This window comes from Leptodactylus fuscus, chromosome 6 (genome assembly GCF_031893055.1).
Source record: "Leptodactylus fuscus isolate aLepFus1 chromosome 6, aLepFus1.hap2, whole genome shotgun sequence".
NCBI lineage: Eukaryota > Metazoa > Chordata > Amphibia > Anura > Leptodactylidae > Leptodactylus > Leptodactylus fuscus.
This window is the reverse complement of record NC_134270.1, coordinates 164,906,572-164,978,660: the sequence shown is the minus strand read 5'-3', so window position 1 is coordinate 164,978,660 and position 72,089 is coordinate 164,906,572. Positions and strand designations below refer to the sequence as shown.

The following is a 72,089-nucleotide window of genomic DNA, read 5'->3' as shown; positions in this document are numbered from 1 at the left end:
TTTCTCAAAAACTTTTCACCAATGGTGTTTTTGTGCTAGGGTTGAGCGATCGAGAAAGATTGGATCCCGATCGGCGATTGAGCAAATTTCACAATCGGGATCGGCTAGAAAATGATCGAAAATCGGATTTTGAAATTTCAAGATCGGCTCAACTCTACTGTATATATAATATACAATTAGGGCTGAGCGATCAGGATTGGGAAAGATCGGATCCCGATCGGCGATCGAGCAAATTTCACGATTGGGATTGGGATCGACTGGAAAATGATGTCCACTTGCTCCATGCTCAGTTATGTGATCCCAGAGCCATATGATTGTGCAGGATAGGATAGGACACGGGCAGGGGTGAACCTACCTTTTTTGCCACCCGAGGCGGATGACAGAAAGCCGCCCCCCCAGGGGGTGGGGTGGAGGGTGCAGAGCGGAGCGAGGCGGGGCGGAGCAAAGGGGGCGTGGCGGAGCGGAGTTAGCAGGCAGAGAGCAGGCAGGGAGAGGACCTTCTCTCTGCCTGAGGGGAGGCCGTTGGAGCATCGCTGTGTCCAGAGGGCCTCCCCAATCCACCGCTCGCTTCCCGTGCCGGGCTGCCGAGACGGTGACAGCTTGTCCTGCACTGGCTTAGGTAAGCAAAAATGCCCCCCCCCCCCCCCCCCCCCGGGGCTCTGGCATAGTGCCGCCTGAAGCAGTCGCTTCAGGTTGCCTCATGGGAGGTGCGGCGCTGGACACGGGACATCCCACCTCCTATACGTAGACCACCGATTGGCCTCAGCAGTCACTTGCTATGAGGATTTCTGGCAAAACAAGACCCAGAAGCAGCAGGACCAGACAAAATTGGGAACCCCCGGACCACTGGGGACAGGTGAGTATGTTCTTTATTTCATTACTGTATAAAAATACATGAAAATGAGATTTTTAGTTAACATTTTATTAAACCTGTATGAGCCCATCTGCCAGCGACAAGACACCTCTTTAAATGTCACCTCAACTTTTTCCGGACCTTGGCCTCCAAAGAATTCAGGGCAAGTGTATTTCAACAATTTTGTGCTTCACTTAAACCCCAAATAGTTTCCTATCTGGATTTAACCAGATGGGCTTATACAGTTTTATGAACATTTTAGCTAAGAACCTCATTTTCATGAATTTTTTACATAATAGGTAAAATATTAGCACCAATGCTCTTTTATGTCATCGCTCTTCAGAAAAGATTTGAAATACCGTATTCGAAATGCTTTCATGTTTTATTTGCATGCCTAGTCTTATACGTCCATGTACCAGAATCTCCCTCATGAGAGACATTACCCTTCTGACCTGTCATTTTAATGGAAATTCATTCATTTCTTACCAAAACATAATGTACCCAATATGCAAAACTGTATAATCCAGAGAAACCCCATGTCTGAAATTAGATAGAAAAAAATGAACAATATTACACTTTGTAGCATAAAACATACTATCATTTCATGACCTGTCCTGTCCCAAGTACCAGCCTGGACCCCTAATGCCAGTGTGTAATAATAACACCCCAAGTGCCTGCAATTTCATGAATATCATGTAAAAAAATAAATTAAATAAATCACCATTTCACAACAGTGTGTGGCGGTAACGTAATAGTCTTATTACAAGATTCACTATTGTGAAAGTTTAACTAATCAGTAGAAAGCAGTAATAGCTATAGAGGTCACTTATAGCAGAAATAAAAGAAAAAAACTAAGATAAAAATCTATGGTAATTATATTTTTTACATGGTGGCTACAGAGGTGTACATGATACTGTATTAGTTATATTCAAGTGCAGTACATAAGAGCAGGGGTATAGTTATATTCTTATTATAGTATTATAGTAGTTATATTCTTGTACATAGAAGTAGTATTATAGTAGTTATATTCTTGTACATAGGAGCAGTATTATAGTAGTTATATTCTTGTACATAGGAGCAGTATTATAGTAGTTATATTCTTGTACATAGGAGTAGTATTATAGTAGTTATATTCTTGTACATAAGAGGTAGTATTATAGTAGTTATATTCTTGTACATAGGAGCAGTATTATAGTAGTTATATTCTTGTACATAGGAGTAGTATTATAGTAGTTATATTCTTGTACATAGGGGCAGTATTATAGTAGTTATATTCTTGTACATAGGAGCAGTATTATAGTAGTTATATTCTTGTACATAGAAGTAGTATTATAGTAGTTATATTCTTGTACATAGGAGCAGTATTATAGTAGTTATATTCTTGTACATAGAAGTAGTATTATAGTAGTTCTATTCTTGTACATAGTAGTATTATAGTAGTTCTATTCTTGTATATAGGGGCAGTATTATAGTAGTTATATTCTTGTACATAGGAGCAGTATTATAGTAGTTATATTCTTGTACATAGAAGTAGTATTATAGTAGTTATATTCTTGTACATAGGAGTAGTATTATAGTAGTTATATTCTTGTACATAGGGGCAGTATTATAGTAGTTATATTCTTGTACATAGGGGCAGTATTATAGTAGTTATATTCTTGTATATAGAAGTAGTATTATAGTAGTTATATTCTTGTACATAGGAGCAGTATTATAGTAGTTATATTCTTGTACATAGAAGTAGTATTATAGTAGTTCTATTCTTGTACATAGTAGTATTATAGTAGTTCTATTCTTGTATATAGGGGCAGTATTATAGTAGTTATATTCTTGTACATAGGAGCAGTATTATAGTAGTTATATTCTTGTACATAGAAGTAGTATTATAGTAGTTATATTCTTGTACATAGGGGCAGTATTATAGTAGTTATATTCTTGTACATAGGAGCAGTATTATAGTAGTTATATTCTTGTACATAGGAGCAGTATTATAGTAGTTATATTCTTGTACATAGGAGCAGTATTATAGTAGTTATATTCTTGTACATAGAAGTAGTATTATAGTAGTTATATTCTTGTACATAGGAGCAGTATTATAGTAGTTATATTCTTGTACATAGGAGGTAGTATTATAGTAGTTATATTCTTGTACATAGGAGGTAGTAGTATTATATATATATATATATATATATATATATATATATATATACTATAATGCTACCGCTTATGTACAACTTATTATGTATAACTACTATAATACTACTCCTATGTACAAGAATATTACTACTATAATACTACTCCTATGCACAAGAATATAACTACTATAATACTAATCCAATGTACAAGAATATAACTACTATAATACTGCCTCCTATGTACAAGAATATAACTACTATAATACTACCTCCTATGTACAAGAATATAACTACTATAATACTGCTCCTATGTACAAGAATATAACTACTATAATACTACTCCTATGTACAAGAATATAACTACTATAATACTACTCCTATGTACAAGAATATAACTACTATAATACTACTCCTATGTACAAGAATATTACTACTATAAGGGTGCATTCACACTGAGTAAACGCTAGCTTATTCTGAACGTAAAACACGTTCAGAATAAGCGGCGTCTAAAGCAGCTCCATTCATTTCTATGGGAGCGGGGATACGAGCGCTCCCCATAGAAATGAATGGGCTGCTTCTTTCACTCCGTGCAGTCCCATTGAAGTGAATGGGGAGTGCCGGCGTATACGGCAAGCTCTGCTCATGCCGGAGCGTACACGCCGGCACTCCCCATTCACTTCAATGGGACTGCACGGAGTGAAAGAAGCAGCCCATTCATTTCTATGGGGAGCGCTCGTATCCCCGCTCCCATAGAAATGAATGGAGCTGCTTTAGACGCCGCTTATTCTGAACGTGTTTTACGTTCAGAATAAGCTAGCGTTTACTCAGTGTGAATTCACCCTTATACTACTCCTATGCACAAGAATATAACTACTATAATACTGCTCCTATGCACAAGAATATAACTACTATAATACTGCTCCTATGTACAAGAATATAACTACTATAATACTACTCCTATGTACAAGAATATAACTACTATAATGTTACCTACTATGTACAAGAATATAACTACTATAATATTACTCCTATGTACAAGAATCTAACTACTATAATACTACTCCTATGTACAAGAATATAACTACTATAATACTGCTCCTATGTACAAGAATATAACTACTATAATACTGCTCCTATGTACAAGAATATAACTACTATAATACTGCTCCTATGTACAAGAATATAACTACTATAATACTACTCCTATGTACAAGAATATAACTACTATAATACTACTCCTATGTACAAGAATATAAGTACTATAATACTACTCCTATGTACAAGAATATAAGTACTATAATACTACTCCTATGTACAAGAATATAAGTACTATAATACTACTCCTATGTACAAGAATATAAGTACTATAATACTGCTCCTATGTACAAGAATATAACTACTATAATACTACTCCTATGTACAAGAATATAACTACTATAATACTACCTCCTATGTACAAGAATATAACTACTATAATACTACTGCTATTCACAAGAATATAACTACTATAATACTGCTCCTATGTACAAGAATATAACTACTATAATACTACTCCTATGTACAAGAATATAACTACTATAATACTGCTCCTATGTACAAGAGTATAACTACTATATCATATGTTTATCAGACTAGTGAATGTATGAATATCTACGTGACTTCATACATACGTTATATCTACTTACCTGCTCTTCTTCTGCACAGGACTGTGACTATTTCAGCATGGGGCAGTGTTTATATAGTTTATAGGATCATAACTAAGACCAATAAATACCTTTAAAAAATTGATCCCATCTGGTGCACCGCCCTCTACAATTGTGCAAGATGTATTCATCTCAGTGCAAGGAGACTGGAAGAGAACCAACAAGAAAATTGCTCAACAGAAATTTACACTACAGAGATTTTTTGATAAGTGACATTTTTCTGGGGCAGTAAAATCATGTTAAAATAATTCACATTTTTCTGTGATATTTCTATAGAACTGCATATCCCTGGGTTATAACGTCTTCATACCCTATGTGATAGTAGTGTAGTTAAAGTGTCATCCACATACTAAGAGGAATCTGAATTTACATAAAAGTGACTATTTAGAAAAGCGACAATTCCAACTACCACCGATGCCATATGCCCCAACATGTAATAATAGACTAGACCCGGTAACACAGTAGTAGCAGAGCAGGACACATAGTGAACAGGAAAAAAGCCTTGGAAGAAAACTTGTATCTGTGACCACGGGTAGACCATTGAACTGGAGTCATCATATATCAGACAAAGGGTCTTGCAGAAGGCGAGAGTTGGGAATGACATACAACAGAAGCAGTATTTGGGAACAATCCAGACTGCATCATAGGATGGAGGTCATAATAGCAGGACTAATGTAGCGTCACCATAGCAGGACACATGTATTGTCACTGTAGAAGCTACCATTGTAGGGCTAATGCATGGTCACTGTTGCAGGACTGGTGTCATGAGCAGGACTAGTGATCAGTTACCATAGATAGACTGGAGTATAGTCACAGCAGCAGGACTGGGGTGTGTTCATAAACTCCTCTATAGTCTGTGTTAGAGTAAGTTCACACAGGGTTTTTTGGAGTGGAACCTGAGGCGGAGGCTCTGGTAAAAAAAAAATGCCGGTTACATGCACAGGCATCCAGTCGCGCACTCCGCTCCAGATTAGGCCCAATGAATGGGCCTAGTCCGGAGCAGGGTATGTCTTCAGGTCAAATTGTGAGGCAAAACGGCTTGAAGAATGAGCATTTTGCTTCTTTTTTCGGGGAGACGTAACAAACCAGCTCCTGGAAAAATCTCCTGAGCAGCTCCCATTGATTTCAATGGGAGCCGTCTTTTTGGGCAGGATTTTGAGGTGGATATGGCCTAAAAATACTGACCAAAAAACTCCATGTGAACTTACCCTTAGACTTTGTAGCTCATTCTGTGTAAAGTGAGTGGGATTCGACAGCAACGCCCAGCACAACCCCTGGACAGCCCATGAGGGAAAAGCTGAATCTTGGTGGTGTGGACCACCACCTGTCCAACTGGATCCTAGACTACCTGACAAACCGCTCTCAGTATGTGAGAGCCCGGGACTGTGTCTCTGACACTGTGATCTGTAGTATGGCGGCACCACAAGGTACAGTTCTTGCCCCATTTCTCTTCACATTGTACACTGCTGACTTCAGGCACAACTCCTCCAGCTGTTACTTACAGAAGTACTCCGATGACTCTGCTATAGTCGGCCTTATCACTGATGGCGACGAGAGGGAATACAGAGACTTAAACCGGGATTTTGTTGAATGGTGCCAGTAGAACCAGCTCAGGATTAATGATGGGAAGACCAAGGAGATGGTGGTGGACTTTAGTAAACGGAGAGGTGCTCCGACCCCGGTGGAGATCCAAGGAACATGTATTGAGATAGTCAGGACCTATAAGTACCTGGGCGTGCTCCTCAATAATAAACTAGACTGGGCTGATCACCTGGAGGCGCTGCACAGAAAGGGCCACAGCAGACTCTACCTGCTCAGGAGGTTGAGGGCCTTCAGAGTCCAGGGGACACTTCTTAGGGCCTTCTTCAACTCTGTGGTTGCTTCAGCCATCTTTTTCAGTGTGGCCTGCTGGGGGAGCAGTATATCAACCAGGGACAGAAATAGACTTGACAGGCTGATCAGAAGGGTCAGGTCTGTCCTGGGGGGCTCTTATCACTTTCATAGAAGTCTGGAATTGTTAGTAGTATCGCCTTTCAGTTCATCATTCTCTTCTGTGTTGTGACAATGGAGGAGATTCTGTACGGAACCTATATTTGCCAGATACCTATTTCTTGCCTTGGTCTGATATTGAATGGGAATTTTTTTATGTTCTTTTGGAAGTTTACAATGTACATGATATAACTTTATAAAAATCTAAATAAAAAATACAAGTATTTACATGGGCAAGTCAATTTCTAGTAAAAAAAAAAAAAAAAAAAAGGAATGCCGATAACAAAAAGCAAAAAGTTTTACGCAAGAACTTGGTTTCGACTCCAGATCTTATAGTGATTGACATTATATATTAGAATTGACATCATATAAACCATGGGGTCAATTATTAAGCCGATATTATACAGTAGTATGATAATATACTTAGATGACATACAAATACATGTCATGTTTATCACAGAGGTTGTCCAAGAATTTTTGAAATAATTCTGGATGAAATAAACGTTACAAAATTAAAAATCCAACATTACAAAAAATTTCCCATAGATGCATAATACATAGATAAAATATCTGATGCTTTTATGGTGTAACATTTCTGGTGTGATTCATCGGATCCTCAATCCCACCTTCATTATGGAGTCGGGAAGGAATTTTTACCCCTGAAATAGGGCAATTGGCAGGAGCCTCATGGGGTTTTTTGCCTTCCCCTGGATCAACACTGTAGGGATTGTAGGGTTAAAGGTTGGACTTGATGGACTGATGTCATTATCCAACCTCATCTACTATGTAACTATGTATATGTATGTAAAATTACATAATACCGAAGTGTATCTTGAAGCCCCTAGCCCCCAATGTAGAATGTGTAATGGGGCCCCTACCTAACTTGTGACACTTCAAAATAGTGGTATATTTTGTGTGGCTTCGGAATCTTTGGAGCCCCCTCGGAGTCCAGGACAACATAGATTACTCTTCATTGGTAGTCTGAGACATTCCCATTGCTGGGTCAGAGGTCAGATCGACATCAACAGAGGCGCCTTTAAAAGTATTATTTATTTTCTTTGGATATTTTACACGTGGAACAACATAAGCAAGATAAGGAAACCGGATGGTTCAACGATCTTGTGGCTGCAACAGTGTGCGGCTGTTCGAATCGGATTTCAAACCCCGAACATTTTAGTGTTCGCTTATCTCTAGTTTTTACTATTATTGGTTGTTTTCATAGATAGTTTCAGCAGAACCTGGGCCTGAGAAAATGGAATGAGTTGATTGGGTTTTTCTACTATCAATGTCTTATTCTACAATCTAACATGACTAGTTAGATTGAAGACTAGTTAAGGGGATATTGTCACTCCATAAGGAGAGAACCACCATTAAGGTGTGTGGAGTCTTATTAAGCCATGAGCGCTCCACTGTGCAAAGGAACATGGGAAGAATATGCAAATCTGTCTTCCATGATGTAATTAGGAAGTCAGTGCCTCAAGTATGCACACCAATAGAGGGCGCTGACTGAGAATGTGCAAGTCTATCTTCCATGATGTAATTAGGAAGACAGAGTCTCAGTCAGTAAATCCAATAGTGGGCGCTCTCTTTAACATCATGCCAACCTTCTCAGAGGCCTTTGTTTGCAATGATGTTGGAATTATACCAGATACAGTCTTCTCAGCCAAGGACAGCCGTTTCGATGTATTTGCATCTCATCAGCTTGGCGTAGAGAGGACTGATCTGACGATCATTGCAAACAAAGGCCTCTGAGAAGGTTGGCATGATGTTAAAGGGAGCGCCCTCTATAGGTTTGTTTGACTGAGATTCTGTCTTCCTAATTACATCATGGAAGACAGACTTGCACATTCTCAGTCAGCGCCCTCTATTGGTGCGCATGACTGAGGTACTGGCATCCTAATTACATCATGGAAGTCAGATTTGCATATTCTTCCCATGAAGACTAGTTAGATTTCAGAAGTAGAAGCTTATTTATATCAATTAACAAAATTAAGTGAATGAAGAGAAATGTATACCCCATCAATATTTGGGGAAGGAGTTCTGGAAGTGATCATCTGGCTCCCAGTCTGTCTGAGATGACATGAACAGACAGATTGTAGCAAGCCTACATCCACAGAAAATCTGTGTTTAGTTCTCCAAGATGGCGGCAACACCCAGCCAAAAACTGTCTGCAAGTACCGAGAAGAACTGATGGAACGCACAGGGCAAAGGTCGCACCAAATATGAATGAGAATTAGATTTCTCTTTTCTTCACTTTGTTCATTGACACATAGGGTTGAGCCGATCTTGAGATTTCATGATCGATTTTAAAATCCGATTTCCGATCATTTTCAAGCCGATCTCGATCCCGATCTCGATCGTGAAATTTGCTCGAACGCCGATCGGAATCCGATCTTTTCCGATCCCGATCCTCAACCCTAGTCAATGCTTTTCTATGGGAAAAGTCATATTTGGGGTTGAGCCGATCTTGAGATAACCTCCAATCTCGATCCCACTGTAAAAGATCGGGTCGGAATTCCGATCGCGATCGTGAAATTTACTCGAATCCGATCTTTTCTGATCCCGATCGCTCAACCCTATTGACAAAGATAAACTATTAACCCTTTTATGTCTTGAAGCATTTACAAACTTGCCTCAAGTGTTTACACAGCATTGTATATATTTCAATCTGTTGGCTTTTTTGGGAGGGCGCGATTCCGTTCTTTGCCTCATGCAGCAGTAGGGCTAGGTGCCTGCCCGGTGCACAACTCAAAGCAAGCAGTTTACTCAGGGACTTGGCTCAATCTTAAATCTCATATTAATTGTATATCAGTGTTATCAGATTGTGCCAATGTGAGGTACATCTTGTGAGGCCGGAGGTCAGTGCTCGATTTCGAGTACAGCATGTCCACATTTCAGAAATATTTGGTGCACCAGATTATAATAAGGAGATGGAAAAGTACAAAGATGACTCACAAAACTGATGCAAACACACAAACAACCTTGAAAGGAAAGATGAAGAAGTTATGGTTACAGTATTTAGTCTTGAGAAGAGACTTCTGAGTCTCCACAGCCTGTAGAGTAGTCGCTCATTAGACCTCAGATGTGTTCCAGCCTGAATAATTTTGTTGCAAATAGAAAGCGCTCCAATGGTCCTGAAGTGTCTTGTAAGTCTCTAAGATCTGCTAGGACTATATCTAACTAATTTATTGCCAATACAGCATTCATAATGCCAAGTTGACTGGGCCAATTTTTTCTCCCTTTTAAAACCTTGGAAAAAATTTTCCCAATTTGTTTTTATAGCTAGGATCTAAAACATGATATACATCCGATAGTCTTCCCTTTGCTTGATGTTAAATGGAGGTTGGCAAACCTCACAACTTTAGTTTTGGTGCCTATTTGTTTTTAGTTTTCTCAAAATTTGACACATGGGTAGGGTTGAGCAGATCTTGACTTTTCAGGCTCGATTTTGAAATCCGATTTCCGATCATTTTTCATTCGAACCCGATTTCGATCCCAATTCTGATCCCAATGCAAGTCCTTGGGATTTTTTTTACTAATTGGAGATTGGATTTTAAAAACGTTCCTATTCACCATACAGCATGGAATCTAACAATTGGACACTTTAATTGTTAGAATCCACGCTGTGTAGTGATTTTTTAAAATCACTAAGTATCCAGAGGATATTTTTTCAATCCTCTGGCTACTTAGTCCCCCCTGGTGTCCACTTACCTGCAGAGATGGCTGGTCCTGTGCCCGGTGTTCTCGTTCTTCTTCGCTTCACTGCCCCTTGCCTCCCAGATTAGGAGAGTGTGGGCAGGTACTGGGAGGGGAGACGTCACGTCTCCCCACCCTGTACCCGCCCACATTCTCCTAAGCCACAAGCCCCGCCTGTATCTGATCTTCCCCGTGTGGTATTGTGTGCAGTAGCATGTATCCAATCTTCTGGCATGTGGTATTGTGTGCAGTGGTGCATAGCCAAATCTCCATTATGTGGTATTGTGTAATGACGTGCGTATCTAATCCTCCGGCTTGTGGAACTGTACCCAGATGTGCATATCTAGTCCTGCGGCGTGTGTGACTGTGTGTAGGCTCACGTACCTAATCCTCCAGCGTGTGCAGATGCGTGTATCTAATCTTCCAGCATGTGTTATTGTGTAAAGATATACGTATCTAATCCTCTGGCATGTGGAACTGTGTGCAGACGCGCATATCTAATCATGCAGCATGTGGTACTGTGTTCAGTAGCATGTATCCAATCATCCTGCATGTGTAACTGTATGAAGTGGTGTGTATCTAATCCTCCCCTGTCTGGTATTATGTGCAATGGCACGTATCTAATCCTCCGGCATGTGGTATTGTGTGCAGTGGTGTACATCTAATCCTCTGGCCTGTGGTATTGTGTGAAGATGTGTGTATCTAATCCTCCGGAGTGTGTTACTGCATGCAGACGCACATATCTAATCTGGCGTGTGATACTGTGTGCTGACTTGTGTATCTAATTCTCCAGCGTGTGATACTTTGTGGAGACATGCGTATCTAATCCTTTGGCATGTGATACTGGGTTCTGACCCTATCTAATTCTCTGATGCGTGTATCTCAGTTTGGATATCAGTGTTGAATTGTGCATGTGGAGTGACCATGTGTATGGCAGTTGGAATACGAGTGAAAGACTTGCAGGTTTGTATTGGCTAATGGGAGGGGGGTCAGTGTTTTGGGAAATCTGTATCTCCGGAATGGTACGTTCGAGCTAGTTGGAGTCTTGCTTTAAACCTTCCCGGATAATTGAACTATTTGTGTGCCAAATTTGGTGAAGATCGGGCCAGTCGTTTGGTCGCGTATAAAGAACAGACAGACAGAAATTCGTTTTTGTAATATAGAGAGATAGATGTGTTCCAATAAAATACTTCCTCGGCCTTATTTGAGTGACCCCACAACTTCCAGGTACTACGGCCAATTCACCTATATGATTGGAAGATGAAAACATTAACTAAACTATAAATTAAAATGTTCACATTTTATGTTTTACTCTCCTCATAAAAATAGTTTTGTTTTTGTTTTTTTGTTTTTTGTGGGGCAAATAGATTTTTGATGTTTCAAATATTCTCAATTAGTTTTGTTCCCCTCATCCTTCCATTGTATCCTGTCGGTTACTAAAGGCAATTAAGCATGGAGGTTTAGCTTGTTTCAGAGCACCTTCAGTTCTGTGGGTTAGTGAGTGTCCGGCAGGACTAACATGTCATTCCACTTCATCGAACCCTACGCTCACAGATTTACGACATTGTGAACCCGATGGTCATTGAACATCTCCATTATATGAAAGTTACAGAACATTGCTGATTAGAGATGAGCGAACACTAAAATGTTCGAGGTTCGAAATTCGATTCGAAGAGCCGCTCAATGTTCGTGTGTTCGAACGGGTTTCGAACCCCATTATAGTCTATGGGGAACAGATACTCGTTAAGGGGGAAACCCAAATCCGTGTCTGGAGGGTCACCAAGTCCACTATGACACCCCAGGAAATGATGCCAACACCTCTGGAATGACACTGGGACAGCAGGGGAAGCATGTCTGGGGGCATCTAACACACCAAAGACCCTCTATTACCCCAACATCACTGCCTAACAACTACACACTTTCCACATTCAAAAAAACCTCTATCAAAGTGGGAAAATACCTGTAAACCTTCTTTACTCCCCAAATGGATGGACACAAACCCCAATTTAAGCTCAACAAACAGTAACAACCACCCCTTTAAATCACGTTCCCCATGACAACCACAAATGGAATAGGCAATGGGAATTCCAAAAGCCCTCACCCTTAACTGTCATTTTGTGTGTGTGTGTGTGTGTGTGTGTGTGTGTGTGTGTGTGTGTGTGTGTGTGATGTGGTAAGACCTTCCAAAATTCACTTTTCTAGCCCTTAACATGAGCCCTTCCAAACAAAGTTACATGACCTTAAGCTGAGCTACCAGCAGAGATTGAGGCCCTTGGCATGAGTAGAGCCTTGCACCAGCAGTGTTTTTGGCACTTAGGGTGAGTTGAGCCTTGTACCAGCGTGTGTCCCTTAACATCAGGCGGGCCCTAAGTTCTGCGCTTTGCACAAAAGTTCCACATTAACTAGGCTGAATGGTACAAAGATTAGTAGGCCCGAGAACCAGGAACAGGTCTTGCAATGGCTGTCGGATAACGCTTAAAGCACATTGTCCACCAGCCAGGCAGCCTCTACCTCCTCTTACCCAACAGTCTTGTCCTCCTTCCACCCAAAATTCCCAATCTTCCCAGAACAATAACCCCAACTGTCCCTGCTCCCCAGAGCTGTTCTCCCTTCCTTTGACTGTACCGCAACCTGCCCCTCCATTTCGCGATTCCACGGACCTAACAGACGAGTATCTGTGTCCAGATGCCCAAACACTAGAGTCTCCTCCATTCCATCTCCGGTCGATTTGGTGGCGGATGACCAGCAACCCACCCTCATCGACGACGATGAGACGCAGTTGCTGTCAGGGCAGCCAGTTGACATGCGCATTGTGCAGGAGGAGGAGGCGAGACAGGAGTTGGAAGAGGAGGTGGTGGACGACGAGGACACCGACCCCACCTGGACAAGGCAGATGTCAAGCTGGGAAAGTAGTGTGGATGTTGAGGCAGGTGCAGCACCAAAAAGGGTAGCTAGAGGCAGAGACATGTCCAGAGGCAGAGGTCAGCTGCTTTGCCGAAGCCAGGCCAGACCCGGAATGTCCGAAGATGTTCCCTTTTGTACCCAGCCCAGAAAAACTCCCCCATCGAGGGCACGTTTCTTGAAGGTGTAGAGTTTTTTCAAGGAATGCGCCGAGGACAGATATAGTGTCGTCTACACAATTTGCCTCTCGAAATCGAGTAGGGGCCCTGAGAAGAGCAACCTGTCCACCACTTCAATGCACCGTCATTTGGAATCCAAGCAATGGAATCAGTGGCAGGCAGCAACGGCAGGACAAACGTCGCCCGCCGTTCATGCCACTGCCTCTGCTCACAGTGCTGGCGATACACTCCAGAGGACGAGCCAGGACATCACTTCATCTGCCTCCGCCACTTTGTTGACTTCTCCCTCATCCTCCCCTGTTTCTGTCTTATCTCCTTCTCCTGCACCATCAAAGGCACCATCAGGCGCTTCTTTACAACAACCCACCATCTCTCAGACATTGGAGCGCCGGCAGAAATACACCGCTAACCACCCACCCACGCAAGCCTAGAACGCCAACATCGCTAAACTGCTGGCCCAGGAGAGGTTGGCGTTCCGGCTTGTTGAAAATCCCGCCTTCCCGGACCTGATGGCAACTGTGGCACCTCACTATGCCGTCCCTAGCCGTCTCAACTTCTCCCGGTGTGGCGTCCCCGCCTTGCACCAGCACGTGTCACTCAAAATCAGGTGGGCCCTTAGTTCCGCGCTTTGCTGCAAGGTCCACCGACACTTGGACAAGCGCCTGTGGTCAGGGATGCTGCAGTGCTTATCTTTAATGACAGGCAGGGTGAATGTGGTGGAGTCTGTTCCCCGGGTGCAAACTGGGGTGGCCTATCTCCTCTCCCAGGCCAAAATTCATGGCAGGAGTAGACTGAAACCCTACGACGCTGCAACCTCCACCACAGCTACTAGCGGCAAACGCTAAAACACTGGTGTGGGGAGACGTCAGCAGGCGGTGCTGAAGCTCATCAGCTTGGGGGACAGACAGCACAGTGCCTCTGAGGTCAGGGATGCCATCCTGGATGAGATGGCAATTTGTTTATCCCCGCTGCCCCTGGGGCCAGGTTTTTTAGCTTGTTGGAGGGCTCTGGAGCTTGCCAGCCTCCAACACGTTCCATGCCTGGCCCACATGTTCAATGTAGTGGTGCAATGATTTTTAAAAACATACCCCAAATTAGCTGAGCTAAGGGTGAAAGTGCGGCACTTGGACACCCACTTTCCCAAGTCTACAGTACCTGGAGCTAGCCGCAATACACTCCAGCAAGGCCTACATCTGCCTGAAGCACCTACTGTTGTGTGAGGTCACCACACGCTCTAACCCTAGATACCGTATGTTCAGCAGGGTGTGTGAGCAGCAGAGACCTTTGATGGAGTACCAGCTACAAAACCCAAGGGTTCCTCAGAGTCAGCTCCCTCACTTTCTGCACCATGAGTTTCCATGGGTGGCAGACTTATGGCTAGAGGCACAGGCATGGATAGGGGTGATGTGTAGGGGCAAAAGCAGTGTGGATGTGGAGGCAAGCTAAGCAGCAAAAACTGGGGGTACAAGCAGCCGGTGACATCATCACTGACAAGCACAGCTGTCTGTCAGCTGACAGGCTGACTTTCACCAAAATGAACAGACAATGGATAGACTCATCATATACATGTCAGTTACATGACAAATTTAGTGCAATTTGCAAGTCCAAGATGGTTTGGAGATCTGCGGAGAGGAATCTCACCACCTCTTGCGGGTGCCATCATTTGGAAGGCAAGCCCTGGGCTCAGTGGGTGAGAGCAAGCGCAGGATAATCGTCGTTTGGCCTGGCGGCCACTGCCTCTTCCACTGTTGACAGGGCTGGCGCTGCAGTCCAGACCAGGAGCCAGGACACCTCCACATCTGCCTCTGACACTTTGGGGAGTTCACCCTTATCCTCACCTTTTCCTGCCATTTCTCCTTTTGCCCGCGCCATCATGCGCCTCTTCCCAGCAACTCCCCATCTCCCAAGCCTTTCATTTCATGCTAAAGTACAGCGCAACCCACCCACATGCCCAAGGCTTCAACGGCCTCATCTCAAGAAATCTGGCCCAGGAGATGTTGGAATCCCGGCTGGGGGACACTCTGCCCTTTTTGGGCAGAGTGTCTACTGCGCCACCGCACTGTGCCGTCCACACCAGCACTTTCCCCCAAACATGAGGCGGTCCCTAAATTCAGCGCTTAGCCCTAAAGTTCCATGTGACCAGTTACGAATGGACAAGTGCATGCGGACAGGGACGCTACCTTTCAATTTGGGCACAGTGGTTGAATGTAGTTGAGGCGTGGACCGGGTCGCAAAATGTGGTGGCCTGACTTGTCTCCCCACACAACATTCCTGGGAGGAGGGCTGAAACACCACCCTCCTCCGCTGTTAAATTGACCCCAGCTACGAGCTGGAAATGCTGCAACACTGGTGTGGGGAGACGTCAGCGGGCCGTGCTGAAGCTCATCAGCTTGGGGGCCAGACAGCACACTGCCTACAAAGTGAGTCATGCCATCCTCGATGAGACGGCAATGTGGTTTTTGCCACTGCACCTGGGCCCAGGCATGTTGTCATGTGTGATAATGGCCGTAACCTGGGATTGGCTCTGTAGCTTGGCAGCCTGCAACATATTCCATGCCTGGGCCACGTTTTTAACTCATTGCTGCTAATCTTTTGAAAAAGGTACCCCAATGTTCCTGAGCTACTGGTGAAAGTGTGGCGCTTGTGCGGATAGTTTTTAAAGTGTATAGTTGCCGCTGCTAGCCTCTATGCACTCCTACAACGCCTGTACCTGCTGGAACAACGGCTGTTGTGCGACGTCTCCACACTGCTGGCACTAAACATATCATGTGTTGAGCAGAGTGTGTGAGCAGCACAGACCTTTGATGTAGTTCCAACTCCGAAACCCTCGGGTTCGTCAAAGTCAACTCCCTCAGTTGCTCAACCATGAGTGGCCATGGGTGGCAGACTTATGTGAAATCCCATCCCATCCATTGCACTGGACACGAAACATTAGCATGCGCTCAGCACAACTTCGGATATGGCAGATGCGTTAAGCAGGGTGCAGGGTACAACACAGACCAGGCCCGAGCACCAGGAACAGGTGTTAGAAATACTGCAGCATCTGCCATTTCCTTCCAATTTTGGGGTTTTGGACCCGCCACCGACTTGTCTGGACCTAAGTGGGGATCATGAGACACAGTTGCCATCAAGGCAAGCTGTGGTCATGTGCGGTTTGCAGTAAGGGGGCAGTGCGCAATTGGAAGAGGAGTTGGTGGATGACGAGGCCACCGACCCCACATGGACAGGGGTGATGTCTAGGGGCTAAAGCAGTGTAGATGTAGAGGGAAGCTAAATCAACAAAAAACCTGGGTAGAAGCAAAGGCATAAACTGGGGTGATGTTTAGGGGTGAAAGCAGAGTAGATGTGGAGGGAAGCTAAGCAGCAAAAACAGTGGGTAGAAGCAAAGGCATGCAAAACTCTACCCTGTTGGAAGACTTATTCCTAGGTCTGGAACACGTCAATGGCCCCCCTGGACAAATTACTGCCACTCAGGGGCCTAGTGTCACCAGGAGGGACAAGTATAGGCGCATGTTGTGGGAATACCTGGCCGACACCAGCTCTGTCCTCTCCGATCCCTCTGTGCTCTACAGCCTACACTTATTTTCTCATCTTTTTTTCTGAACTGCACATCTCTTGCCTGCTTCCTTTGGGATCTTAGAAATGGTGGTCCACTTCCACAGATGGTAACTTCAATAGACAGTGTAACGGGAGTAGCTGAGGGATCGCTGTCTTAACCACTTTTTGGCACAAAATTAACTTCCAAAGCCAAATATGGTGCAAGTATATGATGCAAGGACACCTACACACCTATCTCTGACACATTGGGGAGTTCACCCTCATGCGCCCTTTTGGCCTGCACCATCATGCGCCTCTTCCCAGCCACTCCACATTTCCCAAGCTTTTCATTGCAGGCAGAAGTACAATACAACCCACCCCCATGCCCAAGCCTGTAACAGCCTCATCGATAAACTGCTGGCCCTGGAGATGTTGGTGTTTGTTTATGCTTCTGGAGACCCAGGCCTTCCGTCAGCAGATGGCAGCTGGGGCACCTCCCTATGCTGGGCCTAGCCGTTACTACTTCTCTTGGTGTGCTGTCTCTGCCTTGCGCCTGCATGTGTCCCATAACATCAGTCGGGCCCAGAGCTCTGCGCTTTGCTGCAAGGTCCACTTGACCACCGACACATGGACAAGCGCCTGTGGTCAGGGATGCTGCAGTGCTTATCTTTAATGACAGGCAGGGTGAATGTGGTGGAGTCTGTTCCCCGGGTGCAAACTGGGGTGGCCTATCTCCTCTCCCAGGCCAAAATTCATGGCAGGAGTAGACTGAAACCCTACGAAGCTGCAACCTCCACCCCAGCTACTAGCGGAAAACACTGTAACACTGGCATGGGGAGATGTCAGCAGGCCGTGCTGAAACTGATCAGCTTGGGGGACAGACAGCACAGTGCCTCCGAGGTCAGGGATGCCATCCTGGCTGAGATGGCATTTTTTTTTCCCTGCTACACCTGGGGCCTGGCATTTTTGCGCCTGTGATAATGGCTGGAACCTGGTAGCAGATCTGGAGCTTGCCAGACTCAAACACGGTCCACGCATGGCCCACGTTTTCCAACTTGTTGGTGCCATGTTTCTTTGAAACCTACACCATTGTGCCTGATATACAGGTCAAAGTGGGGCCATTTTCGTAAGTGAGAACTAGCCTCTGCTAGGCAGAAAACATTCAGAGCACACTCCTCTCATCTTCGCACCGTTGGCTGGCGGCAGAGGAAGACGAGGGGGTTGGAGTGGCATCTGATGTCCCTATCCCACACGAGGCTAGAGGGTGCACTTCAGTGCATCCCATTGCTTCACCACAAATGGTGTGAAGGGGAGTGGAAAATGGAGGAAATGGAGAGTGACCCTTACAGTTGGGGCCAGCAAAGGCATGCCAAGTAACACACTGGCACACATGGCTGACTTCATCTTGGGTTGCTTTTCAACACATATTTCACATCATGAAGAACCAATAATACTGGATTTTTTCAAGCCTCGAACCCCGGTCTAGGTCTAATGTCTGTTCCTTTCTTATATTAGGGGAGAGGGAAAAAAAATTACTTCAGTGATACGTTTAGCGTACATAGACTGACTATTAATGTGTATCCCACTTAGTGTTGTTAGGGTTACACACTGTCACAACCTGGCTAAAGCTTCTATAGCTGTTAATAAAGTCAACATAACTTTACGGTATCCAAAAAGACAGCTGGTTCCGACAGAGAGCAAGACAAATGTCACCCAAAGCTGTGAGCTCTGAACACCCACAGTGACTTTGGCGTCATCATCATTATAAGGGAGCGGGTGGTAATAAATAACTTGGCAGTGCCTAAAACCCAAAAAGCTTATACAACTATATTTACATTAAGATACACAAATGAAACTTTTCAGTAGCATGTCATGAGACAAGCTGATAAGCTCTTCCTTTGTGCAGTGCTATTTGAAAGTTAAACGCTGCCTTTATTTTAATTCTGGAGAAGGTGCAGACATTAGATTTAGAACATGTTGTCTTCATTGTCCAAATCCTCTATATAGGTAACGTGTTTTTCGGGCCGAGCTGTCTGGGAACGAGCTGGTGCAGCACTGACAACCTGGGTGAATATGGCAAGAGCCTGAGATGTAGGGTGAATGAATCCCCAAATTATTTGTGGAATTCCCAGTGAGACAATGGCACTGTATACCAGTAGCAAAAATTGTGGGTGCACATAACCCCCATATATTCTTTGAATTCCCAGTCAGACAATGGCACTGTATACCAGTAGTAAAAATTGTGGGTGCACATAACCCCAATATATTCTTTGAATTCCCAGTCAGACAATGGCACTGTATAGCAGTATTAAAAATTGTGGGTGCACATAACCCCCATATATTCTTTGAATTCCCAGTCAGACAATGGCACTATATACCAGTAGTAAAAATTGTGGGTGCACATAACCCCCATATATTCTTTGAATTCCCAGTGAGACAATGGAACTGTATAGCAGTAGCAAAAATTGTGGGTGCACGTAACCCCAATATATTCTTTGAATTCCCAGTCAGACAATGGCACTGTATACCAGTATTAAAAATTGTGGGTGCACATAACCCCCATATATTCTTTGAATTCCCAGTCAGACAATGGCACTGTATACCAGTAGTAAAAATTGTGGGTGCACATAACCCCAATATATTCTTTGAATTCCCAGTCAGACAATGGCACTGTATACCAGTATTAAAAATTGTGGGTGCACATAACCCCCATATATTCTTTGAATTCCCAGTCAGACAATGGCACTATATACCAGTAGTAAAAATTGTGGGTGCACATAACCCCCATATATTCTTTGAATTCCCAGTCAGACAATGGCACTGTATACCAGTATTAAAAATTGTGGGTGCACATAACCCCCATATATTCTTTGAATTCCCAGTCAGACAATGGCACTATATACCAGTAGTAAAAATTGTGGGTGCACATAACCCCCATATATTCTTTGAATTCCCAGTCAGACAATGGCACTATATACCAGTAGTAAAAATTGTGGGTGCACATAACCCCCATATATTCTTTGAATTCCCAGTCAGACAATGGCACTATATACCAGTAGTAAAAATTGTGGGTGCACATAACCCCCATATATTCTTTGAATTCCCAGTCAGACAATGGCACTGTATACCAGTAGTAAAAATTGTGGGTGCACATAACCCCCATATATTCTTTGAATTCCCAGTCAGACAATGGCACTGTATACCAGTATTAAAAATAGTGGGTGCATATAACCCCAATATATTCTTTGAATTCCCAGTCAGACAATGGCACTGTATAGCAGTAGCAAAAATTGTGGGTGCACGTAACCCCCATATATTCTTTGAATTCCCAGTCAGACAATGGCACTGTATACCAGTAGTAAAAATTGTGGGTGCACATAACCCCCATATATTCTTTGAATTCCCAGTGAGACAATGGAACTGTATAGCAGTAGCAAAAATTGTGGGTGCACGTAACCCCCATATATTCTTTGAATTCCCAGTCAGACAATGGCACTGTATACCAGTAGTAAAAATTGTGGGTGCACATAACCCCAATATATTCTTTGAATTCCCAGTGAGACAATGGCACTGTATACCAGTAGCAAAAATTGTGGGTGCACGTAACCCCCATATATTCTTTGAATTCCCAGTCAGACAATGGCACTATATACCAGTAGCAAAAATTGTGGGTGTATATAGCCCCAATTCTATTGCTAGGGGACTTGCAGGGTATTTCTGAGGTGAAGGTGGGGGGGCACACCGTTGGAACGGGGATTTGGGGTGTATATATGGGGTATACGGGAATACACTGTCAGTGTGTTCCATTCAGGATCCTGGGAAAGCTGGGTTGCGGCGATTGAGCCCGTCAGTGCCACGTTACACTGACAAGCTTCTCCCTGGAATTGAAGTTATATGTAAGCCCAATATATTCTTTGAATTCCCAGTGAGACAATGGCACTATATGGCAGTAGCAAAAATAGTGGGTGTATATAGCCCCAATCCTATTGCTAGGGGACTTGCAGGGTATTTCTGGGGTGAAGGTGGGGGGGCACACCGTTGGAACGGGTATCGGGGGTATATATCGGGTATACGGGAATACACTGACAGTGTATTCCATTCAGGATCCTGGGAAAGCTGGGTTGCGGCGATTGAGCCCGTCAGTGCCACGTTACACTGACAAGCTTCTCCCTGGAATTTAGCTCTTACAAGAGCTGTTGGTTGTCTTCTCCTTCCTATCCTAGCCTGTCCCTGCCTACCCAGAATCTAAGCCCTAGCTAGCTGGACGGAAACCTCCGTCCCCGGTGAATTGCAAGCTCAGAATGACGCGAAGCTGAGCGGCGCTGTTCTTTTAAATTAGAGGTCACATGTTTTCGGCAGCCAATGGGTTTTGCCTACTTTTTTCAACGTCACCGGTGTCGTAGTTCCTGTCCCACCTACCCTGTGCTGTTATTGGAGCAAAAAAGGCGCCAGGGAAGGTGGGAGGGGAATCGAGTAATGGCGCACTTTACCACGCGGTGTTCGATTCGATTCGAACATGCCGAACAGCCTAATATCCGATCGAACATGAGTTCGATAGAACACTGTTCGCTCATCTCTATTGCTGATCTATAAAAAGAGCCAGGAAAAAACATGGCCACCAAATAAGTGTAATATACCCCAATAGTCAGATTGGAATGTCAGATTCATGGATAGAATACTGAACCATTCCAGACTATAAGACAACATGTACATCTACAAAGTCTCCAGTGAAAAATGGTCATAGTTCTATATCCATGCTATAGGGGCATAGCGTACCCTATATACATTGTTATTGATATAGGCTGCAGATTATGGAAATTTCCAATGGTCTGATGGACCTGCGGTGCTCATGGCTAAAGCCTATAACATGTTAGATCCAAAGAAACCTCCATTTTGCATTTTTTTGTGCCGACACGATACAAAGGAGACAATGTAACAACTCCGGGCTTCAGCTCTTGACTTCAGTCCCAGATCTTAGAATAATTGATGCTGTATATAAAAATGAAGAAGTTGTGTAAGTAGAAACAATCGATGAAATTATTAAGTAGATATTAATATTAATGACATCAATGGAGCGTTTCTTAAAGCTTCCTTGTACTGATGCCTAATAATACAGCGTCTTGGCATAGAGACAGCAATTCAGGTAAAGGAGAGGTCTTTTCTCACACTAAAATTTTCCTGATTGCATGAAAATCTTATAGCGGTTACCCAAGTGCAGCTTCTCCCCATTTCTGTAACGTTATAGTATATACCCACCACCACCCAAGGAATGACATGCCACCTGTATTCTATGTGTCGGTACGATTCGGGGGATACTATATTAAGATAGTTTTTTACTTTTTAACCCCTTGACAAAAATTTACAAAAAAACCACCCAAAAACTGGAGGTTACTGAGTACAACTGTGAGCTCTCCTCGGCGGCCCTGCTTATTCTAGGCTGCTCTGCCCTCCTTTCAGGACTATTGACAGATATGCTACAGATTCTGCAAGGTTTCTGTATCACTGCGTTGCCTTACATTGCTGTTTTTGACCTAGGTCTATTTATTGGCTTCTCTCATTATTCTGACCCAGTTCTGCTGCCTACCCAGGTATGACCTCGGCCAGTTCTTGACCTCAAAACCTGGGCTGCCTACCGTGACCCTCTGGCCCATTTACAACCTTGCTTATCTGCTGCCTGCCACTAGTCTTTGGCCCATTCTTGATTATTCCTTGCCTATCAGTCCTGACCTTGTTCACTTAGCCTGGTGCTCATGGAATGGTTTGCAGGCTCCGGCTCTAGTTCTGTCCCTGGCTTGGTGCTCATTGCACCTCCCCGAGTCGCAGGCAGAATTTATTTGCACCCGGAATAATGGAGCATGCAGCTTATGGCTCTGTGCTCAACTCTATCTGCATCTCGAGGACACAGATAGAGTTGAAGTTAGGACGGTTTGCAATATTGTTAGTGTCCTCGGCTACAGTAGAGCTCCATGGTGTGTTTCTGTGTAGATATTTATTATGTAAGTACTGTATGGTCAATTTCCCTCTTCAAAATCCTGCATGTGCTGCTCAGGCCAATAAACACCTATGGGTCAGGTAGAGGGTGCATCACATGAAGCCATCCATATGAGCTCTGTACAGAGGTGTAACTTGAAGTTCCTGGGTCCTAGGTTATACCTTCCTTTATACAGTTGGAGATTCTGTGTCTGATTCCTGTAATTAGAGTTTACAGAAGAAAAGAAGAGGATGAATCAGTAAGTGGCAGTGGGTACTGTGATGGTGCCGGCGTCCGTGGCTATAGATATCACACCATAACGTCACCAGGTCATAATATATAGTAATACTGTGTGATATAAGCCATAGGGGATTATTACATGGATTTTAGTGCATGGTATGTGCAGACCAGAAGACAACACCTTTATCCAGAGCAGATTTCCACCATGTGTAATACACTGACCATATTCTGTAAGAAGACTCCGCTTCTTTAGAAGACCACATTTCAATGTAAGTTTGGATAGTCGTATCAAAGAGGTTTCATTGTATATATTATCTCTTCCAGGGAAAGCTAGATGGCAACCAATATTCGATCTCAAGCCACACAGACTCCTTGACTGGTAAATCTGGTTATTTGCACAGTCATGACTCCATGTCCCCATATTGTCCAATTATTAAGCACATATAGGAAAGGTATTAGGAGGACCCCTGTGATAGAATAGAAAATAAACACATTTCTTCCTATACAATAGTTGGTAGACCCAGCAGATTCTTCCTTACGGATGGGATTGAGCGACACAATACTCCCAGATGCCTGGTGACACTCCTGGTGTATGTGAGCCATTGGTTGGGTGCGGTTTCTCTGGCCAGCACTCGTCGGTCTCTATCTCCTAGTTTCGGGGGTCTGCCAACTCGGGGCACATTCCGACAATCACCGCTCACCTTCCAGTTCGTAATCACATAGGCCACTGTTGATTTTGGGTAATTCAGTTCACTTGCTATGTCCCTTAAGGAACGACCATTTCTGTGGTACCCCATAATTACCCCTTTCTCAAAATCAGACACCTCTGCACTTCGTGGCATCTTACATGCGACTAATGCTAATGCTGTTTCCTATTTAACGGCTGAAGGTGTGACGTACATCACGACCGCAGATATCTTCATTTGTGTGGGTGTCCAAATACTTATTGGTAGACAGTGTATGCCGCCGTTCGGTAGAAATACCTGTTTTCCTTAATATGCAAATGAGTTCTCTCGCAGCACTGGGGGCGGTCCCCAGCACTCAATCAGCACTGCCATGCACTCAATCAGTACTCAATGCTGCAAGAGTACTCTCCAGAGCCACCTCTATCTTCGTCTGGACCGGCCTCTCAATGCATCTTCTTCCGGCGCTGGCTTTAAACTTCTAGGCATGCGCAGTTAGCTCTGCCGTTGGGCCTCGGTCAGTTTACTGTGTAAGTGGCCATAAGAAAACGGCTGCTTACACTGGGCATGTGCAGTACCCGGAGGCTCGACGGTAGAGCCAACTGCGCATGCCTAGAAGTTTGAAGCCAGCGTCGGAAGAAGACACAGGGAGAGGCTATTCCAGGAGTTAGATGGAGAGTTCTCTTGCAGCATTGGGGACGCCATTACATCATTATTAACCGATAGATAAAAAAAATAATATTCATCCCAGATGTAAGTGTATCATTGTGTTTATTGATTTTACTGAATCGGTCATTATTACAGGTTTATTAATAAAGTGGAGATCATTTATTACAACATGTTTGTATATTTGTGCTCCCCCTTCACCACCCGCCATTTTCAGCTTCTGCTGTAGACTTAAAGTTTTTACCAGGAATTCTATTTCTCACACAGGTGGTTGTTGTAATGGTTGTGGCTGCAACATAGAATCTGTAAGACAAAGATGTTAGAAGATACAAGAAGTTACAAGGTAAATAGGACATAGAAGGTGATGGATGGATTAATAGAACTTATGAAATTAGCAGGTGGTGCAAAGGAGGTGTGATAATTTGAACCGGTCTTGTACCATCTGTTAATTCAAATGAATTGCAGGGCAGTATCTGTAGGACCTACTTGCTAATTCAAATCAACAGCAGACAGTCGTTGCCTTCTCCATCCCCCCTCTGACATTTTAACACTGATTATGATCTGGTTGCTCATAGAAACATTGAAAATATGTGACTGACCAACCTTCAAGGTGACTGCAAGTAATCACAATCACAGCTAATGCAGGGAACTCTATATATGGGATTTCACTCATAAACTTTATAATCAGGAATAGGAGACCTTCAAGATTTGCCAGATTTATTAATAGCTAGCTATTAATAACACTAGAGCCTCTCCAGGTTTCGTGCACCATAATAAAAACTAGAAGTCAACCTATAATTTCTATTCAATCCCTGGAGAAAAAAAATAAGAGATAAGACTGCAGTAGATGATTATACATGGGTTTTCTTATTCATTTTTATTCTGATAACTTTTTTTGGTGTTTTTTCCTTGTAGTTTCCCAGGATCATTGGACACATCCATAGCATGCACGTCTAGCACAATGAAAGTTATTGCCCACATTTCTGGTGGTCTGGAGCAGTGAATGGGTTAGTCTAGGATGGTGAGTTGGTTAGTTGCTGTATATATGGAGATCTAGGACTGTGAAGGAGATATAGTAAGGATCCATTCTCATCTAAAGTTATATAGGATTAATATTTCTAGGCCTGGCAGTCTACAACAGTAGTTCTCAGCCTCACTCAGAATGGACAACCTTGCACAAGCGATAACATCAGCACTGAAATGTCCATTCTACTGTTTCTGGTGGTCTAGGTTTGTGAAAGGGCTAATAGGTATTCTTGGTGTATTGCAGTGACAAGGTTAATGTTAGTATACTAAGTGAATTGGGCAGTGAGGGTTCAGTATCTCTGTGGCCTATAACAGAGAAATGGGAAAATTTAATGATCCCTGGTGGAAGGTATTTGAAGGGTTAAAGCTGAAGTCCATTGGTTATTTACCTCTTCAGGATCCAGCATGTAATTTCCTATTTCCTTTCTGCACGGATAGAGATGGGGTCAGTAAGTTGATAAAGAGAACTGTGCAGCTGTAACCCTGTGACTGCACAATTCGATTAGACAAATCATTCAGGAGCCCGGAATGGTAATCATTTTGGGGAGAATCATTGTGTGGTGTGGTCGCCTCAGTCTCAAGAGCTCAATCACACTGTTTCTACTTTTAAGCTGCTAGATAGATAGATAGATAGATAGATAGATAGATAGATAGGAGATAGATAGGAGATAGATAGATAGATAGATAGATAGATAGATAGATAGATAGATAGGAGATAGATAGATAGATGATAGATAGATAGATAGATAGATAGATAGATAGATAGATAGATGATAGATAGATAGATAGATAGATAGATAGATAGATAGATAGATAGGAGATAGATAGATAGGAGGGAGATAGATAGATAGATAGATAGATAGATAGATAGATAGATAGATAGATAGAGATCAGTGGTTCTTAACCGGGGTTCGATCGAACCCTAGGCCCTATGCACGGTTCATTTTGTGTACCAGTAACAAAAACATATACCTATGTCTTGAATTTTGAAAAAAAAATCCTATTTGATTTATCACTAAAGAAGGGTTTGGTGAATGTGCAGATGAAACTGGTGGGTTCGGTACCTCAAACAAAGTTAAGAACCACTGATATAGATAGATGATAGATAAAGATAGATATAAGTAAATACTCACATTATATAAACCGTCTCTACTGTTAATATTAATATTCATCCAGAAAAGCTAAAATACAAAATAAAGTTAAGTGATCTCACATGACAAGTATTATTTTACATTTCCTTTACTTGACTGATAAAGCAGTCAAAAGTCGATTAGACTATTAAATAATGGGAAAGGAATATTTAAATAAGTTTTCCTTGATGGAAAAGGAAAACTTACTCTAGTGTATTGGTATATACTTACTCGCTTCCAAATGGGAATTTTCTGATGGAGGTTTTGCTGAAACAGATATTATATATTGTGAGAAAATATAAAATAAACAGAAATGGAAACCATCACTATAACAGAAAAGTAACTTGTGTCTATACAACGTCCAAATCAAGATCTAGTCAGGCCAGATCTTCGAACTGTGGGGTAAAAAAGTTGCAAGGTATCTAACTGAGGGCATAGGAGTCCTCCGACTCCTGTTCACCCCAACATCTCTTTTTGATAAGAAAATCTTAGAGATCTCCTAATATAAAAAGTCATATGAGGAAAATCTCTAAAGGCCTGTACAAGAAATGTCAAGACTAGAGATATGCGAACCAGTCCAGAATGAAATTTTTCAAAAATTTTAGGTTCAACCCAAACCTTAATGTCTTGGGGTTCGCCCCCTCAAACGGCTATAAAGGAAACTGCCAAAAGTATCCCTTCCTGGCAGCAGATACCACAACATGGAAAAGTGACAACTACAGAATTTGGGGGGGAAAAAGTCATGAAAATCCATCTTTATATGGAAGCACCTGAAGAAGATACCGAACCAGCATTGCGTTTGAGGAGTGACAACTAACAATTGCAATTTGTGGAAGACAAAAATTGGCCTTATTTACTGGAAAAGGCTGTAGGCGTTGTCCGGCTGAGTGGGGTCAGAAGAGGTAGCTGTGGCAACATGAGTGGAGAATGGAGTGATATGATGGATTAGACAGACATGTCCTGTGTCTGAGTGGTGGAACCTGTGACTACATAAGTAGAAGTACATCATGGAATAATGTGATGGACTTGGCCACAAGAGATGTCTCTCTGAGTGGTGGTGGCTGTGGCAACATGAGTGGCAGTAAATTATGTAATATTGTGATGGACCAGGCCACGGGAGATGTCTGGTTGAGTGGTGGCAGTGGTAATGGCTATGGCAACATCATTGGTGGTACAGCATGGAATAATGAGATGGGCCAGGCCACAAGAGATGTCTGACTGGGTGGTGGCAGCACCAGAGGCAGTACAGTATGGAATAGAATATGACTGACCAGATGGTGGAAATGGTAGCTCAGTAGAATGTGATGGGCTTCAGGAGATGATGGAGATGATGCCCCCACAATCCCCCACTTTTTATAAAATGCCACCTAGTTTATACCAATGTAATATATTAGTATATACTTACTTGCTTCCAACTTGGGTTTTTCCGGTGGAGGTTTTTCTGAAATGGACAATTTATATTTTGAGAAAAATTCAAACACACAAGAATTATCATTTCTATCAACACTAAACAATATGCCCTGCTCAGGAGGATATAGTGGAAGCCTACAGTCCCCCCAGATCTTCAACTTGTAGGGTGAAAAAGCCATCACCCAGCGAGGTATGGAAATGAGGGCACCTGAGCCCCCTTGGAGATCTATGGTTTCATCTTAAAATTAGGCAAACCCAAATCTCAGATGAACAACAAGAGACGGCAGATTCCCCCAAATTATTATTAACTCAACAACAATTAAGACAAAATAAAGAAGCCTCCTCTAAAAAAAAAAACTAAGTGCACCCCACAAAGCATTAGCTGACCCTTCCTGACCCCCGACTACTGTAAATTCACGTTCTACATTGATACAGTTATAATGTGAATGTAGTCTATATAATCAATATACACTACATATACAATCTGAATACAGTCTATATACTTTAACATATTAAATCAATTTAATACAATATCATAAAACTCTCGACATATCTTGACATACACACATCTGTACATAGAGAAATATTAAAGACAGATTCATTTTTGTTTTTTTTAACACCCATTCTATTTATATTCCTTTAAAGTCTATATTCAGTTTAGAAATGTCATTAGCGCTGTCCATTTGAGGGCGCTCTATGCCTTTGCCGCACACAGAAGAGGTCTTGGTGACCTATGACTGGCTCCCTTACAGCCACTAACCAATATTCGGCCTCAGGGCTCGTTCACATCTGCGCCCGGTCTCCGTTCTGCAGGTTTCTGTTTCCTGCACAAAACTGGGCAAGAGACGGAAACCTGCCGGCATCTTTCGATCCCATTCATTTGAATGGGTTTGTAAAGTGTCCGGCCATGAGCGCCAGTGAGCGTTTTATGCTCTCCGCGGCGAAACTGTTTTTAAAACTGGACACAGAGTTGGACATGCAGTGCTCTGTGTCCGGTTTAAAAAAACGGTTTCGCCGTGGAGCGCATAAAACGCTCACCAGAGCTCACGGCTGAACTCTGCATGACAGGTTTCCATCTTCTACATGCAGAAGACGGAAACCTGAGAACAGAGACCCGAACGCTAGTGTGCACCCAGCGTCAGTAGTCACATGAAGCGTGAACACATATAGTATATCAATTGGTAAATCAATGTTAAGGAATAGAGATGAGCGAACACTAAAATGTTCGAGGTTCGAAATTCGATTCGAACAGCCGCTCAATGTTCGTGTGTTCGAATGGGTTTCGAACCCCATTATAGTCTATGGGGAACAGATACTCGTTAAGGGGGAAACCCAAATCCGTGTCTGGAGGGTCACCAAGTCCACTATGACACCCCAGGAAATGATGCCAACACCTCTGGAATGACACTGGGACAGCAGGGGAAGCATGTCTGGGGGCATCTAACACACCAAAGACCCTCTATTACCCCAACATCACAGCCTAACAACTACACACTTTACACACTCAATACCACCTCTCTGACAGTAGGAAAACACCTTGAAACATGTGTATTTGGCACTTGCAGTGAGGAGAGCTTGTCACCAGCAGTGAATTTGGCCCTTGTAGTAAGTTGAGGTTGGCACCAACATTTGTTTTGAAAATCAGGGTGGATTGAGCCTCTAACCAGCAGAGTTTGGGCAAATTCATGGTGGAGGGAGCCTCTAAACACCCCAGTTTGGGCAAATTCATGGTGGAGGGAGCCTCTAAAAACCCCAGTTTGGGCAAATTCATGGTGGAGGGAGCCTCTAAACAGCCCAGTTTGGGCAAATTCATGGTGGAGGGAGCCTCTAACCAGCCCAGTTTGGACCAATTAATGGTGGAGGGAGCCGCTAAACAGCCCAGTTTGGGCAAATTCATGGTGGAGGGAGCCTCTAAACAGCCCAGTTTGGACCAATTCATGGTGGAGGGAGCCTCTAAAAAACCCAGTTTGGACCAATTCATGGTGGAGGGAGCCTCTAAACAGCCCAGTTTGGGCAAATTCATGGTGGAGGGAGCCTCTAACCAGCCCAGTTTGGACCAATTAATGGTGGAGGGAGCCTCTAACCAGCCCAGTTTGGACCAATTAATGGTGGAGGGAGCCTCTAACCAGCCCAGTTTGGACCAATTAATGGTGGAGGGAGCCTCTAACCAGCCCAGTTTGGACCAATTAATGGTGGAGGGAGCCTCTAACCAGCCCAGTTTGGACCAATTAATGGTGGAGGGAGCCTCTAACCACCCCAGTTTGGACCAATTCATGGTGGAGGGAGCCTCTAAACAGCCAAGTTTGGACCAATTCATGGTGGAGGGAGCCTCTAAAAACCCCAGTTTGGACCAATTCATGGTGGAGGGAGCCTCTAACCAGCCCAGTTTGGGCAAATTCATGGTGGAGGGAGCCTCTAAACAGCCCAGTTTGGGCAAATTCATGGTGGAGGGAGCCTCTAACCAGCCCAGTTTGGACCAATTAATGGTGGAGGGAGCCGCTAAACAGCCCAGTTTGGGCAAATTCATGGTGGAGGGAGCCTCTAAACAGCCCAGTTTGGACCAATTCATGGTGGAGGGAGCCTCTAAAAAACCCAGTTTGGACCAATTCATGGTGGAGGGAGCCTCTAAACAGCCCAGTTTGGGCAAATTCATGGTGGAGGGAGCCTCTAACCAGCCCAGTTTGGACCAATTAATGGTGGAGGGAGCCTCTAACCAGCCCAGTTTGGACCAATTAATGGTGGAGGGAGCCTCTAACCAGCCCAGTTTGGACCAATTAATGGTGGAGGGAGCCTCTAACCACCCCAGTTTGGACCAATTCATGGTGGAGGGAGCCTCTAAACAGCCAAGTTTGGACCAATTCATGGTGGAGGGAGCCTCTAAAAACCCCAGTTTGGACCAATTCATGGTGGAGGGAGCCTCTAACCAGCCCAGTTTGGGCAAATTCATGGTGGAGGGAGCCTCTAAACAGCCCAGTTTGGGCAAATTCATGGTGGAGGGAGCCTCTAACCAGCCCAGTTTGGACCAATTAATGGTGGAGGGAGCCGCTAAACAGCCCAGTTTGGGCAAATTCATGGTGGAGGGAGCCTCTAAACAGCCCAGTTTGGACCAATTCATGGTGGAGGGAGCCTCTAAAAAACCCAGTTTGGACCAATTCATGGTGGAGGGAGCCTCTAAACAGCCCAGTTTGGGCAAATTCATGGTGGAGGGAGCCTCTAACCAGCCCAGTTTGGACCAATTAATGGTGGAGGGAGCCTCTAACCAGCCCAGTTTGGACCAATTAATGGTGGAGGGAGCCTCTAACCAGCCCAGTTTGGACCAATTAATGGTGGAGGGAGCCTCTAACCACCCCAGTTTGGACCAATTCATGGTGGAGGGAGCCTCTAAACAGCCAAGTTTGGACCAATTCATGGTGGAGGGAGCCTCTAAACAGCCCAGTTTGGACCAATTCATGGTGGAGGGAGCCTCTAAACAGCCCAGTTTGGGCAAATTCATGGTGGAGGGAGCCTCTAACCAGCCCAGTTTGGACCAATTAATGGTGGAGGGAGCCTCTAACCAGCCCAGTTTGGACCAATTAATGGTGGAGGGAGCCTCTAACCAGCCCAGTTTGGACCAATTAATGGTGGAGGGAGCCTCTAACCACCCCAGTTTGGACCAATTCATGGTGGAGGGAGCCTCTAAACAGCCAAGTTTGGACCAATTCATGGTGGAGGGAGCCTCTAAAAACCCCAGTTTGGACCAATTCATGGTGGAGGGAGCCTCTAACCAGCCCAGTTTGGGCAAATTCATGGTGGAGGGAGCCTCTAAACAGCCCAGTTTGGGCAAATTAATGGTGGAGGGAGCCTCTAACCACCCCAGTTTGGACCAATTCATGGTGGAGGGAGCCTCTAAACAGCCAAGTTTGGACCAATTCATGGTGGAGGGAGCCTCTAAAAACCCCAGTTTGGACCAATTCATGGTGGAGGGAGCCTCTAACCAGCCCAGTTTGGGCAAATTCATGGTGGAGGAAGCCTCTAAACAGCCCAGTTTGGGCAAATTCATGGTGGAGGGAGCCTCTAAAAAACCCAGTTTGGACCAATTCATGGTGGAGGGAGCCTCTAACCAGCCCAGTTTGGGCAAATTCATGGTGGAGGGAGCCTCTAAACAGCCCAGTTTGGGCAAATTCATGGTGGAGGGAGCCTCTAACCAGCCCAGTTTGGACCAATTAATGGTGGAGGGAGCCGCTAAACAGCCCAGTTTGGGCAAATTCATGGTGGAGGGAGCCTCTAAACAGCCCAGTTTGGACCAATTCATGGTGGAGGGAGCCTCTAAAAAACCCAGTTTGGACCAATTCATGGTGGAGGGAGCCTCTAAACAGCCCAGTTTGGGCAAATTCATGGTGGAGGGAGCCTCTAACCAGCCCAGTTTGGACCAATTAATGGTGGAGGGAGCCTCTAAACAGCCAAGTTTTGGGAAATTCATGGTGGAGGGAGCCTCTAACCAGCCCAGTTTGGACCAATTAATGGTGGAGGGAGCCTCTAAACAGCCCAGTTTGGACCAATTCATGGTGGAGGGAGCCTCTAACCAGCCCAGTTTGGGCAAATTCATGGTGGAGGGAGCCTCTAAACAGCCCAGTTTGGGCAAATTCATGGTGGAGGGAGCCTCTAACCAGCCCAGTTTGGACCAATTAATGGTGGATGGAGCCGCTAAACAGCCCAGTTTGGACCAATTCATGGTGGAGGGAGCCTCTAAAAACCCCAGTTTGGACCAATTCATGGTGGAGGGAGCCTCTAAAAAACCCAGTTTGGACCAATTCATGGTGGAGGGAGCCTCTAACCAGCCCAGTTTGGGCAAATTCATGGTGGAGGGAGCCTCTAACCAGCAGAGTTGTGGGAAAGCAGGGTGGAGGGAGCCTCTAACCAGCAGAGTTAGTGGAAATCAGGGTGGAGGGAGCCTCTAACCAGCAGAGTTGGGGGAAATCATGTTGGAGGGAGCCTAGTATTAGCAGAATTGTGCAACGCTTATGGTGGATGAGTATGAGGATGCGGAGGAATTGGAGAGGTTGAGTACAGACATGGAGTTTCATGTTGGGGTGCTTTACACAGGTGGGCACAAAAATGAAGGCTCTATCCAGTGGTGGTTCATTTTTATCAAAGTGAGCCGGTCGGCACTCTCAGCTGACAGACGGGTGCGCTTGTCAGTGATGATGCCACCGGCTGCACTGAACACCCTCTCAGATAGGACGCTGGCGGCAGGACAGGACAGCACCTCCAAGGCATATAGGGCAAGTTCAAGCCACAGGTCCAACTTCGACACCCAATACGTGTAGGGCGCAGAGGGGTCGGAGAGGACAGGGCTGTGGTCGGAAAGGTATTCCCGCAACATGCGCCTATACTTCTCACGCCTGGTGACACTAGGACCCTCCGTGGCGGCACTTTGGCGAGGGGGTGCCATCAAGGTGTCCCAGACCTTAGACAGTGTGCCCCTCGTTTGTGTGGACCGGTGAGAACTTGGTTGCCTACTGGAGGAACTGCCCTCCCTGCCGCCAACGTCACATGCTGGAAACATCTCCATCATATTCTGCACCAATTGCCTGTGGCAAGCATTGATGCAATTGGCCCTCCCCTCTACCGGAATAAAAGACGAGATGTTGTTTTTATACCGGGGGTCAAGGATAGCAAAGATCCAGTACTGGTTGTCCTCCATGATTTTGACAATACGCTTGTCGGTTGTAAAGCACCCCAACATGAACTCAGCCATGTCTGCCACAGTGTTAGTTGGCATGACTCCTCTGGCCCCACCGGAAAGTTCAATCTCCATTTCCTCCTCATCCTCCATGTCTACCCATCCGCGCTGCAACAATGGGACGATTCGAAGTTGCCCGGAAGCCTCCTGTATCACCATCACATCATCGGACAACTCTTCTTCCTCCTCCTCCTCCTCCTCCTCCTCCATTAAACGCAGTGAAGCGGACAGATGTGTGGACCTACTCTCCAGCTGTGACGGATCGGATGCTATCCCTAACTCCTCTGTGTGATCTGAGTTATCCCTGATGTCAATCAGGGATTCTCTCAGAACACACAAGAGCGGGATTGTAAGGCTCACCATCGCATCCTCAGAGCTCACCCTCCTTGTGGACTCCTCAAAGACCCGTAGGATGTCACAAAGGTCTCTCATCCATGGCCACTCATGGATGTGAAACTGAGGCAGCTGACTTTGTGGCACCCTAGGGTTTTGTAGCTGGTATTCCATCAAAGGTCTCTGCTGCTCAACCACTCTATTCAACATCTGAAACGTTGAGTTCCAGCGTGTGGGGACGTCGCACAAAAGCCGGTGTTGTGGCACATGCAGGCGTTGCTGGAGAGATTTTAAGCTAGCAGCGGCTACTGTCGACTTGCGAAAGTGGGCGCACATGCGCCGCACTTTCACCAGTAGCTCTGGAACATTGGGGTAGCTCTTTAGGAAACGTTGCACCACTAGGTTGAAGACGTGGGCCAGGCATGGAACATGTTGGAGTCCGGCAAGCTCCAGAGCTGCTACCAGGTTCCGGCCGTTATCACAAACGACCATGCCTGGGCCCAGGTGCAGCGGCTCAAACCATATTGCCGTCTCATCGAGGAGGGCATCCCTCACCTCGGAGGCAGTGTGCTGTCTGTCCCCCAAGCTGATCAGCTTCAGCACAGCCTGCTGACGTCTACCAACGCCAGTGCTGCAACGTTTCCAACTCGTAGCTGGGGTCAATCTAACAGCGGAGGAGGAGGCGGTGGCAGAGGAGGAGGCGGTGGCGGAGGAGGAGGCGGTAGAGGAGGAGGAGGAGGGGGGTGTTCTTCTCGTGTCCCTGCCAGGAATGTTAGGCGGGGAGACGAGGTACACCGGGCCAGTTTGGGAAGCAGTCCCAGCCTCAACTACATTCACCCAGTGTGCCGTCAGTGAAATGTAGCGTCCCTGTCCGCATGCACTTGTCCACGCGTCGGTGGTCAAGTGGACCTTTGTGCAAAGCGCGGAACTAAGGGCCCGCCTGATGTTGAGTGACACGTGCTGGTGCAAGGCGGGGACGGCACACCGGGAGAAGTAGTGACGGCTAGGGACGGCATAGCGAGGTGCCGCAGTTGCCATCAGGTCCAGGAAGGCGGGAGTTTCAACAAGCCGGAACGCCAACATCTCCTGGGCCAGCAGTTTAGCGATGTTGGCGTTCAAGGCTTGCGCGTGTGGGTGGTTAGCAGTGTATTTCTGCCGCCGCTCCAATGTCTGAGAGATGGTGGGTTGTTGTAAAGAAACGCCTGATGGTGCCTTTGATGGTGCAGGAGAAGGAGATAAGACAGGACCAGGGGAGGATGAGGTAGAAGTCAACAAAGTGGCGGAGGCAGATGAAGTGGTGTCCTGGCTCGTCCTCTGGAGTGCATCGCCAGCACAGTCAGCAGTGGCAGTGGCAGAGGCAGAGGCAGTGGCAGAGGCAGTGGCAGTGGCGTGAACGGCAGGCGGCCTTTGTCCTGCCGTTGCTGCCTGCCACTGATTCCAGTGCTTGGATTCCAAATGACGGCGCATTGAAGTGGTGGACAGGTTGCTCTTCTCAGAGCCCCTAATCAATTTCGAGAGGCAAATTGTGCAGACAACACTATATCTGTCCTCGGCGCATTCCTTGAAAAAACTCCACACCTTCGAGAAACGTGCCCTCGAGGTGGGAGTTTTTCGGGGCTGGGTACGAACTGGAACATCTTGGGAGATTCCGGGTGTGGCCTGGCTTCGCCTAAGCTGCTGACCTCTGCCTCTGCCTCTAGCTACCCTTTTTGGTGCTGCACCTGCCTCAACATCCACACTACTTTCCCCGCTTGACATCCCCCCTGTCCAGGTCGGGTCAGTGTCCTCATCATCCACCACTTCCTCTTCCAACTCCTGTCTCATCTCCTCCTCCCGCACAATGCGCCGGTCAACTGGATGCCCTGACGGCAACTGCGTCACATCATCGTCGATGAGGGTGGGTTGCTGGTCATCCACCACCAAATCGAACGGAGATGGAGGAGACTCTAGTGTTTGAGCATCTGGACACAGATGCTCCTCTGTTAGGTTCGTGGAATCGTGACGTGGAGAGGCAGGTTGAGGGACAATGAAAGGAGCGGAGAACAGCTCTGGGGAGCAGGGACAGTTTGGGTTATTGTTCTGTAAAGCTTCGGAATTTTGGGAGGAAGGAAGACAAGACTGTTGGGTAATAGGAGGAGAGGAGGCAGAGTCTGACTGGCTGCTGGACAATGTGCTGTAAGCGTTCTCTGACAGCCATTGCAAGACCTGTTCCTGGTTCTCGGGCCTACTAAGGTTTGTACCCTGCAGTTTAGTTAATGTGGCAAGCAACCCTGGCACTGTGGAGTGGCGCAATGCTTGCTGCCCCACAGGAGTAGGCACGGGACGCCCTGTGGCTTCACTGCTACCTTGCTCCCCAGAACCATTCCCCCGACCTCGCCCACGGCCTCGTCCACGTCCCTTTCCGGGAGCCTTGCGCATTTTGAATTCCTAGTTAGAAATTAGCACTGTATACCAGTAGTAAAAATTGTGGGTGCACGTAACCCCAATATATTCTTTGAATTACCAGTCAGAAACTGGCACTATATGGCAGTAGCAAGAAATGAGGGTATTTATAACCCCAATATATTCTTTGAATTCCCAGTCAGACAATGGCACTGTATACCAGTAGTAAAAATTGTGGGTGCACGTAACCCCAATATATTCTTTGAATTCCCAGTCAGACACTGGCACTATATGGCAGTAGCAAGAAAAGAGGGTATTTGTATTCCCAATATATTCTTTGAATTCCCAGTCAGACAATGGCACTGTATACCAGTAGTAAAAATTGTGGGTGCACGTAACCCCAATATATTCTTTGAATTACCAGTCAGAAACTGGCACTATATGGCAGTAGCAAGAAATGAGGGTATTTATAACCCCAATATATTCTTTGAATTCCCAGTCAGACAATGGCACTGCATACCAGTAGTAAAAATTGTGGGTGCACGTAACCCCAATATATTCTTTGAATTACCAGTCAGAAACTGGCACTATATGGCAGTAGCAAGAAATGAGGGTATTTATAACCCCAATATATTCTTTGAATTCCCAGTCAGACAATGGCACTGTATACCAGTAGTAAAAATTGTGGGTGCACGTAACCCCAATATATTCTTTGAATTACCAGTCAGAAACTGGCACTATATGGCAGTAGCAAGAAATGAGGGTATTTATAACCCCAATATATTCTTTGAATTCCCAGTCAGACAATGGCACTGTATACCAGTAGTAAAAATTGTGGGTGCACGTAACCCCAATATATTCTTTGAATTACCAGTCAGAAACTGGCACTATATGGCAGTAGCAAGAAATGAGGGTATTTATAACCCCAATATATTCTTTGAATTCCCAGTCAGACAATGGCACTGTATACCAGTAGTAAAAATTGTGGGTGCACGTAACCCCAATATATTCTTTGAATTACCAGTCAGAAACTGGCACTATATGGCAGTAGCAAGAAATGAGGGTATTTATAACCCCAATATATTCTTTGAATTCCCAGTCAGACAATGGCACTGTATACCAGTAGTAAAAATTGTGGGTGCACGTAACCCCAATATATTCTTTGAATTCCCAGTCAGACACTGGCACTATATGGCAGTAGCAAGAAATGAGGGTATTTGTATTCCCAATATATTCTTTGAATTCCCAGTCAGACAATGGCACTGTATACCAGTAGTAAAAATTGTGGGTGCACGTAACCCCAATATATTCTTTGAATTCCCAGTCAGACACTGGCACTATATGGCAGTAGCAAGAAATGAGGGTATTTGTATTCCCAATATATTCTTTGAATTCCCAGTCAGACAATGGCACTGTATACCAGTAGTAAAAATTGTGGGTGCACGTAACCCCAATATATTCTTTGATTTCCCAGTCAGACACTGGCACTATATGGCAGTAGCAAGAAATGAGGGTATTTGTATTCCCAATATATTCTTTGAATTCCCAGTCAGACAATGGCACTGTATACCAGTAGTAAAAATTGTGGGTGCACGTAACCCCAATATATTCTTTGATTTCCCAGTCAGACACTGGCACTATATGGCAGTAGCAAGAAATGAGGGTATTTGTATTCCCAATATATTCTTTGAATTCCCAGTCAGACAATGGCACTGTATACCAGTAGTAAAAATTGTGGGTGCACGTAACCCCAATATATTCTTTGAATTCCCAGTCAGACACTGGCACTATATGGCAGTAGCAAGAAATGAGGGTATTTGTATTCCCAATATATTCTTTGAATTCCCAGTCAGACAATGGCACTGTATACCAGTAGTAAAAATTGTGGGTGCACGTAACCCCAATATATTCTTTGAATTCCCAGTCAGACACTGGCACTATATGGCAGTAGCAAGAAATGAGGGTATTTGTATTCCCAATATATTCTTTGAATTCCCAGTCAGACAATGGCACTGTATACCAGTAGTAAAAATTGTGGGTGCACGTAACCCCAATATATTCTTTGAATTCCCAGTCAGACACTGGCACTATATGGCAGTAGCAAGAAATGAGGGTATTTGTATTCCCAATATATTCTTTGAATTCCCAGTCAGACAATGGCACTGTATACCAGTAGTAAAAATTGTGGGTGCACGTAACCCCAATATATTCTTTGAATTACCAGTCAGAAACTGGCACTATATGGCAGTAGCAAGAAATGAGGGTATTTGTATTCCCAATATATTCTTTGAATTCCCAGTCAGACAATGGCACTGTATACCAGTAGTAAAAATTGTGGGTGCACGTAACCCCAATATATTCTTTGAATTCCCAGTCAGACACTGGCACTATATGGCAGTAGCAAGAAATGAGGGTATTTGTATTCCCAATATATTCTTTGAATTCCCAGTCAGACAATGGCACTGTATACCAGTAGTAAAAATTGTGGGTGCACGTAACCCCAATATATTCTTTGAATTACCAGTCAGAAACTGGCACTATATGGCAGTAGCAAGAAATGAGGGTATTTATAACCCCAATATATTCTTTGAATTCCCAGTCAGACAATGGCACTGTATACCAGTAGTAAAAATTGTGGGTGCACGTAACCCCAATATATTCTTTGAATTCCCAGTCAGACACTGGCACTATATGGCAGTAGCAAGAAATGAGGGTATTTGTATTCCCAATATATTCTTTGAATTCCCAGTCAGACAATGGCACTGTATACCAGTAGTAAAAATTGTGGGTGCACGTAACCCCAATATATTCTTTGAATTCCCAGTCAGACACTGGCACTATATGGCAGTAGCAAGAAATGAGGGTATTTGTATTCCCAATATACTCTTTGAATTCCCAGTCAGACAATGGCACTGTATACCAGTAGTAAAAATTGTGGGTGTATATAGCCCCAATTCTATTGCTAGGGGACTTGCAGGGTATTTCTGGGGTGAAGGTGGGGGGGCACACCGTTGGAACGGGTATCGGGGTATATATCGGGTATACGGGAATACACTGACAGTGTATTCCATTCAGGATCCTGGGAAAGCTGGGTTGCGGCGATTGAGCCCGTCAGTGCCACGTTACACTGACAAGCTTCTCCCTGGAATTTAGCTCTTACAAGAGCTGTTGGTTGTCTTCTCCTTCCTATCCTAGCCTGTCCCTGCCTACCCAGAATCTAAGCCCTAGCTAGCTGGACGGAAACCTCCGTCCTCGGTGAATTGCAAGCTCAGAATGACGCGAACCTGGGCGGCGCTGTTCTTTTAAATTAGAGGTCACATGTTTTCGGCAGCCAATGGGTTTTGCCTACTTTTCTCAACGTCACCGGTGTTGTAGTTCCTGTCCCACCTACCCTGCGCTGTTATTGGAGCAAAAAAGGCGCCAGGGAAGGTGGGAGGGGAATCGAGTAATGGCGCACTTTACCACGCGGTGTTCGATTCGATTCGAACATGCCGAACAGCCTAATATCCGATCGAACATGAGTTCGATAGAACACTGTTCGCTCATCTCTATTAAGGAACGATATTGTCTTGAAAAATTAATCAATCATTTGGGGCCACATCTAGAAAATGTAAAAGACAGAGTCTATAGACAGTCTATATACAATAGGTTTGGTTACTATTAGGTATGGAAGTAATTACCAGTAATCGCGGGTAATACAGTTTTCGGTTCTAGGAAAAATAAAAACAGTGAGAGTTACTTGTTAGTTTTGACTTTCTTATATTTCATCTACAATTAGCATTATCTTATAAATTCTGAATTTGGCGATGAGGTATCGGTGGCTCCTATGGCTCATTTCCTTCAGTTTGTTCTAGACATGTTCCTCTCAACAGTAGAGGGGGATTTACTAACCTATGTAAAAATATCCAAATCTATTCTCCAGGATGTAATTAGGAGAACAGTGCCTCTATACACCGCCCTCTAGAGGGCAGCATCCTTAACATCATGCATGACTCAGTTAATAAGCCTACCATCATGATGTGGATTTAATTGCCAAATTAGTATTTCTATTCCAAAAGGAACAGATTCCCACCTATGGCCAGCGCTGTTTCGGTCTTTTGGGCCTCCTCAGCATAGCGTAGGGATACTGATTTGGCAGAGTGAGAGACTATAGACCAGGGTCAGGGGATAATCGTACACCTTAGGGAGAGTGTGTGCCTACATAGGCAGTACGGAGACTTACAAGTCATTCCTGCTCCGCTAGGGATAGGATAGAAATAGATTTGCATATTTTTTACCCAGAATCCTTAGTGGAGCAGGAATGACTTGTGCAGCCCATCCCATAGAATTAGTAGAATAGAGCTGCTCATAATATGGCCTCCTCTCCACAGGGTTTGCTGTTCCCAGATTAGATGCAGGTTCTAAAGGTGCGGCCGACATGTTTTGTACATTTATAACATATTCTCTGGCTTTAAGTATCCCATATGGGAATACAACCTTACAAACATAATGAGGAAGATGATGGTGATAGACCCCAATTTATAATAGTCAAGAAAAAATGTAATAGATGCAAATTGATGAATATAAAATACAGTACACACCTTCTATACCCGGAGCCACTGACCCATAGGCCATATTTCTTGAGAAACCGATGATTAGAAGACCAAAAGGTGTTGTGCCATGTTGCACCGTGTTAGAGCTGAAGCCACCTCCATAATAATATTCTGACCAAGAATATTCGGACTGAGCGAACACATTCCACTTCGTATTTCGTAGACCTTTCCCATTATATGTTATTTCAGGTCCACTCGAGGTCTTTGCTATGATAAGAGCCAAATTATTGTCAAAACCCTTCTGTCCGATGAGGTTATACGTAAGACTGAAGGACTCGATGTCAGGTATTTTGGTCAGGAAAGATCCAAAGGGCATGCCTTGAGTTTTTCCACCAGTCCCATAAAACAAGACTTGAATTCTCTCTTCGCTGTGGATGGATAAGGGTGAAGATGCGGAGACTTTAAGAGTCATCAGTTGTCCTGCTTCTGCTTTTCCCTTTACCCTCTTTCCACCTGACTGGTATTCAAAAAAAGTTGATTTAGAAGAAAAGACATAAACGATGTCATATGTTGGCTGCAAGGACAGGCATGGAACAAAGTAGGAAGTTCCCCAATGTTCAACAGGTTGGAGTTGTTCGTACACATGACTACAACCTACTTTACTAGGAGCACATGAGTGGCCAGATAGGACAGCCACGGGGTGTTGAGAGTTTATCCTGGTTCCAGAGAGATCATCTTTACTCTGAATCTGCAGAAACTGGAACGGTTCTAGATTCACCGTCAACGTTTTGCCTTTCCGATAATACTTCTCGTTGAATAGCAGGGATGTGCTGAGGACCATGGTGACTGTTGTTGGAAATTCCTGGGCAAGGACACCAAACTCTGTATAGTGATCTGAAGATTTAATGAAAGGGGTGACTATGTAGTGATCTTTTCCCCATTGGTCAACTGGGTACATCAAAGCAACATCTCCACTGGTTCCCTTAAAGGAACGGGACATCACAGTGATATCGGCATCGGCTTTAATGATGGTGCTACATGGACATATCCCAGATCCTGTTCTTTCCCTTGATCTTGGAAGCTGAATTGTTACTGTTTCTCCTTTTCCAACTTTGACTTCCTTTTTAAAATTTGACTTGTTGATGGAGATGGTTACCGAGGTGGAAGGTGAAATCCCAGTCACCAGGATTTCCCTCAAAGGGATTTCGGTGGAGAATGAGTTGTGCATAAACGCTGCAAGAAAGTATCTTCCTTGTGTGGTCCTTTTCCTCCAGCCTGTAGATGAACGTTGTAGATTAATACTTAGAAGGGTCTTCAGGAGATCTTATTGTCTTAAATGTAAACTGTCTACTAGAGATGAGCGAGTAGTGTTCGATCGAGTAGGTGTTCGATGGAATACTACGGTATTCGAAATACTCGTACTCGATCGAACACTACTAGCTGTTCAAAGTTTAATGTTCGATGCAGAACCAGCGTTGATTGGCAGAATGCTATACATTGCCAATCAACGCTGGTTCTTCTCTTACCTTTAGAACTCTTCTCCGTGCAGCATCCCCGCGGCGTCTTCCAGCTGGAATTCACTCTGCCTAGGCATCCGGCCTAGGCAGAGCCGACTGCGCATGCGCGGGTATGCCCTCGCATGCACAGTCGGCTCTGCTCAGGCGTCGGGCCGGGCAGAACCGACCGCGCATGCACAGTCGGCTCTGCCTAGGCCCCGATGCCTAGGCAGAGTGAATTCCAGCCAGAAGACGCCGCGGGGGCGCTGCGCTGGGAGAAGACTTCAAGGAGAATCCAGCCCGACCGGTACTCGTGGACTTGGTAAGTATAATTTTATCGAATTTTGCGTACCTCTGAAACGAGCATTTCCCCCATAGACTATAATGGGGTTCGAAATCCGTTCAAACAGTCAAACAGTGTGCGGCTGTTCGAATCGGATTTCGAACCTCAGACATTTTAGTGTTCGCTCATCTCTACTGTCTACACAACTGCATATAGTTTTGAAGAATCAATATCATATTTACATCTCAGCAGCCTCCATTCCCCTTCCACTGCTATGACCCTCCCCCATGCTATGGATATTATCCCGTTACAATGATGAAATGCACACCCAGCTCCAGTGCTGAGCTTGACTTACATGGTACATGTGCAAGATTGTCTCGGTCTGAACTGGTGATGAGATCAAGTGTTGAAAGCTTGAATTCATGTAACCAGCTCTCCACCCCTTTGACCAAATTTACATATGGGACAAAGATTGTAAGGATGGAGACATTGCTCACACATTATATAGACAGTGTCATTGCAGAAACTGATACAGTATGTCATTTCTTCTGAGAGTTTTAGTGGCTAAATTGTGCAATCCAGTGTTGTACACTACCCAAAAGAAGCCTCTGAGAGTTTTTTATAGGGCAGCAGTGGAAGCAATTTTAGGCTCAGTGTCCAAGTCTAATCATTTACGGATCTGCCTGACACATAACTCCAGGATGAGTTTTGCAGCAATCCAACATTTCTATCTGGGTGCGGTAATTTTTAGGAAATAAGTGTAATTCTTTGTATTTATCCAGCACCAACCTATTCTGTACGGCTGAACATTTTCACATTAAAATATTGGAAAGATGTATTTCTGACCCTGTGCATGATAACAAGGTTTCATGTATCTATATGAAACTTTGATTTTCTATCCAAATAAGGTTGCCCTGAGATATTGACTTCATACCATTCCATACTCTACTGACACGTCCCTGTGCCTATGTCAATACCGATACTCCTAAAAACTGCAATATTTGTACAGTAATTCAGATTTATTCCCTGATCTATTTCCTATTATATAGTCCCAACATGTACTGTAGCAGTGTACAGAGGTGGAAATCTTCACATTAACCCAATGAGAGGATGTATTTATGATGTCCTCCATATAAATTTTATATTCATTAACATTTTATGGAATTGGTATTTTAAAAACTCACCAAACACATTTTGTGTGAAATTTTCACCAACTTGAAGCGACGATTTCCCTGTTGGCAAGATAATCAAAATATTAGTATCAGGTGAACATATTCTTAACAGCACTCCATGTGGCCAAGCGGAGTATTACAAGTAAAAGCTCACCAATTGTTATCATCCATTGACTATGTATTTATATATTTTACATACTGGCAAAAATTACCTATTTTCCTGCTAATATTTCCTTTATTATAATTTAAAAAAAAAATAGGTTTTCATTGCAATTGACAAAGTTCAAACATCCTTATCCAAAAGGAAGAGTTTTCCTTATGCAAGAGCCATGACCTCTTCACTGTTTATATCACATATCATATGTTTCATAGTAGTTGTGTGTTGTAATTACAGCCTCATTTTATACATTGAAATGGGAAAAGCCTGTAATTACATTGTATGACTGCTATTAAACAGATGATGTGCAATAAAACAGTGAAGGGGTCAGGGCACTCACACAATTGCCATGGCCCTTCAAACAGTTGATCAAGGTGTTAGACCCCCTTATTGATGACCTAAGTTTAGGTCCTCTGCACTGTTTAAAGAGGTTTTTCTACAAAGTCAAATATTCCTTATCCACAGGAAAGGAGATATGAGTCTGATCAGGGGGAATCCTGACCAATAGGCCCAACTCAAACACAAGAACAAGACGACCTGGAATCCCTGTCTGAATGGAACGACGGTTGTGCAGACATTCTGCTGTTCCGTTCATCTATAGACCGAACCTGCCAAAGAAAAATCAAGTGCAATGTTCAGCTAACTGCAGCAGTCCCATAGAGTTGCACAGATGCGCTGCATCTGGAGGATTGCCACTCCATTCAGAAGGGGATTCAAGGGAACCTTTTTGGAAATTGGGGCGGTCCTAATATTTGAACCCTCACTCTGACAAGACTGTTGTCCTAATGATAATGATAAAGTGGGCGGTAAGACTATGGTTTCTCTGGGGGTGAAGTCATGTAGTGATACCCCCCACTTGGATAGTATAACCTAAGTGCATTAGTATTAAAATGTCTGATATCTTTGGAATAGCTGAATAAATTTGGATACACAAAACATCAGAGTGACCACGCCAATCAAATGATATATGTCATTGGGCTTTTCAGTCCTGGTGACGGGTCCTCCTTATGTTAGTGGGGCAGGACTCGGTTTGTTTTTTGACTGCTATACTTCTAGTTCTGGATGGTCTACTCTACGGCCCAGGAATCGGTCATTGGCATGGTTTTCAGGTATATATTGTTCTGTAATAAACCACTGGATACATTATTATGCCCACCTGGTGTTTCACCTGTTCCATGAAGGATTCCACCTACAAGAATAAAACTACATGTTAGAATAAGGCCTATATGAGTATGAAAATGATGTCTATGTTTTGAAGCTCTAAACTTTTTGGTGGAAAACTGACAAAAATTTCAAAAATATCTGCTGTCCTCAAAGTGTCCTCAACGTTTTAGACTGTTCTTCACTGTCTCAATGTAACCTCTTCAGATCACAAGAAATTCTCTCCAAGGCTCTCCAAGTTTCCAAAGGTCAACTGCGCTTCCTGACCTTTTTGCTGCTAGTACAGACTCAACAGCGCTTATGAGTGGCTGAGCATGGTAGTGCAACTAAGATGTTTTTAAAATTAGTACGGCAGAACTTGATTATAGGGTTATCCAGGATTAGAAAACATGGCTGCTGTCAGGAAGTGACATCATATAGGTTGGTCATTTGCATGGGAGCATTGCCATGTGGCCTACAGAATGTGATGTCACTTCCTGAGTAATAAAAAGCAGCCACGTTTACTAATCCTGAATAATCCCTTTAAGTCTAGTTTGTTCTCCTCATTTCAAGGGATCCTAGGGTTTGGATCTGTATGGTCACACATTTGCTGATGGCCTATTTTAAGGTATAATTTTGGAGTTGATATTGCTATGCTGAAAACAATTACCTAGACTTAATTCATGATTGAACCCACCTACTGCTTCACCAATTCCTTGGAATATTCCACCTTCAAAATAAAGACATGCATTAGTACATGGTACAAGGGCTAGATTACTTCTTTCCTTATGTATTATTACTTAAAGAGGACCTTTCATCACCTCCACCAATTCAAGTTCTTAGTATCTGTTTGGGGCTGCATCATGGATTCCAGCACACTTGAAATTTTTCCTCTAGCCCCCACCATTCCAGAGCAATAAATGTAGTTTTGATGCCCGGTGTGATGCGCGATGTCAGGCAGGGGGTGTTATTCAGAGCTCCAATCAGAGGCAGCCAGTGTCAGAGCTCAGAATCACACCCCTTGTCTGTTCCTCCTTACAGAACAGAGTCTAAATAGCACCAAAATGAACAGCATTGATTGCTCAGAGAAGGTGGGGACTAGAGAAAAAATTCCAACTGTGCCAGAATCAATGGAGCTGTGCCTAATAAATTGTGCAAAGAGTAGGACTTGTTGAAGTTGGAGAAAGATCCTCCTTAAATCTATTTTCATGGTATTTTATTTAATTTTATGTTCTGTTCTTTCTTAAGTGGCTCAATATAATCTAACGTTACCTATTGGTGATACAAGTTTTCCACCGACATCTGAAAAACAATTTTAAGGTACAATCAATTTTGCAACTGTTCCTAATTAGAGATTCAATTCATAATAGGCAGATTCCCAAGTGATCACAGAGAAAGGACAAAGACGGAAATTAAATCAGCCCAACCCCTTTATAGAGGGAAAAGGTGTAAGAAAAACTAAGAAACTGAGAAATGATAAATGGCGTCACTACTCACCTAACGTAGTGTTTCTCATTCCACTTCCAACTGCTAATGGCAGACCTGATGAAATATAGATAGAATTACTATAAATTATATTATTGTCATTTAACTATTTCTCTTAGCTTTACGGCGCAGAGCATTACAGATATTGTCACTGATTGTCCCTGTGGGGAATCGCTCAGGTAGATGCTCGGTAGCAGTGCAGGAAACAGGGATACGGACACTGGATTGCACACAAGTTCAGGCTTTATTCACTTGCAGTGCATTAATTGCCTTTGCAAAGGCACAAATAAACAAAACAAAGCCTTCTTGGCTGAGAACTAAACTAAACACAAGCAAACTTTTCCCTGACTATACAGGAGACTGGCTACCAGACTCCCACCTTGGCAACAACAACGAGTGGCACAGTACCTGCTTTGTATGTTCTGTCTGTACAGGTCAGCTCTGTCAGTGTGATGCCACACAGACTATATCAGGCCTTGATTACCCAGCTGACCTCCCTGGTGTGAGTCTTTACCAAACACCCTTTAGCTGCCTGGATGGAATGTACCTGTCTTCCCAGACCACACCCTTCGCTCTCTCATAGTCCCCTATAGGGCTCACAATCTAAGTTGTCTACCAGTATAAATCTAGTGAAATTCGCTATTGAACCCACCTGCCACTTGACCAACGCCATGGAGGATTCCACCTACAAAATAGAAACACACATTAGCTTATGGTAAGGTTGATAAGACTTGTTTCCTGGTCCACATGTTACTCACTTCTCCCAGGAACTCTATTTTGAGCAGCTCTAGGCTTTTATAAACTGATCCCCCTATCAGTAATGACGTCCTATTGGTTTTAGGTGACCTCAGAAGCCAATCACAGGGCTCAGCGGTGACCTCCTCACAAAGGTCGGCGACTGCGACATGTGAAGACGTGACCATCACCAGGATCAAGGTATCCCCAGTCACACGGTCAAATACCTTCTTGGCGCCAATGGTAAGAAGGCAGGAGGGATCTTTTGTAGTCTTAGCTCAGGATATATTTAGAAGGGTCTTGTTGGTTATATATGAGGTCATCTCCACTGTATGAAACCCTTCTGATCATTATGAATGAGGAATGGTAGGACTGGGCTCAATCTGGTAGCCATAGGAATACATCTCAATGTCAATGTAAGACTACAGGGTGGGTGTAAGGGAATTGCTAAGACAGCAATTCCCAGAACTGTTAAACCCTGGGAGGGGTACAAGAGACATTTGCACCTTAGGCTTGAAGAAGCGTGACTGTGAACGCGAAACGGCTGTTGCCTCTTTTTTGCCAATTGTGCTATCACTCCCTCCCTTTGGATTTATTTTACTTATGCACCTAATAAAATGATATGTTTTAGAGAAAAGAGAAGACGACTGTCATCCTTTGGAGAATGTTTGGTGAGTGCCCACCCATTACTGCTCTTTTTTGTTCTACTTCCTATTGCTAGGCCCTATCCTAGGTAATAGGCGACAACCACGAGGACAATCCCTCCAAAATATGTGAAACACAAAACACAGACAAGACGAACAACAACAAAGGGAGGTCAGCTAGCCAGGGTTCGGTAACAGGAGAGCGATGCAGTGCCAAATCGGAGTCAAGAGAATAGTCAATGAGAAAAGCCCAAGGTCAGGTATAATAGTATAAGCAAACAGGGACAGTAAGAGCAGGTATGCGCACGGCACTAACAAGCACTGGTGTAAATGGGAACCAAGGTTAAATAGGGAGGAAGAACCCGCCCATGGAGTTCACAGAAAGGCAGCTGTCAATCACAGGGCAAGGCAAGATTAACCACTTAATGGACAGAGGCAACCTTGGCAGAAGATGGGTGTGGTGCAAATCCAATTAAGGACTAGAGCCGTGTTCACACAGTGCAACTAAAAACTTTAAGCAGATTATCAAACTGCACACGCCTCCTGCGCCGTAGCACGCGAGCAGAGGGTGGCGCAGAGACCCGAACAGGCAGAGATGTTACAGTGGGATTTGGAGCAGAGCGAGGGGTCTTTATCCAGTTCTACTATTACAGTGATTAACATCATGAGCAATTGTCAAAGTAGCAGGATGAGGAGTAAGAGATCTTATTTAATAACTTGGGACAAGGGATTCTTGGAAAATTTTAAACTTTGTGCCATAATTTTAAAATTTATCAAATTTTAGAAGACAAGATGACTTGTTTCCTTAAAGAGTGGTACTGAACTTTTCTTTTACGTTAAAATTCTCAAAAATGTACTTATTTCAGGGTAGGCCTACACTGCAACTTTTTGTAACACTACTCTGATTTTAACTATAGAGGTCAATGTTCAATTTTCAATATTTTATTTAGAAACACAAACACCAGTGTTCCAATATTCACCTGTACTAGTGTACTAGAAATTCACGAAAAGTTGCATTAAACCCACCTGCTGCTTCTCCGACTCCATGTAGCGCTTCACCTTCAAAAATACATATATGCATATGGTGAGGTCACTTATTATCTACACAAATAACAAAAAAAAAGGACTTTTTTCTACGTTAATTGCAACTCTCAAAAATTTACTTAATTTACATCGTTGTGCAACTAAACTCAAAAAGTTGCACGCCTCTACTTTGGGACTTTTCTAACTAAGGATTCTCGATAGCGGGGCTTGATAATTCTTCCCCATTCTCTTCTATTTAAGAATAATGGATCATTGACCAATATATGGATCATGGATTAAGGAGAATGTGGAGGAAATTAGGGTCAAAAAGCATCAGGTTCCTTATGGTTAGGTGTGTGCTGTTCTCCACTGGTACCAGTTGGGTTCCCATTAGTATTTTTGATTTCAGACCCCCTGATTCTTTCCCCACCCCTGTACTTACATTTACCTGTTATTATTCTCCTGTGACTATACCCGTCATGACCATTAAAAATCTTAGTGTGTGATAAAATCAGAAAACATTAATATATGACATGTGTAACTCTACCTATAGGTGATAGAACTTTTTCTCCAGTATCTGAAAGACAGAATTTGAATTTATTTCAAACCCATTTTATAATTTTAGCTAAATTACCAAAATGTAAAAAAAAAAAAAAATTAAATGAATAAATAAAAATTTTAGTTAATATATTTTATCTTACCCAGCCTAAATGATATATATTTGTTAAAACCAGGGCTAGAAAAATATAAATCTGTTATACCATCAGTACTTACCTAATGCAGTCTGTAGTATTCCCGTTCCAACAGCTACTGGTACGCCTACTATATGGGGAAAAATACAATTAATGCTAAGTTCACGCTTGCGCTGTGCTCTGCGTCATTCGTATCTGCCAAGGGACCCATAGGATAGAGCGCCCCCTATATAAATGTAATGGCTTCTCATTAAACATTATACTCACCTGCTGCTTCACCAATTCCATGCAGTGCGCCACCTTAAAAAATAGAAATTTCATTAGCATATGGACTTTTTCTATGTTAATTATAAATCTCAAAACTTCACATCATTTGATCAAGATAAGGCCACGTTGCACATAACCTTAAACCATTCGCAACGTCAATAGTATGGAAGATGTCAGGACTTTTAACATGGCATATGCTAAGGAGTTGATGAAATGCAGAGCCTCCTGAGCATTAACCTTTCAGATACCTCAATCAAGTGTGACAAAGCATCTAAAGCCTGATGAAGTGCGGCCTCCGCCATGTTTCATCAAATTACTGTCCCTCGGAGTAGGTGGGTAATGATCTGTAACCCTGGAGGGGTACGAGGCTCATGACTACCATGACAGAAGTCTGCTCTTGGGATAGTTTATACTTTGTGGGACCACAGTGAGGAGCATACTAGACTATGTGGGGCTACTGTGCGACATATTATATTTTGTGGTGGCCACTGTGGAGCATATTACTCTTACACTGTGCGTGGATCATTGTGGAGCATACTATACTGTGTAAGGGTCACTTTGGAGCATATTATAATGTGTGGGAGCCACTGTGGAGCATATTATACTGTATTTGGGACACTGCAGAACATACAGTGTTTGGGGGCCATTGTGGATTATTTTATACTGTGTGTGGGGGGCATTATGGATAATATTATACTGTGTGAGGGGGCACTGTGGAGCATATTATACTGTGTGGGGCCCCTTCACTAGTCACATCACACATCATCTGTTTTATAGTAGTCATGCACTATTACTACAGACTGTAATTACATTGTCACTATACTAAAGCACCACAATACATACAATCAGTTGATCAGCGGGGTCCAATACACAGGGCCCCTGCTGATCAACTGATTGTATGTATTTATTTATTTATTTATTTATGTATCTCTTAACCAATATTCAATTCAGGCACTCAATATACTATAATACTTTACAAAGTATTCACCTAAAGCTACATTATCGAATGCCTGAATTGAATACAGATATATGGGGTGATCTGGAAAGAAATCCTTTCAGAGCACCATTACCTATCTTGGGATCTTGGGAATCTAGGAGCCGCTTTCAGAGAGTCACTGAGTCTCTGCCATTTTAGGCTGAAGCCCCACTTTGCGGAAACGCAGCTTTTACTGTTTTGTTTTGTTTTTTTGGGGGGAGGGGTTATAGCAAAGTTAGGAGTGGATTGAGTAGAAGGTACACGTATCAGAACTTCCTATATATTCCCCATTCCCCAGAATTCCAGAATATGACCAGTAACCCCATCTGTAATCTCTCAAAGATCATGAAACAAAAGGTTTTATGGCCGTATTGTGTTGATCATCCAGAAATTCACTGTGTACAAATATAACATGAACCCAAACCAATGAAGGTTTTATTTATATATATACTTTAGGCAGATCAACAAAGGCACTAGAGTTATAACTACTCACCTAATGTACTTTCTATCTTTCCACTTACGTCACCAATATCATGGAGTAATTGACCTTGAAAACAGTAAAAAAAATAATAATAATTGTCGGATATATAGTATTGTGCAAACAGTCATGAGTTATAGGCTCCATCTATCTGCTATATTTTGCACATGCTCAGAAAGCAGAAAAAGAAACAGACATTATAAAAACAGACAATAAGGGGTGCTAAATCTGGATTCACACTTGCATTGGAGACTCCAATGCAGAATCTGCTTAAAATTGATGAAGAGAAATGTCCTACAAGTAGGACTTTTAGGATACAGTTAGGGTAAGTTCACACGTATCCACCTCAAAATCCTGACCAAAAAGACGGCTCCCATTGAAATCAATGGGAGGCACTCAAGAGTTTTTTACCGGGAGCCGTTTCTTCCAGCTCCTGGAAAAAAAAAGCGAGGTGCTCATTCTTCAGGCCGATTCGCCTCATGATTCGGCCTGAAGACACTCCATCCTCCGGACTAGGCCCATTCATTGGGCCTAATCTGGAGCAGAGTGCATGGCTGGATGCCGGTGCACCACCTTTCAGTCGTGGCTACCCGGCTTTTGGACCTCTGCCTCAGGTTCCGGACCAAAAATCTCGATGTGAACTTACCCTTATAGGCATGAAAAAATCTTACCCTTCTCATGTAGAAGTTGACCTCCAACATCTAAAAAAAATAATACAATTTCCATAACCAGTAACATAATGTTCTAGAACCTCACAATATAACTAGACTTTGTGCAGTTTATAGTACAGACTGCGCTTACCTACCATAGAGCGGGCGCAGTGTTCTGGTGCCCAGTATGGCAGTACTCTCCTTGCTTACGATGGTACGGGCTTACTAGTTACCTGCAGGACTTTCACTATATACAGTACACATTTCTATTTCTCGTAATCTACTACAACCAAATTTGTACTTTTGGGGTATTGTTCAAAAAACTCCGTTTCTCAGTACAAAATCGATTCTGGTACTGTAATAACTAATAATGTTGCAACTTTTTGTAACGGATTATGCAAAACACTCTTTCAATGGCATAATTTGGACATTTTGACTCTAGGCTATGGCTATCGTGACCGTGTCTGTTTCTAGACAGTGACATTTAGAAGTCAATCTGTTTTTAGGTTCATTACATTCGCTATACTTTTATACAACTCATTTCAGTTTTTTGCACTTTTAGGCCGGGGCCTCACGGGTTGGAAACATTGTGATTTTCCTGCAGCGGAAACACTGCAGGAAAAATCGTGGCATTTTACAGTAATTGCAAAGTGGATGGGATTCATGAAAATCCCATGCCCACTCTGCATTAAAGCCGCAGGGCGGACACGCTGCAATTTCCAAAACCAGCGTGGTTTTGGAAATCGCAGCATGTCAGCTATATCTACGTTAACAGAAAGTCCACAGATGAAAAACTTGTGAACTTTCTGTTGAAAGCACTGCAAGAGGAACCGCAATGCGTTCCCGCCATGGTTTTTCCGCAGCACTAAAGCGCTTAGCCTTAGGCCGGGACCCCACATTGCGGGGGGGGGGGGGGGGAATCTGCATTTTACAGTACCTGCAAAGTGAATGGGATTCTGGCTAATTCCATCCACACATTGCAGAAATAAAATTGGAAAAGTTGCATTTTCAAAAATTACAGAAAGTCTGTAGAGGAAAATTGCGAGATTGCAATGGAAAAAAAATGAGATGCGTTTCTGCTGTGGTCTTTTCCATTTATTTATTTTTGCTGAAAATTGCTTTTCGGGACTTTATTCTTATAGATTTTATACTTTTTTATAATCCATAATTTTTATACTATATATATATATATATATATATATATATATATATATATATATATATATATATACTTTTAAACAAATCATTGCAAGTTTTATAGTTTTATTAGTTTATGTCATTTAAAAAACATTTTAACATTGAAGTGAAACGCTTTTGCAACATCTGCTCATGTATGATACTTACTTAATGCTCCCTGTATGATTCCACCCATGAGTCCAGAGCCCATTGGCTGTCCGGCTATTTGAGGAATAAAATAAAAAGTTCAATAAATAATCATACTTGGAACATGAGACTATTCACATAAATTTGGGCTTATTCCAATTTTTGCTTAGAAGCCTTGGAGATGGAACAATCCAGCTTATAAATAAATGCTACATTACCATATGGTTTATGTGATGTGTTACCTACCAGCATGAAAGATTGACATTGCTTTATTTTTTTTCACATTTTTACAAATTGTCTGCTATATTTTGTGTTCAATTTTTGATTTCTTGATTAATTTCAATAGTAAAAATCTTTATAATTTAGGTCTATGTGGCACACCTTCTTTGGACATGACAGCGATATCTGTATCAGACTCAACCTTAAGGCTGAGATCAGACAGGGTTTTTTGGTCAGGATTTTGATGCGGAATCTGCGTCCAAATCCTGCCCAAAAAAGGGGGCAACGTGGTGGCCCAGTGGTTAGCACTGCAGCCTTGCAGTGTTGGAGTCCTGGAGCTCGGTTCCCACCAGGGCCAACATCTGCAAGGCGTTTGTCTGTTCTCCCTGTGTTTGCATGGATTTCCTCCCATTCTATAAAAAACATACTAATAGGAAAGAGGAAAAAAAAAAGTACATTGTGATCCCTTAATGAGACTCGCAACCGACATAAAAAAAAATCCTGCTCAAAAAAATCAATGGGTGTCAGTCCTTTCTTTTTTCTGTGAGCGGCTTGTTCCCGCTCGCGGAAAAAACGAGACATGCCCTTTCTTCAGGTGGATTACGCAGCCGCGGACATCCGCCTGAAGACACTCCTTACTGACTAGGCCCATTTATTTGGGCCTAATCTGGAGTGGAGTGCCGCGACTGGATACTGGTGCACTGCACCAGCATCAAGACTTGGCCTCCGCGTCAAATTCCAGACCAAAGAACCCCATCTGAACTCAACCTTACAGTATCTGTGCCGGATTCTTTCCCCTTCATCTCCATGCTGGTGGGGATAGGAATTACTGCAGTTTGTCCTTTCTCTATTGTTCTCTCCTTCTTATAGTCAGACTTGCTTAGACTAACTAAAACCTGAAGCTGACCCTATTTACGTGTGCAGGAAAATAGTATATTCACTCCCTATATAGTATATTGGTTCAGTGTTAAATCTAAATTTTTTAAATACAGAATGTAGCATTGATAAATTTATTAAGACTGGCATACCATACGCCAGTCTTAATAAATGGCCCAACCAGTACAAGATAAAAGACTTATGAATATGTTGTGGCTTCATCATAAATCAGCCAGACATTTCATCTCCTACAGTTAGAAAACTGCCCAGGGCTCAATCCCTGTCCAGAGGGGTGAGGCGTGGATTGGGGCTTGTGGTACACATTGGACAGCAGAACCTTATTACCTTGTGTCCATCGATATCTGATTCCTGTAAATAAGAAGCAAACACAAATATTAATAGGTCTACATTACAAGAACATTCTGAGAAATTAAAGTCTTCCTTTAAGGAAATAAGACTTCCACCAATGGACTGTGATGGGTTATTCTGTAATGTACCTCTAAAACAAGGAGCCAAAGATCCGTAAGATTTGTTCAATCCATAGCCAATGCTTAGGAGTCCGAAGGGATCTGTAGGATGCTGAATTGTATGAGTGCCACTGCCATAGGTATATTCAGCCCAGGAAAATTCTGACTTCGGAATCTTGTTCCATACAATATCAGTAGGAGATTTAGCATTGATTTGTATCCCTGGAGCACGCGTGGTCTTGGCTATGAGAATACCCAGATTTGTGTCAAATTCAGCTTCTCCAATTAGACTATAGCCAAGGCCAAATGAATTAGTGTCTTGAATACGTGTAAGGAATGAGCCATATGTTTTGCCATTACATATCCCACCAAGACTATGAAACAAGACTTGAATGCCATGACTGCTTTGGATGGATAGTGGTGAAGATGGATTGACTTTAATTTGAAGTAGATCTCCAGCAGGCACCTCTTTATTCACATTGACTCTTCCAGACTGGTACTTAATGGAAGTCTTTTGGGACATCATGATAAACACGGAGTCGTTTTTAAATTGGAAGGGCAAGCCTGGAATAAGGAAGGAGGTTCCCCAATCCTCAATGGGCTTAAGTTGCTCATAGACATGGCTACAGCCAATATTATTTTGAGCACATGTGTGTCCTGTGATGACGACAATGTTATGGTCGCCAACAACTCTGGTTCCCGAAAGGTCCTTCTCACTCTGAATTTGGAAATTCTCAAATGGCTTTAGATTCAGGGTCATCTTGTCCCCTTTAGAATAATTTATCCCATTCCACGTGATGGGTATCTTTGGGTAAATGTCTACGGTTGTTGGGTTTTCATGAGAAATAATAATAAACTCTTTGTATTGATCTTTGGGTCCACTTGGAGGGGTGATTATATAATATTCTAACCCCATCTGATCTACTGGGTAGATTAAGGCTTTGTCACCACTATTTCCTTTGTAGTTTTTGGACATGACAGTGATATCTACATTGGACTCAATCTTCACAGTATCTGTGCCGGATCCTGTCCCCTTCATCTCCATGCTGGTGGGGATAGGAATTACTGCAGTTTGTCCTTTCTCTACTGTCATCTCCTTCTTAAAGTCAGACTTGCTTAGACTAACTGAAACCTTGGCACGAGCTGAAGCCGCAGTCACCTGGATTTCTCTACGAAGGGGCCGGTCATTGATGCCATTCTGCAAAAAGAATGTGATGAACTTTCTTCCCGAGGATGTTGCTTCTGTAAAACAGGAAGATAAATTTGTATAATGTTATGTTTCATGTATATTACTTGTCAACCAAGTCCAGACAGATAGTCCAGGTAGAAATAGTCCAGGTAGAATTTTTTGTCCTCTACTCCTCATGCTGCGTGACTGAAACCCACGAGTGACCAACTGGGATGTCTTCTCCCTCCCACCTCTACTTCTGGCTTCTCCCTCCCACCTCTACTTCTGGCTTCTCCCTACCACCTCTCCTTCTGCCTTCTCCCCCCCCCCCCACCTCTCCCTCACACCTCTCCTTCTGGCTTCTCCCTCCCACCTCTCCTTCTGGCTTCTCCTTCCCACCTCTCCTTCTGGCTTCTCCACCCCCACCTCTCCTTCTGGCTTCTCCACCCCCACCTCTCCTTCTGGCTTCTCCCTCCCACCTCTCCTTCTGGATTCTCCACCCCCACCTCTCCTTCTGCCTTCTCCCCCCCACCTCTCCCTCACACCTCTCCTTCTGGCTTCTCCCTCACACCTCTCCTTCTGGCTTCTCCTTCCCACCTCTCCTTCTGGCTTCTCCACCCCCACCTCTCCTTCTGGCTTCTCCACCCCCACCTCTCCTTCTGGCTTCTCCACCCCCACCTCTCCTTCTGGATTCTCCACCCCCACCTCTCCTTCTGGCTTCTCCCTCCCACCTCTCCTGCTGGCTTCTCCCTCCCACCTCTCCTTCTGGATTCTCCCTCCCACCTCTCCTTCTGGATTCTCCCTCCCACCTCTCCTTCTGGCTTCTCCCTCCCACTTCTCCTTCTGGCTTCTCCCCCCACCTCTACTTCTGTCTTCTGTTTACTAAGGAGATTTTTGGACATGTATAGACAATCTAAGAGTAGAGAAGGAGAAAAGCAGGTATGGAAGCTGCAACGTTTTATTAAAATATACTAAAACGTGTAAAAATTAGGTCAGGGTCTACAAAAATCCAGTGTTTTACAGTCACTGCAGGGTGCATGGGTTTCTAATGAATCCCATTCATACCTTGAGGAAAAATAAACACAGAGGATACAATGTGATTTCCAAAACCGTCGTGGTTTTTTAAATCGCAGCTTGTCCATTATACTTATGGAAATGCTGATAGTTTCCGTATAGCCATAATGGAGCTTTCTTTTGTAGAGCACTGTAGGAAAAATCGTAATGCACTGCCACTGGGGTTTTTCCCGCAGTGCTTATTTTTTCTGGCCTACTATGTGGAAACCTATCTGTTGGATTTTCCACCATAAGATGACCCCACAATGTTCAGGATAAAGCACTTACCTTTCAATTCTTGCACCTCTGGAATCTTACAGTTGCAGGAAAGTGAAGTTATAAATGACTTAGAGGAGGTAGGACCCCAAAGAGTTGGACAATAAAAGCTTCCAATAAAGTGCTATGGTAAAATAGTAACTAACTGTTGAACAACTGTCCTACGCGTTTCCTCCATAAGGATTCATCAGGGGCAAATAATATGCGCAAAGTAAGCTATAGTAGCAACAATAAACAGATGTCAGCAGAGATGTAAGTAGTCTGATTGTTCTGATATTGGCTGACCAATATCAGGGCAGTCATACTACTTATATCTTTGCTGACATCTGTTTATTGTGGCTACTATAGATTACTTTGAGCTTAGATGGGAGGGGGTGATTCTCCTCAAAGCACAGATGGGAGGGGGTGATTCTCCTCAAAGCACATCTGCAAACTGATCTGTGCAAAGGACTGAAGATTTTGTAAATCTCCCATCTTACAGTGTAAGAAAAGTCTTCCATGTACTTGTATATACTTCTGGCTGCTTGTATAAATACAGATGAGATTTTATTCCCAGACAGCAAAGTGTGTTACTGACTGTGGTCATAGATTGTTTTTTTTCTCTTGTGTTTTAGCCGCTTTCCAGGAGAAAGTGCAGCTCTTCATGGAACGTCTTGTGAACGTGAAGTAGACCAACAGGATATGGATCAACCTGATCAAGGATCAGGTCAAGGAACAGTGCTCACCCAAATAATTTCACAGAACCTTCTTTATTAGGAATGTAGGTACAACAACACTTTTTGGACCCAATATAGTCCTCTATCAAATGCACAGTTACTGGCCTGGGTGGCTTGAGCGCAATTCCTTGGCCTGATCCTTGATCAGGTTTGTCTTTATCCTGTTTAGAATTTTTCTATAATTCTTTCTAATTCTAATTAACAACAAAATAATTGTAAAAAAAAAAATCTCATGTATTTTTTCAGGAAAAACACACACTACAGGCAAACCACCTATGTGATTCAAAGATAAAAACATTAACTAAGGCCTCTTACACATCTGCGTGGTAATCCGTTCAGGGGAGTCCGCATGGGAACCCACCAAATGGACTACCAAACACATTGGCAAGCGGTGTGCAGTGAAAGCACATGGACCTCATAGACTATAATGGGGTTAGTGTGCTTTCCGCATGATCTCCGCACAGAACATATGGACAGAAAAGTAGTTCACGATCTACTTTCCTGTCCACATGACTCGTCCAATACATTTATAATCACTCCTTCAAAGAATTTTAAAAACCTCAACTCAGTTCCTATTAATATTCAAATCTAATTCTTACTCAGCCCCACTGGATTTTCTCCAGGACCTCCAGGCAATAAGGGCAATCCATCTACAAAATGAAAAGATTAAAATAAATCTTAACCAAAAATTGTAAATTTAAATCAAATTTATAATAGCTTTTATAATTTGGTTTTCTCATAATATAATTTTTATTTTTTGGGGGGAATATAGAATGTTTGTTTAATATTGCTAAATAATTTGGTTTCAATCGTCCTTCCATTGTGCCATGATGCTGTCTAAATGCTATTAGTGCATTGGCATTAGTCGCATGCAAGATGCCCTGATGTACAGAGTTGTCTGATTTTGAGTAATTGTGAGATACCACAGAAATGGTCGATCCTTAAGGGACATAGCAAGCGAACTGATTACCCAAAATCGACAGTGGCCTATGTGATTACGAAGTGGAAGGTGAACGGTGATTATCGGAATGTACCCCGAGTTGGCAGACCCCTGAAACTGGGAGATACTAGAGACCAATGGGTGCTGGCCAGAGAAACCAAACCCACCCGATGGCTCATATATACCAGGAGTGTCAACAGTCATCCGGGAGTATTGTGTCGATCAATCCCATCCGTAAGGAAGCATCTGCTGGGGTCTACCAACTATTGGATAGGAAGAAATGTTTTTCTATTCTACCGCAGGTGTCCAAATACTTATTGGTCGACAGTGTATAAAAGTAGGACATGGTGAGAAATGTTTGAGGGTATGCTTATAAGCATCTTGGATAAGACAATAGCATTTACAAGACAACATGGCGCAATGGAGGGAAGATTGTAACCAAATAATTTCAGAATATTAAACAAATCTTCTCTTTGTCCCCCACAAAAGAGAAAAATACATAATCAAACAGTTTTTGAAACTTGTAATTTTTATATCTATTGGAGATGTTCCAATAAAATACTTACTCGGACCTATCTGAACCGCCCCCGGACCTCCAGGCACTACTGGCAATCCACCTATAGGATTTGAAGATGAAAACATCAACTAAAATTTTAAATTCAGATATGTTTTTCTTTCCTGATAACAGAGTACGGTTTTGAGGGGCAAAAAGTATTTTTAGGTTTCACATATTCCCAATCGGTTCTGTTCCCCTCATGCTTCCATTGTATCCTGTTTCTTTCCAAATGTAATTACATTATCCAGAACATTTTTAATCATTGCTTCAAACGAGCTGTCAAAATGTTGCAATTCATAGCTCATAGATAAGTTACAATACAACACTTACTTGGCCCTATTGGAATTCCCCCAGGACCTCCAGGCACTACAGGGAGTCCATCTGTACAAGTCAAAGAAAAAGCAAAAAAATATTCATCTAAAACTTTAAATTAAAATACCATTTATGATATTTTTATCATTTTCTTTTCTCATAAGATAAGTATTTTTGAGGATGTCAGATAGAATGTTTGTTAAATATTCAGAAATTGTTTTATTAAAATGGGATTTTTTTGTTTGGTATTATGCTATTATCCAAGAAACTAAGGCCACATTCACATCTACGTTCGGGGACCACTTGGGGACCCCCCGAATGGAAACCTATATGCATTAAAAAGTAGTTACCTGGGAAACCCGAGGACCCCATAGACCATAATGAGGTCCGTGTGGTTTCCAATCAGATTCTGTACAAAACATACTTAGAGAAAAGTCCTACAAGCAGCACTTTTTTCTCCCCATGTTTCATGTAAAAACTAAGCAGAAACCACACGGACCTCATTATGGTCTGTGGGGTCCATGTGGGTTCCTTAGGGCACCCAGAACAGAAACTCGAATGCAAGTGTGAATGCGGCCTCAGGCTAAGGTGCCATGTGATGTCCTGCAGCAAAAAAGTGCTGCAGGAAAAACCAAGGCAGCAATTGCAGCGCTTTGGACAGAAGTTTTGCAGAGGTTTCCTCTGGGGACCCTCTGTTTTAATCATACGTATTTGGAAACGGCCAGCATTTCCATAGGTAAAATTGATGTGCTGTGATTTCCAAAACCGTGACAGTTTGTAAATCGTTGCTTGTCTACAGTGGGTTTTTTTACTGCAAAGTCGGGATGGGATTTACTAGATTCCCATCCACTTTGCTGTGACTTTAAACATGGCATTTACCCCATGTACGGACTTGGCCTCATGATCATTCCTTCAAACATTTTTCAGCATGGCGCACTTTAATAACTCATAGATCTGTTCCAATAAAATACTTACTCGGCCCAATTGGAATGGATCCAGGACCTCCAGGCCCTAAAGGAAATCCATCTACGATATTGAAAGATGAAAACATTCACTATAATTTTAAATAAAAATTTTCAGATTTAATGTTTTATTCTCCACATAAGTTTTTTTTTTTTTTTAATGTAGATTGTTAGCCCCATACAGGAAACACAGTGTACATTTTTTTTAATTTCAGTATGTCCTTGTAGGATGGGAGGAAATCCACACAAACACGGGGAGAACATACAAACTCCTTGCAGACGTTGTCCCTGACGGGATTCGAGCTCAGGACTCTAGCTTTGCAATGCTGCAGTGCTAACCACTGAGCCACCGTGTTGCCCCATAACAGATGTTCTTTTGTGATTTATGTTTCAAATATTTTGGTTCAGTTCCATTCCTCCTTCTATTGTATCCCGTTGCTTTCTAAATGTCTCTATTCATAGCTCATAGATATTTTCCAATAAAACACTTACTCGGCCCTGTTGGAATTTCTGCAGGACCTCCAGGCACTACAGGGAGTCCATCTATACAAGTCAAAGATTACATAAACTTGAAATTAAAAAGATCATAAATATAATAATTTTATCATTTTCTTTCTTCACAATATAATTTATATCTTTAGGGTTAAATAAAATATTTTTATTATAAGAGTTTGGTTCCATTTATCCTTCCTTTGTGCCATGTTGTTGTCTGGTAAATATTATTCTATTATACAATATACTTCCATCAAACATTTTTTAAAAATTCACCACTTTAATAGCTAATAGGTATATTCCAATAAAACACTTACTCGGCCCCACTGATAACATTTATTATGGTTTTATAGTTTTCTTTTCTCATAAGATAAGTGTTTTTGATGGAGTCCAATAGAATGTTTGTTTAATATTCAGAAATAGTTTTATTAATATGTTTTTTGCCTGGCAAATGCTATTATCCAAGAAACTAAGGCCCCATATATGATAATGTGGAAGACATCATGTGGTCTGGGATATTACCATATAGGCTTAAAGCCTGTGCTAGCAGTAACATATAGGCCCGAAGCCTGTGCTAGTAATAATAGCCTGTTACCGCTAGCACAGGCTTTGGGACTGTATAGCAAAAGGCTGTTACTGCTAGCACAGGTTTTGGGCCTATATGGTAATATCCCAGACCACGTGACGTCTGGGCTATTACCATATAGGCCGAAGCCTGCTAGGATTAAAACATAATTTCTAATCATTGCAAAATGTCTCATTTCATAGCTTATAAATATGTTACAATAAAACACTTACTAAAACACCCTGCGCCTGCCTAGAGTGTGGCTGCATGTGTTTACAGCTGCTGAAACTAAACTGATCTTTCTCTATCCCGTCCTTTTTTGTTCACTTTTTTCTATTACTATAAGGAGTATTAGTATAAGAACTTACCATGGGCTGGAATTTGATGCAGAAACTCTTATAAAGAAATCCTTTTTGAGCCTTTTTGTCTGAAGCATGCCTCCACACAGACAAGGAAGACTGGTTTACACTAAGGAGACACTATTACACCTTAGAAGCATGCTGCAGGACAAGCTGGACAAGCATGCTCTTACCATCCCCCACGAACTAATAAGGAGACTTAGAAAACGCAGAAAACGCGGAAAACGAGCCGGCATACTGAGACGCGAAGGAAGAAAACGCAAAAAGCATGTGATCCCGTCCATCATTATGGGGAATGTGAGATCAATTGTGAATAAGATGGATGAACTGACAGCACTGACCAGACATCAACAGGAGTTTCGTGAGTGCAGTATGATGCTGTTTACAGAGACTTGGCTTACTGAAATCACTCCGGACATACTTGCCTCCGTGGAGGGCTTCAAACTTCTTCGGGCGGACAGAACACTGGAGAGCGGTAAGCGAATAGGCGGAGGAATTGCAATATTTGTCAATGAGAGATGGTGTAATCCAGGACATATTGTGGTTAAGAAACAATTGTGTGGAAAGGATATTGAACTGCTAGCCGTGGGCATGAGACCTTTTTACCTGCCAAGGGAACTATCACATGTTATTGTACTAGCTGCCTATGTCCCCCCCCTCTGCTAAAGCTGACGCTGCCTGTGAAGTCCTCCATGCTGTTGTGAGTGAGCTGCAATCATCTCACCCCCATGCCCTGCTCCTAGTGTCTGGAGACTTCAACCATGTCTCAGCATCCACTCTACCAGGCTTCACACAGTATGTAACCTGCCATACAAGAGACAACAAGACGCTGGACTTGCTCTTTGCCAATGTAAGGGATGCATATAACTCATCTGCCCTACCACCCCTAGGCAGATCAGATCACAACCTGGTACATCTGCGACCCACATACATTCCACTGGTGCGCAGAGAACCGGCGGTTACCCGTACCGTGAAGATTTGGTCAGAGGGAAGTGTCGAGTCTCTAAGGGACTGCTTTGATATAACTTTATGGGAAGTGTTTCAAGACTCATTTCCAGAGGACATTGAGGGACTCACACATTGCATAACGGACTACATTAATTTCTGTGTGGACAGCACGGTACCAACTAGGAAGGTGAGGTGTTTCTCCAATAACAAACCATGGATTAACTCTGAGATTAAAACTCTCCTCAAGCAAAAAAAGAGAATTTTTAGGTCTGGGGACAAAGATGGCCTGGGGGCGGTTCAGAAACAGCTGAGACAATTGATCAGGGAAGGGAAAGCCAACTACAGACGGAAGATGGAGCTACAGATGGGGGAGGGTAGAATCTCTGAGGTGTGGGACAGCCTTAAGGCAATTTCAGGACACAAGGAAAAGACAAGGCACCGAACAGTAGGGGACAGGAAGTGGCTTAACGAGCTTAATCTATTCTTCAATAGATTCGACTCCAAGCAAATGCTCCCTCCACCAGCATGTCAGCTAACCGCCCTCCCCTCACACACCAAGACCCAACCCCCACCGACCTGCGGTCAACTGCAATCTGACTATCTGATCCTGCAGGAGTCTCAGGTGTGTAAGGAAATGAAGAATATTAGAGCGAACAAAGCGGGGGGACCTGATGGTATAAGCGCAAGAGTTCTTAAAATGTGCAGTGACCAGCTGTGTGGTATTATAACGCACATGTACAATATGAGCCTGAAGCTGGGAGTAGTACCTCAACTGTGGAAAACATCTTGCGTGGTACCAGTCCCAAAGAAACCCAACCCGATGGGCTACAATGACTACCGACCTGTAGCACTGACATCACACCTAATGAAGGTCCTAGAGAGACTGGTCCTGACACACCTACGCCCCCTAGTGAGCTCCGCTCTGGACCCCCTCCAGTTTGTCTACCGGCCAGGCATTGGGGTAGATGACGCCATCATCCACCTTCTTCACAGAGCTCTCTCTCACCTGGAGAAACCCGGGAACACTGTGAGAATAATGTTCTTTGATTTCTCCAGTGCGTTCAACACCATTCAGCCAGGGCTACTGAGGGAGAAGCTGAACCTTGGTGGTGTGGACCATCACCTGTCCAACTGGATCCTAGACCACCTGACAAACCGCCCTCAGTATGTGAGAGCCCAGGACTGTGTGTCTGACACTGTGATCTGTAGTACGGGGGCACCTCAAGGTACAGTTCTTGCCCCATTCCTCTTCACACTGTACACTGCTGACTTCAGGCACAACTCATCCAGCTGTTACTTACAGAAGTACTCCGATGACTCTGCTATAGTCGGCCTTATCACTGATGGCGATGATAGGGAATACAGAGACTTAAACCGGGATTTTGTTGAATGGTGCCAGCAGAACCAGCTCAGGATTAATGCTGGGAAGACCAAGGAGATGGTGGTGGACTTTAGTAAACGGAGAGGTGCTCCGACCCCGGTGGAGATCCAAGGAACATGTATTGAGATAGTCAGGACCTATAAGTACCTGGGCGTGCTCCTCAATAACAAACTAGACTGGGCTGACCACCTGGAGGCGCTGCACAGAAAGGGCCACAGCAGACTCTACCTGCTCAGGAGGCTGAGGGCCTTCGGAGTCCAGGGGACACTTCTTAGGGCCTTCTTCAACTCTGTGGTTGCCTCAGCCATCTTTTTCGGTGTGGCCTGCTGGGGAAGCAGTATATCAACCAGGGACAGAAATAGACTTGACAGGCTGATCAGGAGGGCCAGCTCTGTCCTGGGGAGCCCCTTGGACCCAGTACAGGTGGTGGGTGACAGAAGGATAATGTCTGTGGTGACCTCCATGCGGGGGAACAAATCCCACCCCATGTATGGGACCCTGATGGGACTTGGCAGCACTGTAAGCGACCGTCTGCTTCACCCCAAGTGTGAGAAGGAGCGCTATCGCAGGTCCTTCCTTCCAACCGCGACCAGGCTGTATAATCTACATCAGACCAAACGAAGAGCTCTCCGCACAGAGAACTAATGATTATGAGGATGACCATGAGGTCTTCCTCTTTCTCTTCTGTTTTTCCTTAGCTGCCATGGACTCCTAGTATATCTTCTCTTCTCAGCTTATCTGTGTCTACGTCTGTAACATATTACTCTGTATTATCCTGTATCTGTATTACTATGCTGCTGTAACACGCTGAAATTTCCCCAAGGTGGGACTATTAAAGGATTATCTTATCTTATCTTATCTTATCTTACTTGGCCCTATTGGAATTTCTACAGGACCTCCAGGCACTACAGAGTAATCACCTATATGATTTAAAGATAAAAATATTAACTAAAACTTTAACCCCTTCACGCATTTTCACGTCCATGTACATGACGGTGATTGAGCAGGCTCAGAAGCAGAGCCCATACGATCACCGCGGGAGCCCGGCTGTATGGGACAGCCAGGCTCCTGTTACAACAGCGGGGACGATGATAACTGCAATTCGTTTAGCTGTTCAGATGCCATGGTCAATAGCGACCACAGCATCTTAGTTGTTTCTAAGTTTTTAGCCCCTTGTATGCTGCCATCAAACATAACTGCAGCATCCAAGGGGCTCCGCCCCGTATTTTCTGCAGCTCGGGGTCTCGACAGTGATTCCAGGCTGCCTGTAGCTCCCAGTACCTGGTTGATCCTGCCGGGAAGTGAAGAAGTCAGCCTATGCATCTGCATAGACTGACTACCTCTATAGATTGCAATACACATGCATTGGAGTCTATAGTGCTGAACCAGCAGCAGTGCATTACTGGTTCTTGTCCCTTAGTGGAACATCACTAAAAAGTAAAAAAAAAAAAAGTGAACAATATAAAAAAAATTATAAATAAATTAATAAAGCAAGGAAATAATGTTTTTTCAACCTTAAAAAATGCTATAAAAATTATCAAAAAGGGGCAACATGGTGGCTCAGTGGTTAACACTGCAGCCTTGCAGTGCTGGAGTCCTGGGTTTGAATCCCACCAGGAACAACATCTGCAAGGAGTTTGTATGTTCTCCCCATGTTTGTGTGGATTTCCTCCCATTCTACAAAGACATACTGATAGATTAAAAAAAAAAAAAAAAAAGTTACATTGTGATCCCTATATGGGGTTCACAATCTACAATTAAAAAAAAAAAAAAAAAGTCATATGTATCCCAAAACAGTACTAATAAAAAGCGCAGATCATCCCGCAAAAAATAAACCCTCAAACAACTCAACTGAAAAAAAAAATTGCTACACATCTTAGAAGATGGTGATGCAAGAATAATTGATTTTTCTCTAAATAGGTTTTTGTTCTGCAAAACTAGTAAGCAAACAAAATTAGGTATCGCCGTAATTTTACTGAGCCACAGAATAAAGGTAATACGTTATTATGTTGTAAAAAAAATGAAAAGATAAAAAGCAATACCAGAATTGCTGAGGGTTTTTTGTTTTTTTTTTAAATCCACCCAGAAAGAATTAATAAAATTTATTCCATAAGTTATAGGCACCCAAAAATGTTGTCATTATAAACAAAAAACAAGCTCTAATATCCCTACATCACCAGGAAAATAAATCAATCCAAAAAATTAGATTACAATGATCATAATTTTCTTATTTTCTTGTATCATTATATAATTTCTGTTTGTTAGGGTGAAATAGAAGATTTGTTTAATATTCTTAAATAGTTCAAGTCCATGAATTATTCCATGATGCAGTGTTGTTGGGTCCATGCTATTATATTATACAGGATTCTTACATCAAACAATTTTCAACATATCCCACTTTTGAAACTCGTGTTCCAATAAAATACTTACTCGGTCCTACTGGAGTTTCTCCAGGACCTCCAGGCAATCCAGAACCTCCAGGCAATCCAGGACCTCCAGGCAATCCAGGCACTCCAGGACCTCCAGGCAATCCAGGACCTCCAGGCAATCCAGGACCTCCAGGCACTCCTAGCACTCCAAGCACTCCAGGACCTCCAGGCAATCCAGGACCTCCAGGCAATCCAGGCACTCCTAGCACTCCAAGCACTCCAGGACCTCCAGGTAATCCAGGACCTCCAGGCAATTCAGGACCTCCAGGCAATCCAGGCACTCCAGGCACTCCAGGACCTCCAGGCAATCCAGGCACTCCAAGCACTCCAGGACCTCCAGGCAATCCAGGACCTCCAGGCAATCCAGGACCTCCAGGCACTCCGGGCACTCCACCTATACAAGTCAAAGATTTAAAAAAGTATTAGTTGAAAATATTAAAGTGATCAAAATTCTAACATTCTGAATTATTCCATGATGCAGTGTTGTTGGGTCCATGCTATTATATTATACAGGATTCTTACATCAAACATTTTTCAACATATCCCACTTTTGAAACTCGTGTTCCAATAAAATACTTACTCGGCCCTACTGGAGTTTCTCCAGGACCTCCAGGCAATCCAGAACCTCCAGGCAATCCAGGCACTCCAAGCACTCCAAGCACTCCAGGACCTCCAGGCAATCCAGGACCTCCAGGCAATCCAAGCACTCCAGGACCTCCAGGCAATCCAGGACCTCCAGGCAATCCAGGACCTCCAGGCAATCCAGGCACTCCTAGCACTCCAAACACTCCAGGACCTCCAGGCAATCCAGGACCTCCAGGCAATCCAGGCACTCCTAGCACTCCAAGCACTCCAGGACCTCCAGGCAATCCAGGACCTCCAGGCAATCCAGGACCTCCAGGCAATCCAGGCACTCCAAGCACTCCAGGACCTCCGGGCAATCCAGGACCTCCAGGAAATCCAGGCACTCCAGGCACTCCACCTATACAAGTCAAAGATTAAAAAAAGTATTAGATGAAAATATTAAAGTGATCAAAATTATAACAATTTTATAGTTTTCTTTCATCATAATATAATTTCTGTTTGTTAGGGTGAAAGAAAATATGTTTAATATTCTAATATAGCTCAAGTTCATTCATTCTTCAATTATGTAATGTTGTCGGGTAAATGCTATTATATAATACAAGATTCTTTCATCATTCATTTTTCAACATATCCCACTTTTGTAGGTCATAGATGTGTTCCAAAAAAAACACTTACTCGGCCCTATTGGAGTTTCCCCAGAACCTTCAAGCACTCCACCTATACAAGTGAAAGATTTAAAAAAAAAAAAAATTGATATTCCAAAGTTTTTGATTCAAATGATCAGAATTAGAGATGAGAGAACAGCTATTTCCTGGATGCAGAGAGCCTATTGTAGAGCACTGTGCCTTGTAGTAACACACATGGGGAGTCTGCTGTGGTATAGTGAGTGAATATGAAACACACATGGCAGGCTTGATGCTGCACACCTCAAGTATTTGGACCCAGTGACACAGTGTGGAGTCTTCAGCAGTCTTATAAAGCCATACAGTAACCAAGTGGCAGGGTGTGCACATTGCAGTAGCCTTATGAGGCCATACAGTGAGTTAGTGGCAGAGTGGCAGTAGCGTGATTAGGCCCTACGGTTACCCATTGACACAGTGTGGTGAGGTAGCATGGATCATTTATTCTTCTGCATCAGGCATTGGTGTGTGGAAATCTTGGCTGATCCATGCCTGATTCGTTTTCTCAAAGAGGAGTCTACAAGTTTTGGGTGGACAGGTGAGTTCTCCATGGGATAACTATGGACCTTGCCGCACTAACCACCCGCTCTGATGTTACACTACTGGCTGGGCAAGACAGCTGTTCCAGGACAAACTCAGCCAGTTGCAGCCACAAATCCAGTTTTGGCTGCCCATAAGTCCAGGGGATCTTCCAGGGGATCTTCCCCGTGTAGTACTGTGTTTAGACGCAAGTATCTAATCCTTATTGGTGTGGTACTGTGTGCAGATGCACGTATCTAATCCTCCGACGTTTGGTACTGTGTGCAGATGCGTGTGTCTAATCCTCCCCCATGTGGTATTATGTGAAGAGGCGCGTATCTAATCCTCCGGTAAGTGAAACTGTGTGCAGACGTGCATATCTAATCTTACGGCATGTGGTACTGTGTGCAGATGTGCGTATCTAATCCTCTGGCGTGTGGTACTTTGTGCAGACACATGTATCTAATCCTCTGGCGTGTGGTACTGTGTGGAAATGTGCGTATCTAATCCTCTCCCGTGTGGTACTGTGTGCTGAGACGCATATCTAATTCTCTGGCATGTGATACTGTGTGCAGAGGCATGTATCTTGTGCAGAGGCATGTATCTAATCCTCCAAAGTGTGGTACTCTGTTCAGATGCACGTATATAATCCTCCCCTGTGTGGTATTGTGTGAAGAGGTGCATATCTAATCCTACGGCGTGTGGAACTGTGTGTAGACGTGCATATCTTATGCTCTGGTGTGTGGAACTGTGTGCAGATGCATGCATCCAATCCTTTGGCATGTGGTACTGTGTTCAGACGCATGTATCCAATCCCCCGGAGTGTGGTACTGTGTGCAGACGCGTGTATCTAATCCTTCGGCACGTAGAACCGTGTGCAGACACACGTGTCTAATCCTTCAGTGTGTGGAACTGTGTGCAGAAGTGCGTATTTAATCCTCTGGTTTGTGGGACTGTGTGCAGACGCGTGTATCTAATCCTCTGGCGTGTGATACTGTGTGCTGATCTGTGTATCTAATCCTCTGATGCGTGTATCTCAGTTTGGATATCAGTGTTGTATTGTGCATGTGGAGTGACCGTGTGTATTGCAGTTGGAATATGAGTGAAAGACTTGCAGGTTTATAAGGGCTGGGGGACGCATTGTGTTTGTATCTCAGCAACGGTACGTCCGAGCGATTTGGAGTCTTGTCTTAAACCTTCCCGGATACCTGAAGTATCTCTGTACCAAATTTGGTGAAGATCAGTCCAGTCGTTTGGTTTGCATTAGAGAACAGACAGACGGAGAGACAAGAATTAATTTTTACTAGAGGGAGGACCCGGCTTCGCACGGGTATATTACATTTTATGTTTGTGTAGTGGCCCCATAAGAAATGTCCAGTTTTGCACTGGTGTATTTTGTATGTTGTTTGTGTGCATGTCCGTAAGCGTCATGTGATTATGTGTATCTCATTTTGGATGTCAGTGAAAAACCTGTGATCAGTTGTTATGGATACCTGGAGTAAAGTTGTATCTAATCCTTCCCCGTGTAGTACTGTGTTTAGATGCAAGTATCCAATCCTTGTTGGTGTGGTACTTTGTGCAGATGCACATATGTAATCCTCCCCGTGTGGTATTGTGTGAAGAGGCGCGTATCTAATCCTCCAGTAAGTGAAACTGTGTGCAGACGCGCATATCTAATGACTCTGGCTTGCGGTACTGTGTGCAGATGCGCGTATCTAATACTCTGGCGTGTGGTACTGTGTGCAGATGCACGTATCTAATCCTCCCCTGTGCGATATTGTGTGAAGAGGCGCGTATCTAATCCTATGACGTGTGGAACTGTGTGTAGACGCGTGTATCCAATCCCCCGGCATGTGGTACTGTGTGCAGATGCGCATATCTAATCCTATGGCATGTGGTACTGTGTGTAGACGCGCGTATCTAATCCTCCCCCGTGTGGTACTGTGTGCAGACGTGCATATCTAATCCTCCCCCGTGTGATACTGTGTGCTGAGACGCGTATCTAATTCTCTGGCTTGTGTTACTGTGTGCAGAGGCATGTATCTAATCCTCCAAAGTGTGGTACTGTGTGCACACACACGTATCTAATCCTCCCCTGTGTGGTATTGTGTGAAGAGGCGCGTATCTAATCCTTTGGCGTGTGGAACTATGTGTAGACGTGCGTATCTAATCCTACTGCATGTGGTACTGTGTGCAGACGCGTGTATCTAATCCTATGGCATGTACAACTGTGTGCAGACGTGCGTATCTAATCCTCTGGAATGTGGAACTGTGTGCAGACGCGCATATCTAATCCTCTGGAATGTGGAACTGTGTGCAGACGCGTGTATCTAATCCTATGGCATGTGGTACTGTGTGTAGACGCATGTATCTAATCCTATGGCATGTACAACTGTGTGAAGACACGTGTATCTAATCCTCCCCTGTGTGGTATTGTGTGAAGAGGCGCGTATCTAATCCTACGGCGTGTGGAACTGTGTGTAGACGCGTGTATCCAATCCCCCGGCATGTGGTACTGTGTGCAGATGCGCATATCTAATCCTATGGCATGTGGTACTGTGTGTAGACGCGCATATCTAATCCTCCCCCGTGTGATACTGTGTGCTGAGACGCGTATCTAATTCTCTGGCTTGTGTTACTGTGTGCAGAGGCATGTATCTAATCCTCCAAAGTGTGGTACTGTGTGCACACACACGTATCTAATCCTCCCTTGTGTGGTATTGTGTGAAGAGGCGCGTATCTAATCCTTTGGCGTGTGGAACTATGTGTAGACGCGCATATCTAATCCTCTGGAATGTGGAACTGTGTGCAGACGCGTGTATCTAATCCTATGGCGTGTACAAATGTGTGCAGACGCACGTGTCTAATCCTCTGGAGTGTGGAACTGTGTGCAGAAATGCGTATTTAATCCTCTGGTGTGTGGGACTGTGTGCAGACCCGTGTATCTAATCCTCTGGCGTGTGATACTGTGTGCTGA

General features: G+C 43.6%; 2 protein-coding genes across 2 annotated transcripts; both read right to left on the bottom strand.

Moving 5' to 3' along the window:
* Window positions 1-40,137: 40,137 nt before the first annotated feature.
* On the bottom strand, window positions 40,138-50,484 carry LOC142210121 (IgGFc-binding protein-like). Its single transcript, XM_075279148.1, has 10 exons — window positions 50,431-50,484; window positions 50,183-50,215; window positions 49,227-49,301; window positions 47,422-47,506; window positions 46,834-46,878; window positions 46,007-46,066; window positions 45,353-45,385; window positions 44,052-44,099; window positions 41,137-42,363; window positions 40,138-40,157 (listed from the first exon to the last, which is right to left on the bottom strand). Exons 1-10 carry the CDS (start codon window positions 50,482-50,484, stop codon window positions 40,138-40,140), a joined length of 1,680 nt encoding a protein of 559 aa, XP_075135249.1.
* A 4,493-nt stretch (window positions 50,485-54,977) lies between these two features.
* LOC142210120 (IgGFc-binding protein-like) lies at window positions 54,978-65,890 on the bottom strand. The gene is made up of 7 exons (XM_075279147.1): window positions 65,869-65,890; window positions 65,769-65,819; window positions 61,647-61,697; window positions 60,211-60,261; window positions 59,891-59,941; window positions 58,984-59,034; window positions 54,978-56,413 (listed from the first exon to the last, which is right to left on the bottom strand). Exons 1-7 carry the CDS (start codon window positions 65,888-65,890, stop codon window positions 54,978-54,980), a joined length of 1,713 nt encoding a protein of 570 aa, XP_075135248.1.
* Window positions 65,891-72,089: the final 6,199 nt, after the last annotated feature.

What these genes read in the sequence shown, in the direction of transcription:
- LOC142210121 (XM_075279148.1), bottom strand. Translation starts at nt 50,484, where the DNA reads ATGGCGGAGGCCGCACTTCATCAGGCTTTAGATGCTTTGTCACACTTG. An exon ending in TGGAATTGGTGAAGCAGCAG is followed by an intron (nt 49,302 to 50,182) that starts GTGAGTATAATG and finishes TTATTTGTGTAG; the next exon opens with ATAATAAGTGACCTCACCAT. An exon ending in ACTGGTAGACAACTTAGATT is followed by an intron (nt 46,879 to 47,421) that starts GTGAGCCCTATA and finishes ATATTTCATCAG; the next exon opens with GTCTGCCATTAGCAGTTGGA.
- LOC142210120 (XM_075279147.1), bottom strand. Translation starts at nt 65,890, where the DNA reads ATGTACATGGACGTGAAAATGC. An exon ending in GGGAATTCCAATAGGGCCAA is followed by an intron (nt 59,942 to 60,210) that starts GTAAGTGTTGTA and finishes CAAATCCTATAG; the next exon opens with GTGGATTGCCAGTAGTGCCT. An exon ending in GGCGGTTCAGATAGGTCCGA is followed by an intron (nt 59,035 to 59,890) that starts GTAAGTATTTTA and finishes TTCATTTTGTAG; the next exon opens with ATGGATTGCCCTTATTGCCT.